At 36.9% G+C, this 72,089-nt stretch overlaps 1 protein-coding gene and 1 pseudogene across 1 annotated transcript; one reads left to right on the plus strand and one right to left on the minus strand.

The window, feature by feature from the left end:
• Nucleotides 1–36,413: 36,413 nt before the first annotated feature.
• On the minus strand, nucleotides 36,414–36,809 carry LOC149156681 (uncharacterized). The gene has a single exon (XM_089444833.1). It carries the CDS (start codon nucleotides 36,807–36,809, stop codon nucleotides 36,414–36,416), a length of 396 nt encoding a protein of 131 aa, XP_089300959.1.
• Nucleotides 36,810–38,343: 1,534 nt separating this feature from the next.
• LOC149156682 (plant intracellular Ras-group-related LRR protein 4-like) lies at nucleotides 38,344–44,417 on the plus strand (annotated as a pseudogene).
• The last annotated feature ends 27,672 nt before the right edge of the window (nucleotides 44,418–72,089 follow it).

Raw genomic sequence — 72,089 nt, forward strand, 5'->3', positions numbered from 1 at the left:
AATGTTTCATCAATGTACCTGTTCCTACAATCACTCATTATGAGACGACATCAAATCGAAAAATATCCTAGTCTAACATGATGCATTGTTTTCTGTTTCGGTGCAGGTCATCTAGCTAGGATCTATGCAATTTCTCCATGGAAGACAGAGTGGGTAGTAGGAGGCACTGGCAGAAAAATCTATGTAGTTTTCCAGCGGAGGACAAGATCGGGCTGTAGGAGCTGCTCGTCAACATTGCACAATTGGGAGACAGTCTAGGCCTGGACATAACTACGCAATTTCTGGGTTGATTGCAGAGCAGGACAGAAGGGTAGGTGACAGATAGATTTGTGCAATTTTCTGAGTGAGAACAGAGCAGGCTAACAGAGAAGCCTGCCTGTCAGATCTACATAATTTCTGGGCTGATTGCAGAGCGGGAGAGCTATTTATCAAAATGGAGAAATTTGTTGAGGTCACACAACCCATAATCCAATTGGTGTCCTCCAAACCCAATCCAATCTGTAATTAAACTAATTTAAGAAAGGTCAAGTTCACTTTATTGAATGCCTTATTAAGGTCTATCTTGAGAATTAAGGCTTCCAGTTTTTTTAATTTTATGGGATGAATGAATTCTTAAGCAATGCCAACGACATCATGAATTTTCCTATTATCTAGAAAATATAATTGATTAGGAGACATCTTTTCTACTAAAATATTCTTAATCCTAAGATATCTTTTGAAATGATTTTATAAATTAGATTACATAAGGAGATGGGCCTGAAGACAAGTAAGGTCCTTGGTTTGGAGCTTTTAGGGATAAGAACTATGTAAGTAGCATTAATGGAATTTGAGACTTTCAATGGCCTTCTTGATTCCTCCATCGTTTTGAAAATATTGGGCCCCATGAGGTCAAAATATGATAGAAGAAGTTTGAGAGTCCAACCATCTGAGCATGGACTTTTGTCTTTTGAGAAATTCTTCAGCACCTCTTTAATTTTCTTCAAGGAGATAAGGCTACCAATATGAACATATTCCTTAGCACTGAAGAATATCAGGTAATTTTGTATGAGTTGTAGTTGAGAGTTAATGTTGGAAGTACCAAATCTCTAAAAAAGAGAGGAAAATTGGGTGGAAGCGATAACTTTTAGATCATGTTAACTAGTTGTAGTCTTCCCATCCTCCAACTCAAGCTCCCAAATACAATTAATATTTTTTTCTATGATTTGCATAATATGGAAAAAATTAGTATTATTGTCCCCCTTCTTTATCCAAGTCACCCTACTTTTTAGTCTCCAGGCCTCTTCTTCTAGATTTAAAATGTGCAATTTTCTAGCTTCCATGGAGCTCATTCTCTGAACTAATTTTGTTGGAAAGAGCTAGAAAAGGTCTGAGAAATATTTCCGTATTCGGTTTCAAGGGCCAACAATTCTTCATTTTGATCCACTTTTATATTCTTTTCCCATACCACAACTGCCTTCTTGACCTCCACAAGTTTTTTGACCAGAGAGTCTGTAGCTAAGGAGCCATTTATAACCGAATAGTTTTTCCAAATACCCATACCAAATATCTAAAAGAATCTACTTCCAACCATGAATGATTGAATTTGAAGCGGTATTTGTTTCTATGGGCTTCAAAATCCAATTCTAGAAAGATTGGAAGATGATCTGATATTTTATCTTGAGATATTCAAGATTTGAATCTCCCCACTTTGGCTGCCAATTGATCAACCATCAAGAACCTATCAAGGTATTTTTCAATTCCATCCTCACCAAACCTTCCATTTCTCCATGTGGGAGCTAATGGAAAAGGGACAGTATCACAGAGGTTGAAATTATGCAGCATCTTTGACAAATAAGATTCCAAAGGGTTTGAGAGGGCTCGAGATCCCCAAGACTCTCCTAATGAGGTAGTAAATTTTAAATCTCTTGCTATAAGGAGGGAATGGTTTGAGTAGGGTGCTATATTTTACCTTATCCCAAAATTCTTTTCTTTCTCCATAAGGACTATAATAGTTTACCAACTTGATCAAAAGGAGAAAGCCTCTTATAAACCCTTCTTGGATAATACTAGCAAAAGAGGAGAAAGCCTGAAAAAAAGACTAGTTTTAGATCCATAATGAGAGAAGTCATCCAAACAAGACAATAATTCCATTGCACAAAAATACCATCTTAGACACAAATGATACTCATTAAACTCACTTAATGTTGGATGTAGAATCTACATGTGGGCATCATCCACGCAATTAAAATTTTGAAATGTCTTTGGCAAATAGTGGACATCGTGACATAATGCAATTAAAACCCACAAATCTATCATATTCATTGATTAATGCAACAATTGACATCAAACCATTTAATTTAATTAATAAGGTAACATACATAAAAAACCAAATTAAACAAGGGTTGCATGCAATCGGGAGTCCCTGCCTATAGTAGCCAACATAGAATGGACTTTGTGATAGATTGAGTTGATAACTAGGGCAATCAGGTCTCGAATGGGAATAAATTTTAAAATAGGATTGACGCTCCTAGTTGATAACAATAAATTATCAACTAAGGCTAGTGGGAAATACTTGGCATGGATACATGCAAATCTCTCGGGTTGGAAGAATGTTTATATTTGTTTTCATAATTAGTAAAGTTGTTTATAAACAAGTTCGGCAACAAGGTGATCAACATGAATAAATTATAGAATGCGATTAGGATAGGGATATAAAGCCAGTGGGAAATACTTGGCATATGGTTGCATGTAAATATCTCGGGTTGGGAGAATGTTTATGTTTGTTTTCATAATTATTAAAGTGGAAAACTATGAATAGATTAGGCAACAAGATGACACATGGAAAATTACGAATACATTGAATGTGTTGACTGCTGGAATGGTTGTTTATTAGTGTAAATATTATGTTTATTCTTACTAGTATTGATGATGTTTATTAGTGTAAATATTATGTCTTTTCTTACCAGTGTTGAGGGTTGTAATGGTTGTTTATTAGTGTAAAGATTATGTTTTTCCTTACTACTTTATATAGATTTCTATATAAAGGAAAGTTTCATATATGGGAAGGTGAGAAAAAAAAACAATGGAGGCTACCTTCCAAATACATAATTAGAAAGTAAAGACATTCATAAACTAAAATAATTATTTGTTTCAATTTTGGAAGTTACATATATAAGCTAAGAGACCTGTCTAAATAACTAATTGGTGAATGTAATTTTGGAGTCATATATATAATGGAAGAGATATTTAAATAATCAATTATTTATTGTATTTGATTAAAGTTTTGGAAGATATCATCTTTGATTTTTATGAATCCATATAAACTACTTTTGAAACATAGCTCACAATCAACCACTTTGAAAATGAAGAGTTAACATAACATCATGTACATGTGGGTCCTCAACCAGGATCATGTGCTTTATAAGTTGGGATTTGTGCATTTCTCCACTTGACCAAAGCATCATTTTGATGCTTCCACTAATATGGTCCATTTTGGCTAAACAACAAGTACTATATGCATCCACGGGATAAATCATGAATGACTGTCCCTAATCATCAATTGGTCTCCTTGAAATACTGAAGGTGTACTTATTTGTTTCACTTTTAATTTTTGGTTTTCTTAACCGAATTAAGAATTTAAATTATGTATTTTACAAAATTTAAATATTTTAAGGATTTCTCAAAATAGTGAATCTACTTATGTACTTCAAAATGCTTTGTCAATAAGAAAAAATCAAAATCTTACTCATAATTGTAATGCCAAAAAACAAAAAATCAAAATCTCACTCATAATTGTAATGACAAAAAAACAAAAAGAGCTGAAGTAGCCAGAAGTTTATTTGACAACATTAGAGCCAAAGTAAGTAGCAAGAAATAGCATGATTATTAAACTAGGCTATAAATACCTTCAATAATATTAGCTAGCTTAGTAAAGCCTTCAACAATGCTTCTTAAAAATTATTTTGCTTATTATTTTAGAAATCTCTATGCCGACCAATTTACGTGACATTGCATTTTAATGAACACAGGAAACCAGACTTATTTCATAAAAAATTATGGTTCAAAAAATGTTCTGCGTATTTCAACAAATTTCTGGAGAGACAGTTGCGACCCACCCAAAAAAATTATTTCGTGAGAGATCTCAACTGCACATCTGTCCATAGCTCCATCAAATGGTGCAAAGCATACATCAGTGGTTTACCTCACCCTTCTATGCCCTTCCCACCTAGGCTACCCATTTGCATGACCTTCCAACAACAAGGATGCCTGAGATTTGCGTCTACATATTTTTGTCACTAAAGGGTTTTTTCCCTGGACGTCTGGAGTATAGTGATGTGTGGTTTGACGGTAAGTTTACTTGGGCGAAGCCTGGGAGACTGTAGTTCAAATCTCATTGAGTACACTGGCCTGCTGTGGTGGATGCTTGAGAAGCAGATTCCCCACCCCCGCCTTGGCGGCATGAGAGTCTCGCTTCGCTAAAACCATAGGATCTTAGTATATCGACTTGCAGGTAGTTGGATGTACTTTTAGTGTTATAGTGGCAGCTACGAGGATTGATCCTGAGCAGTTACCGATTCACCATGTAGTTTAAAAAAAAAGGCCTTTCACTAAATGTGTTTTGGTTAGAGTCTACCTTTTTTCCCACAAGCAGCCCCTTCCTTGACAACAATCCATGGCGCCGACTACTTGGGCGAGTTTCTTTATAAAACATCCATCTTAGTTGCAAGAATTTATTGTCCCTTGTTTTAATTTTTCCCTCTTTCGGAAATTAACATGGCCATTTTTTCTTTATTTGCAAAGGGCTTTGCTCACTGGTGTTTTCCATGGCCCTGTATATTTGGCCATTCTACTCATCGATGAGGCCAAGCTCTCAGCACATCAACGTGGCCAAGATCTCAACCCATCAACACCACGCCCAGGTCCATCCTGGTTGCCCCAAATTTTCCAACAACTAAACCTCTATTCAACGCCACGCCTAAGTTCGTACTGGTCACCCCAAATTTTCCAACTGCTGAACATCCATTCATGGACTCTCCTAGCCACAACCCGATAATCCGGGTTTCGCACTACCTACTAGGTTTTCCTGCGAAGCACAGATATAAGCTTTGAACAACGCCTCTATCAACAAACATTGACACTTAGAACTGGTTGCTTTTACTATTTTTCCTAGCGAGACACACTATAGTCATGGAATCATGAATGAAACCAATGTCATTAGAAGGGGCTCACCAAATCAAAAATATTGTTACCCAATGACATTAGTAGGGGCTCACCAAACCAAAAAGATCGTTCAGTAAAGTCATGATATAGCAAGTTTATATATCCCAAGAGTGTGAGGTCCCAAGGAGCATTGTTGAGCTGCCTGTGCTCCCCCAAGGTTTTATTACGAAGTCTTATCTTATCAGAATAAGCTTTAATTTGTGGTTAGTTTTAGTTATAGAAACAATGGAGGTTCGCATCATGCGCCAGAATTTATTTCATTTAGCTAGTATTATGTTGTTTTTTACTCCATTACTGGTTCTAGAAGCTTTTAGAACAAAAAAATTACTTTCAATTTTCTTGAATCCCCTAAAATTACTGACAAAAACGCCATATAAATTTGTTTTAAAGCTTTATAGACTGCAAACTATGCAGAATCGTTTAATTTTTGCATTTTTGGATTACAGTTAAATCGGCGAAGTTATTGTGAAGCTCTTCAAAAGTTCGGCAAGGTAACAAAATTTAAAATTGTAGATAATTTCCATTAAGAATTGAAAGTTTGTTTCTTCTGATGGATATTTGCTCAGAAATTATTCTAAATTTTCTTGAATCCCACAAAAAGGGTTGTTTAATTTTTTTTAAGGCTTTATAGGCAGTAGGCTAAGTTGTTGTTTCAAAGAGCAATTAAATTGGCTAAGTTGTTGAGAAGCTCTTCAAACTTGAAACTAGAGCTTGAGATACCTCTGATCGTAGGCAAAGTAATGGAATTGAACATTGTAGACAATTTCCATAAAGATCTTAAAGATTAATTCTTCGGATGGATATATGCTCAAAAATTGTTCTATTAATATATGCTCAGAAATTTTTCTAATAATTATGCACTACAGATTTTAAATTTTTGTGTTGGCATGAGATGGCCTTTTTGGAACAATTTGTTGGTGATTCAGTAGGTAGTCTCGTTGACAAAATTTTCTGAATCTAGGGTGAGTGATAAAAATAATTCTACGACTACTAATTTACCGACTCGAGACGAAAACAAAGGAATCCGCATCTGTTTCTTTGCTTTGCGGTAGGTTAATTTTATTTGTAAGGTTGCCAAAACTAGATGAAACCTGCAAAATCTTGGACATCTCTCTTAATCTGGCTGGATATTTTGAAGTTCAAAATTTCTGTCTCCATTGTTTAGTTTGTCCAGTGTAGATTTTGCATTGTTCATAGGCTTACTACTTTTACATCATGTCTATGAAATATCATGATGTCCATTGAATATGATACTTAATAATAATTGCATATTAACTTTTTCCTTATTAATTTAGAATCCCTCGCTAAGACACCATTTCCAGTGTTAGCAATCCATCCTAGACACATCTCTCAGCGCAATGTTTTCGCAATCTATTCATCTACCTAGAAGACTGGGCATGGGATAAGGGTCAGCCCACTTTTCCAGTCAAAGTTGATCCTAATTCTGGAGCTAAGGTGACAATTTTTTAAGTTGGGAAAGTTGTTTTTAATTTTATTATCTATATATATATATATCTATATATATATATATGTCTATGATGTGTGTAGAAAAGGTATTACACAAGTTCACAGTTTGAATCCGCAAAGATGTGCTTAAATTTTCAATAATATGGTTAAACTTGTCAGGAAAGTTGCAGGAATCAACCAATTGTTGGGAGTGGATATCTAAAATTTTCTTCTAGTTTACCATTCCTGTAAATTTAAAGGTCTAGACACAAAAAGCGCACATAAATTTTAAATTTTATTAGTTGCACTAGTGTAGTAAAATAATACCCTCTATTATGCAGATAACTACTTTACCATTCCCTTGAATTGAAAGTTTTAGATGCACGCATATAATTTTATTAGTTATTTCTTCTAATTGGCTTCATGTTTTAGAATATTATCTTCCATACATGAAGCTAGGAAGTTTTGCTTCTCAATAGGACGGAGAAGGCAGCGAAAAGGAAGATGAAAGAAGTGAAGGCACTTATGAAAATGTATCTGCTTCTGGTGATGAGGGAACAGTTGGCCCTTCAAACCCATAATATTCTAGATCTAGGTGTTGTTGAAGTTCAAATTGCGTTGGCCCTCAATGTAATTTTGGAGAACGAAATAAAATATTATTTCCCTCAAATTCCAAGAATTTCATTTATGCTTAAATTGATATTGTTTAGCTCTACAGTTCTAGAGATTAATACAGTTCTAGAGATTAATAATGTTCAGTGAATTCCCTGTTTGTATTTTTGAAGGAATAAAATATTTAAAGTATTTTTTCTTATGTTCCTTACTTTCATTCCTATCAAAGAGTTTATTATGACGAAATGCAAAATATTCTAGGTCTCATTTCAAATTAAATACTTTATGATAAGTTCATTTATTTAAATGAAAGGAGGAATGGAATAATGTACTGTTAATTGAATTTTGTTCCTACTACAGCCTAGGACTTTCAGAACAACACTGAACAAAATATCTTACATGATTGAAGCAGTTGGATAGCATTGGTGTGCATTTTTGTACTAAAATAATATTTGTTGATGCAAATTTTCTGCAAAATTGCATTGCAGGTAAGCAGGTTTTCTCCAAAATTCCTCCCTGTGTAGGTTTTCTGCAAAAAATAAGATTTGTTGATGCAATCTTTCAATAAAATTGCAATGCAGGTATGCAGGTTTTCTCCAAAATTCCCCGTGTATTTTTTCTACAAAATTCCCTCCCTGTGATGTGATGGATTGAAGAGGGGGTTGGAGGGCGGTGGAATGAACTTGAAGAGGGCGAAGGGGAAAAATTCCTGGTGATGGATGTTAGAAAAATTTAGGAATTTAATTTTCGTTTTCGTGGAGGGGAGACGCAGAGAGTTATGACTTTCGCAAAGCTACTTTTGTGAAACTAGGTTCATGCACCGTGAATCTGATTTCACGGAGCTACCTTCGCGAACCATGAGGCTATTTCCCAAACTCGGATTTCGTGCACCGCACAGCTATTTCAGAGACTTATGAATAATATTTACTCATGGCAAAAATGAGGAAGTAGGTTTTGGAGCAACACAATAAAAAATTAGTATTGAATTCTAAAACATGAAATACATCTAGATGAGACGGCCGCTCATTCATCAAGTAAAATAAAAGTTACAGTGATTTAAACTTGTGTGGAATAACACATAGTAAAACAGAGTAACTGTTATTTTCAGGCACCCACCAAAATTTGCTCCACCATTTTCTCCACAGAGACTTGCACTCTTTTTCTTTTTTCCATCCTACTCACTAACCTATATACATGGTAAAAATGAATTTTACATTCATATTTAACTCAACATACAATTTTACATTTAATTCATGACAGAGCAAAATAATTAATATGATGTTGTTGTTGAGTGGGTTCAGAATCGCGCAGGTGTTTCTGGAGTGTGGGCAAAGGTTGCTGAATGAATGCGTGCCCATATCTGTTTACCAAAGTACATAACTTCTTTAAATTCCTTTGTTGAGTTTCTGAATGGTTCGCGTATGGCTTCAGTCCTTTTATCTTCAAGAAGAGACGCAACCTGCAAAAATACGTCTGACAGGTATGGCTTCTATCAGCATGTTTATTGCGGTGGTTGGGATTATTGTTTCCAACGCTCCCCCTTAATCACAACTGCTGCCATTGACAATTCCCAAAGAGTTTCTAAGATAAACAAAACTCTCACCTACGAATGGCTTTGTGAAAATATCAGCGAATTGTTCATGTGACCTGCAGTGCTATAACACAATTTCATCATTGTTAATAAACTCTCTAATAAAATGATATTTAGCATCAATATGCTTGGTCATTTTGTGGAAGAAAAAATTCTTTGACAATGAAATTACTGAGGTGTTGTCACAGAAAATAGTTGTCGCGCCCTCTTTGGCATGACGAAGATCCCTCAACATCCTTCTCATCCAAACTACCTGACACACTGCTGCTGTTGCTGCGACATATTCAACTTTTTCTGTTGATAGTGACACTATTAGCCGCTTCGTGCTATGCTTGGAGAAGCACTTGCTTGGTTGCGCGAAACTGTCCTATTCTTTGTTGATGGCGTCACTTGTTGCTTGCATTCCTGCGCTTGAATAGGAGTGGATGGAGTCACTGTTGAGGAATTACTTGCTGCTGTTAATTCCTCTTTGTTCTCATGTGGTATGTGTGCTTTGACATTGACTGTCTTTTCTAAACTTCCATCCCATGCTTCCTCTTCTTTGAACTGCACATCTCTGCTAATTATGATTTTCTTGGTTAATGGAATGTAGAGTTTGTATGCCTTGGATTCATCACTATATCCAACAAATATGCATTTCTCTCCCTTGCTGTCCAACTTCTTTCTCAACTCATCCAAGACATGTGCATAAGCCACACATCCAAAAACTCTCATGTGAGTGACACTATGCTTTCTTCCACTCCATGCCTCTTCAAAAACAATGTTTTGGATGCTTTTGGTTGGACATCTATTCAAGATATATGTTGCACAAGTGATAGCTTCAGCCCAATAGTCATTTGGAAAATGCTTTGCCTTCAACATACTCCTTGCCATCTCCATAATGGTCCTATTCTTCCTTTCTGCCACACCATTTTGCTACGGTGTATATCTTGTTGTAAACTGCTTGTGAATTCCATGCTCCCTGCAAAATTGAAGGAAGTCATTTGAGATGTATTCTCCACCTCTGTCAGTTCTGAGGACTTTGATGTAGTATCCACTTTGCTTCTCAGCAAAAGCCTTGTATTGGAGAAAGACGCTTAAACACTTCACTTTTCTGTTTTATGAGGAAGACCCATGTCTTAATTGTGTAGTGATCTATGAAGGTCAGTACATAGTGACTGCCACCAATTGATGGTGTCTGCATTGGTCCACATAAATCTGAGTGGAAAATCTCCAAAGGTGCCTTTTCCCTCACTGACTTTCCTGTTGGAAATGTCTCTCTATGTTGCTTGCCCAAGATACATCCTTCACATATGCTATCTGGTTTTTCTATGGGTGGTAAACCCTTCACCATGCCTTTCCTATGCAGAAAATTCAAACCTCCAAAGTTGAGATGTCCAAATCTCAAATGCCATAACCAGTTTTCATCTTTTACCTCTGCTTGAAGGTTTACTTGTGTGATAGCTGTCTTTTCTTCCATCTTCTTGTGAGTTCATAGATAGTTGTGCTTGTGCACATTATTTCTTCAAATCTGATATTATTTTTAGGGGAAACATTCTATTGTTTGCCATCTGAACCTTTGCAATCAGCTGTCTGCTTGGAGGTCTATCCAAAATTGTGCACACATAATTTTTAAAGAAGACATTGTAGCCTTTCTACATGAGCTGTCCAATGCTCATGAGATTATGTTTCAAACTAGGGACAAAGTAAACATCTAAGATATATTTCTTCTCCCCCTTCTTTGTTAGGATATTAACTCTTCCTTTACCCATAACAAATACTTTGCTATCAATCCCTAATGTCACTTCAGATTTCACACTTCCATCTAGATCAGAAAACATTTCTATGTTTCCTGACATGTTTCTACACCCTGAATCTAGATACCATATATCACTCTGTTTTTCTTGTGCTACATTACAAGCTAAAAACATGTTATCATGGTTCTGATTTTCTCTTGTGAAATTTACACTTGGTTTGTTACTAATGTCATATTGCTTCTTTCTACATTCATTTTCATAATGACCATACTTCTTACAGTAATGACATTGAACTTGAAATTTATCATACCTCTGACCTTGTGCTTGATTTTGGCTAGGGCCTTGACTTGGATTTTGATTGCTGCCTCTTCCATTTGAGCTTGAAGGGTTGCTTCTTCCACCTCTGTGTGGGCTTCTTCCTCTTCCTCTAGCATATGATCTTCCTCTGCCTCGACCTTGACCAAATGATACTTGTGTCTTGAAGGCATGCTCCAATCAGGAGCTTGCTGCTCTATTCAGTCTATGTTCATGAGAAATCAGTGATGCATTAAGCTCATCCACTGAGAACTCTGAGAGATCCTTTGTCTCTTCTATGGCCACAACAATGGCCTCCAACCTTGCTAGAAATTTTCTCAAAATTTTCTCAACTATTCTTATTTCCTCAAGTGTCTCACTGTGAGACTTGATTTGAGTAACCAACCCACTTACATGTGTAAAAAAAGAGTCTATATTCTCAGACTCTTTCATACAAAGTGTTTCAAAATCTCTCCTCAAAATTTTCAGCTTTGTTGTATTGACTTTTGCCATGCCTTGGTAGGCTGTCTGGAGGGTGTCCCATGTTTGCTTGGGCTTCATTGCTACTGCAACCCTTGGGAAAATACTTTCATGAACCACTTGGAAAATATAGAACAGGGCTTTTGAATCCTTCTTCCTGATGTCCCTTAACACATCTTTTTCTTGTTGAGATAAGGCATTGTATGTTGCTGCATCTGTTAGTTCTTGAAAACCATTCTCCACCAGATCCCAAATGTCAGAAGAAAACAGGGCCTTCATTGTAATAGCCCAATAATCATAATTTTTGCCATTAAACAGAGGTATTTGAGGATTAGTCAAGCTTGTGCTTGATGTTGCCATTTATGAGCGTAAAAAAAAACTTTCTACTTGCTGGTAAATATGCTAAAAAACAATGCGCGCTCAAAAACAATTTTACTGTTAGTAAAAACACTTGTTTTTACACTAACAGAGTTTAACCCACTCTGATACCATGTAAGAAAAATTTAGGAATTTAATTTTCATTTTCTCAAAGGCGAGAGGCAGAGAGTTATGACTTTCACGAAGCTACTTTCGCGAAACTAGATTCGGGATACCATGTTAGAAAAATTTAGGAATTTAATTTTCGTTTTCGCGAAGGGGAGAGGTAGAGAGTTATGACTTTCGCGAAACTAGGTTCGTGCACCACGAAGCTGATTTCACAGAGCTACCTTTGTGCACAGCGAGGCTATTTCCCAGACTTGGATTTCGCGCACCGTGTAGCTATTTCAGAGACTTATGAATAATATTTACTCACGGAAAAAATGAGGAAGTAGGTTTTGGAGCAACACAATAAAAACTTAGTATTGAATTCTAAAACATGAAATACATTTAGATGAGACTATCGCTCATTCATCAAGTAAAATAAAAGTTATAGTGATTTAAACTTACGTGCAATAACACACAGTAAAACAAAGTAACTATTGTTTTCAGGCCCCGACCAAAATTTGCTCCACCATTTTCTCCACAAAGACTTGCACTCTTTTTCTTTTTTCTCTCTTACTCACTAACCTCTCTACACGGTCCGAATGAATTTTACATTCATATTTAACTCAACATACAATTCTACATTTAATTCATGACAGAGAAAAATAATTAATATGATGTTGTTGTTGAGTGTGTTCAGAATCACGCAGGTGTTTCTGGAGTGTGGGCAAAGGTTGCTGAATGAATGCTTGCCCATATCTGTTTACCAAAGTACATAACTTCTTTAAATGCCTTTACTGAAATGGTTCACGTCTAGCTTCAGTCCATCTATCTTCAAGCCGAGACACAACCTGCAAAAATACATCTGACAGGTATGGCTGCTATGGCTGCTATTATGCTGTTTATTGGGGTGGTTGGGATTACTATTTCCAACAATGGATTGTGGATTGAATAATTGAAGAGGGTGTAGGAGGGACGTGTAATGGACTTGAAGAGGAGGGAGGGGAAAAATTCCCTGTGATGGAAAATTAATTCCGATGCAGGTATTCATGGTTTCTCCAAAATTCCCCAGTGTAGGTTTTCTGCAAAATTCCTTCCCTATGATGGATTGAAGAGGGGGAAAACATTATATTTTAAATTATTTTAAATTCGTTTTTGGCATGTTTGATTGAATATAAAAAATTTACCTCTTATTGCCGAAACTTTTTCCATCTTGGAAATTTAACTAAAGTTTTTTAGTCAAAAGTTTAAAATGATGTTGATGTCCTCAGAGAAGAAATTTCTACGTTCAATTTGACCAAAGTTAAGTTTGTTGACACTTTATTGCAAAGACTTTTCATGTTCAAAATTTAGCCAAAGTTTTGCCGTGAAACTTTTCCTATGTGCAATTAACCCAAGTTTATTGGAAGGACTTTTTTTTAATGTTTAGAATTTAGTCAAAGTTTGGTTAGACTTCTTTTTCCATATTATGGTTGCCATCTGCCCTATGGTTGTAGGCATGTTGACAAGTGGTTGTCGACATGTTTCCATGTGCTTGTTGGCATGTTTATGTCACATTGTATATTGTGATGAATACCTGAAACTAATATGTTTTGATCCCTGAAACAAAACCGAAAAAATAGGTAGACAATCCTAATTTCTTCAATTACTTTCCATCATGACGAGCCTTCTATCCTGGGGAGGAACCTTCTGTCACGGGGAGGATCTGTGAACCATGTGATAGAGTGTTGAGCTTACTATAAGGTAGTAGCTGTGGCTGGATCTAGGTCTCATGACTCAGGCTAGATCTGGAACCTAAACTTATGCTGGAACAACAAAATGAGATACTTACTTACTTCTCTCTCGTTTTGGTCTAGAAAAGTGGCTTACTTGGCTCGCCTTTTGGTCTAGAAAAATGCAGTAGGAGAGACAAAGGACTCGACCATGTTCTATTTCTCCTTGAATCATGTAGATAAATATCACGACATGAAACTATTGTTTCATGAGCCTTTGAAGGTAAGGGATTTGGGTTCAAAGCTATAACATTGGAAGATTGATCCCCGGTTCAATCCATAGATACATAATTAATGTGGTGAGGAATTTGTGGTTGTGATAATAAAGAGCAGTTGAGGGGTGTTCAAAAAACATTCTGGAAGAGAGAGGGTAGGTGTGGTGGGTCAAGGTGAAGGTAGAGATGCAGCAGATAAATATATCCAGGGAAGTTGTTGTGAACATGTTGAAGCTATTCCTGTAAGGACCTGCGGTCTGGGTCACCTTCACCGTGCAAAGGACTTGTGCGAAGTGTGTGCGAAATGAACCAAGAGGGGAGTTTATACGATGTTGGGCGAGTTGTGAGGGTGGTCCCATGAGTTGGGCAGGCCGACCCTCCACTCGAGCGAAGGCAACATGATGAACGAGTCGGATTGGGCGTTGGGCATGAGTCGACAGGGTGACATAACCCGCCACCCGCCCGTATATATTGATGGACAGTTTGTGGAAGAAAATCATTATTCGATCATCACAAGTTCGATCAAAGGAGTTCTGCAGTGTGTGGATGAGCCCGCACGACTGGAAGAACTCGGGTGAAAAACTCGTGCAGAAAAGTCGGGTGAGAAACTCGGGCGAAAAACTCATGCAGAAAACTTAAGCAGAAAACTCGAGTGAAAAACTCATGCAGGAAACTCGTGCAGAAAACTTGGGCAAGGTCGTCGGGCAGAACTCGGACGAGGTCGTTCAGGCAAAACTCGGGTGAGGTCGTTTAGTTAGAACTTGGGCGAGGTCGTTTAGGTAGAACTCGGGCGAGGTCGTCGGGTAGGAAACTCGGGCGAGGTTGTTTGGGCGAACCGGGTGAGGTCGTTCGGGCGAGCCGGGAGAGGTCGTTCGGCTGAACCGGGTGAAGTCGTGTGGCAACCCGAGTGAAGTCGTGTGGTGACTCTGGTGGAGTTGTTCAGGTGAACGAGTGGATGTGCGGATGGGCGGCCGGGTGAGGGCGCGTTGTGCACGATGAAACGGTGGAAACGGTGAAGTGTTGGAGTTGTGAATGGAGGTGTGACTCGTGCGGAGGCGCCCATGTGTGGCGACTTCGTTACAACGAGGCGGCCCCAGTTGGGAAAACAACACGATCGCACGACGAGGTGAATGAAGGGTTGGTGAGTCGTGTGGAGACCATGCAGAGACGTCGATGAGCTGGGCAACCGAGTTTGCCGAAGTTGGAAATTTGGCTAAGTGTAAATTTGGGCTTTCCCAAGATTTAACTTGTACTTATAAAAGAAGATTATATATATTGATTTGGGCAGACTCATATTGCAGGGAGTTTCCCCTCCCTTTATACTATTGTGCATTTCTCTTGTAAAATGTTGTTTATGTGAATGTTATGGGCTTTCACTGTATAAAGGACAAAGATAATATTTGGTAACAAAAATAAACTAAGTATGGAATGTTAGGCATAGTCTACAATTGTAAGTATTGGTGAAAAGAAAATGTTGGTAGTGCCACACCTCGCTATAGTGCGGTTGGAAGAGTATCGCTAGTGTAGGGGCGTGATAGGTGGTATCAAAGCTAGTGCCCGAGGAGCTGGTGCTGGTGTTGAAGCATTGAAGCTGATACACACCTGCACTTCGTGACAGGTGGTATGAGAGGTGATGATCAGGAAGCTGATCGGGTTGACGATGAACTGCTGATCCCACTGCACTATCTTGACAGGTGGTATCAGAGCCAGTGAACTGAATCAAGGAGTTGATTCTATGAAGACCGAAGACTTGAAAGGAAGTTCAAGTTTTGGAAGTGACAGGTGGAATATTAGGTTGATTCAGGTGAATGGTGAAATAGGTTTAGTAGAGGTGAAGCTTAGTGCTTGGACCAAGCTGAACAACAAGGCATGGTAGGTTTGGAAGAATGCGAAGGGAAGCCCTCGCTTACCTTATACAGGTTGAAGCGGTTGAAAGAAAAGAACCCTCGAATTCGAGATAAACTTGAAGTCTTGGAAAAGAATGTTGAAGACGAACTTCTTCAACTTAGTTGGACAATGGAGCAAGATGAAGTTGCAGATTGTGCTAACAAGTAAGAGGAAGCCGTGATGATTGAGGATGTTACAAATGTGACAATGATGGAGGATGAACTTGAGATTGTTCAAGTTGAACCAAGATCGTGCAGTTTGCATACATGGGTGGATGAGGATACTCACATGGAGGAGCCTCATGATGATGATGTAAGTACTATTGATATTTGTGTTTCATTTGAACATTTGGTAGATGGACTGTATGCAGGGAAGAGCAAAATCAGTTTGTCGATGCTAGGGAACATCTTACCATGGATATCTATAATGAGACCTTGTATGGAGAAGTAAGGATTGTTGACTGTTGTAGGACTTGTTGGGATTGTTTGTGACCTTATGGTAGAAGGTACAAAGGCCCATGACAAGGGAGGAACATGATGATCATTGTGGAGGATTGGGTCATGCTTTAGCCACATGGATAAAATGGCTAAGTGCCTCGCATGACTCATGGATAGATTGGAGGAGGGGACACACTTGAGTTGCTTGGGTGGACTTCTCATGGCCGAGACCAAGAGCAAGTCTTAGTGGAACCTTTAGTGGGGGAGCTATGATGGAAGGGACTTGTGATGATGATGCTATGATTGGGTCACCGAGTTCACTAGACCGAGTATTGTAGATTTGGATTTGGATGACCGATTGTTGTGATGGGTCTCCTTGGTTGGACTACATGGGAGACTAAGTCATGGACATCAGGTTGGAGGCATGGAGCATGGCAGTCTTATGTAGGGACATTAGGTAGGAGCACTTGTAGAGGTGTCACTTATGGGCATCCAATGAGGAGTGCCAAGGCAGGGATGTTATGCAGGTGGATTTGCTGGTGTGACATGGAGATGTTTTGGTTATGAGCCGATGGAGAGGTTGTGCACTCTTGTACAACAAGGCCATGGACTTGGATGGAGTTGTGAGGAGACTATGGAGCATTCCTACTACATGGAGAGCTTAGGCATCTTGCAGAGACCTTTGGGCCGAGACTTGTATGCTTGCTGAGATGTTGGTTGGAGATGACTCATGGAGCTCATGATGACATGAGATTGTTGTGACTTTTGGAGACTTCATATATGGTGGACTTGGAGTGATGGAGTTACAACGATGATGATGCCTTGGTGGCAACACTTGGGCATGGGTTGAGCCGAGACTTAACCACTTTTGACACATGGGAGTTGATTGATCTATGATCATAGGTAGCACATGTGAGATGAGACAGGTGCATACTTGTTTCTATGGCAAACTTGAGGGATGGCACATTACAGATATGATGGAGGTTGCTTCATGGACCTGGATGTGTCACATCAAGAGTCGGAGTTTGATGAGATGATCTCTTCACTTTAAGGAGATGGATGGTGATGTTTGATAGAAAACATCATGGACAACATGTTGCAGATGAGATGAGGACTACTTCATGGACCTGAGCATGGCTCACACTTATATGGAGATGGATTCTTGATCGAGTTGAGGATGTGACAGGATGTTCAGAGAAACGACTGATGATGGCATGAGGATGTACATTCTCATGGTTTGGGCGTGACAATTGGATTAACTACCCAACTAGTTCAAGTCATGAGGGCATGCAGTGTGCAGAGATGTGTTAGCATTATGTTGGAGTATCATGGCAATAATTCACACGATGACGATACATGATGAGGTCGACACGAGATGTTGCAGACAGCATGTAGCTTGAGATGGAGGGGCCAGCCTTCCACGATGGGGAGCAACATGTGGAGATTGTGACAGGATGGTTGATGATCATGAATTGAGATGATTTCCAATATATGACATACTGATGTGGTGTACGCCTTCGTATGGTGATCTTGGTAATGGATGGTTGCTGGGATGAGATATTGTCGAGTACAACAGTGACTTCAAGTGGGGGAGGATGTAAAGACCTGCGGTCCAGGTCACCTTCACCACGCGAAGGACTTTTGCGAAGTGCGTGCGAAATGAACCAAGAGGCGAGTTTATACGATGTTGGGCGAGTTGTGAGGGTGGTTCCATGAGTTGGGCAGGTCGACCCTCCACTCGGGCGAAGGCAACATGCTGAACGAGTCGGCTTGGACGTTGGGCGTGGGTCGACAGGGTGACATAACCCGCCACCCGCTCATATATATTGATGGATGGTTTCTGGAAGAAAAACATTATTCGATCATCACGAGTTCGATCAAAGGAGTTCTGCAGTGTGTGGATGAGCCCGCACGACTGGCAGAACTCGGGTGAAAAACTCGTGCAGAAAAGTCGGGTGAGAAACTCAAGTGAGAAACTCGAGAGAAAAACTCATGCAGAAAACTTGGGCAGAAAACTCAGGCGAAAAAATCGTGCAGAAAACTCGAGTGAGGTCATCGGGCAGAACTCGGGCGAGGTCATTTAGGCAGATCTCGGGCGAGGTCGTTCAGGGAGAACTCTGGCAAGGTTGTCGAGCAGGAAACTTGGGCGAGGTCGTTCTAGCGAACCAAGTGAGGTCGTTCGGGTGAGCTGGGTGAGGTCGTTCGGGCGAACCGGGTGAAGTCGTGTGGCGACCCGAGTGAAGTCGTGTGGCGACTCGGGTGAAGTTGTTCGGGTGAACGAGTTTGGGTGAATGGGTGGATGCGCGGACGGGTGGTCGGGTGAGGGCACTGTTATAGACATTTTTGTGCCTTACAGCTATAAGCATGAAATGTCCATAATCCAAGGGATCCAAAGTCCCTAAAGATGTTGTTACAGCTCCTAAAGGAACAAGGTCAACCGATGACAACTTCTCCCAGAAGTTCTCCACCAAAAACCACTCAGAAACAGTGAATTCAGGATCAATTCAAGTGCTCCACTAGCTGCCTGCGTTGCAAAGCACCCCAGTACACTGTCTAGGTGCGTTGCAACACACTTGAATGCACTACCCAGGTGCGTTGAGCGGGAAAGGACAAGTGGCAGAGTCATTCAACGAGGTGGAAAGACCATGGAAGCTTCCAGAATCTTCTCCAATGACACTTGCCTCACTGAATTCGACCAAGTGATGAGTAAGATGCTCTCAGTCTCCAAGTGGAAGCAAGAACTGACAGAGAGAAGCCACAAGTCAAAACATAAGCTGACTCATCTTCTCTGCTTACATCTATATATGGATCCCTCATCCCAGAGATCCAGAGGCTAGAATTTTGTACTTTGCAGAGGATTGCTGTTGGTTTGAGATTGAGATTAGTACATTGGGTGATTTATGCTTTGTTGGAGGAGAGGAAGGGATTCCTTTGCTGGGAGGTAGATGCTGGATCAGAACTCACTTGGTTGTATCTCCTCTTGGACTTTCTTATTCTATCAATAAACTATTTGAGTTTCTCCTACATGTTGTATATCAATGATGTTTTGTTATATTTGCATGTTTAGCCTAATCTGATCTTGAGCTTTTTATGAATGTATATCTATATCTTCGTGTAGTTTCTCTCTCTTGTGATCTTGCAGGAATTTGGTGAAGCTGGGCCAGTAAGAGAGCAGGGAGCTGGGAGCTATTGAAGAGAGGAGCAATTGGATCAATAAACTAGCGAAAGACACAGGTTAGTTACATCCTTCCTCCTCATTTACATTTCATAAAGAAGAATACTCAATTAGTTTTCCTTGTTTGTTGCTAAGGCACTATCACACCTTAGAGTGGGATAGGGGCATTCTGAATAGATACTTTTCCCAACAACAAATTGGCGACTCCGCTGGGGACTGTATCTGGTTAGTTTATTTGTGTTTCTATTGTTGTTCTTCTCATAAACTTAGGAGTGGAGAATCGAACTGCATTTGCCATTTACAAATGAAAAGTAGAGATCTGCCACTCTAGTCCACTCACTGGGCCTGTTTATGATCTAAACAAGCTGATCCACAAATGCTCTAACTGCCCTTTGTGAAAGCTCTTAGTCCTCCTTTAAATCATCCTCTTAATTGTACCTTATTGATAGCTTTTATCCGGCCAAAAACCTTAGATCAAACTGCAAACCGTGACCCAGAACCCAGAGACAATTCTCGTTTCTGCTTCAGCGCAGGCTCTGTGAAGAGACTCTGCATTTCAACGCAGGTCCCGAGAGGGCTACCTGTGCTGCAATTCAGTTTCTCTGTGCTGCAGGTGCGCTGATCAGCCTTTGCCCTGTGCAGCTGTGGTTCTTTGCATCCTTGTGTTCAGTTTTATCTCTGTTTTTTGCAGCCTGTTATCAGTGTGTGTACCTATCTGAAAACCCCTTTTCTCTGCCTTAATTCCGCCTCAGTTGTATAAAGAAACTGTATTTGTTTTTGTGTATTTGTTACATCATCTGCAGTTTCCCATTACAAAAGTAAACTAGTCATACTGTCGCCCTTAGATCTAGACCTGTCATAAGTGTCGTTTTGATCTTAGGAGTAAGTTTGTTTGCTTTTCACAGTTGATTGCGCTTTTACTTTTGTCTTTTGGTTTGAATTTATGAATTTCTAGTGTCAAAACAAGTGTTTACTTCAAAATCATAAAGTGTCGTAATCGTCTTTTTGTTTTCAAAAAGAAACTTGTTTATGTTTTCACTTGAAATCGAATTCAAATTTGTACAACAGCTTTCTTTTTAGGCATCAATATTAAGAAAGCGAAAACAAATACATGCATTTGTGCATTTTCATATTTATAGTTTGTATGGTTTGATTTAGGAAAAGTGCATTTACAGTGTGCTCTATGCTCTTTGATAAAATTGTGTGTCTTTCTTTTCCCCTTGTAGCTAGGATTTTCATTGTTGAAAAGAGATAAAAGCTTGCTTATCATCTTTAGACTGCATTTAGGAATTGTATCTACATCTCGTGGTGATCCAAAAAGGCAAACTTCTAAGAAAGATCAACCTAAAATAAATTGAATGAACTTAAAAACGCTTTGTAACTTAACGCACAACATAGAGGTCTAGGCTAGAGACGTGTTCCGGCGTTGTAAAACCTGGTGATTGTCGATCTCACTGATGGTTGGGTGATTCCTCTTGAGAGACGATAAGCGCCAGTACGGATTGTGCTCCCACGTACCGTCGAGTATATATTGGGAGACCCCTATAGGCATAAAACCTTTATCCATAGGAAGTCATGTCGGCCGCCCTACTGATCGCACTGCACTGAACACAACATTCAGGAAGATTGACCGCTCGTACCTTAAAAAGTATTCTGCGGTTTTGCGAAAAGTTTGGCACACCCTCTACCTAGAACTCCAGAGTAGTCCCTTTTGTTCCTTTTCAGACTCCTTAACGGAAAAGGTCCATCTGAGCACTTGTCACTTCAGGCTCATTAAAAATCGAAGGAGACTAGAGTCATATTTTTCTTTTTCTCGACTCTTTAAAATTGAAAAAGCAAGTTGTGTCCAAGCGTCGTTAAAATTTATTTTAAACGGAATATTCATACCCTTTTCCTGCGTTGATCTTTAGGTTGAGAAAATGGAGCCTACCAACCAAGGAATTCCCCTTGGTAGAAATCCTAGTCCCTTCTCCTCTTGGGGAGATGTTGGTGCGCCCCATATAGCCACATTGTCGCTTCCAGGACTGACAATTGGCTTATCGGTCTGGCTCTTCTGAACCAATGTCGTTCAGAACACCACTATTCCTGAACAGTCGAATCAGCAGTTAGACCAGTCCAGAGTTACGCACCAGCCTTCTACTTCCTCTAATTCTTCCTCTCTCCCTTCCTCTTCGCTTGACGGAACTGGTAAAACTAAAAACCAAGTTCCTAAGGAGAAAAAGGAAAATAAGAAGAAAGAGAAGAAGAAGAAGGAGCCAAAAGCGGCTGGGGGCAAACGAGTGTCGTCTAACGAAAATCCACACACTGCACTGACCAGGCCTAAATCGCCATATGTCATTTGCAAGGGAGACCACTTTCACAGAGATTGTCCCTGCATCCCTCGGATACTAAGGGACTGGTCTCCCCGTTTGCACAATTCGGTAGCGTCAACCTCTGATAGCCATGTTGAAAGCACACCGTCAACTAGCGAAAGTGAAGTCCCAGGACAAAAAGGGAGAGCTAGATCTCCCTGTAAACTGTGTGAAGGAAACCACGCCATCCACCGTTGTCCCTTCTTAGACGAAGCGAAAAGAGTTTTGGATGATCGTCCGGTTTCACCGTTACGACTTCCTCCTGGATATAAAAAACTCTTGCCGAGTCCTTCGTTAGTTGAAAATCCAGCTGGCCCGCTCAAGTGGTCAGCTGAAGCGCCGGTCATTGAAGATGAACCAGCTGAATCCATACCCGACGAAAGTCAAAAGGTCGAGGCGGCAGTTGACCCGGTCTTGCCTTCAGAGGATTTATCTTCGAATGACACAGTCACTGAAGAGGATAAAGATGACACCATCCAAATTCTCTTCATCAACACAGACTCCGACGAGCACGGGGGCAACCCCCCCATTCCTTTATCGCAGGAAGGAAGTTCGTCAGAGCAATACCCGGCCGTCTACTCGGTCCCACCACCAAGCAACCTAGTTGTCTCCTTCGACTGGAACCAACTAGGCAGACCCCGTTTGCTAGCAAGCATACCATTCAGAATTATCGTCCAAATATACAGAATGGTCATGGCTGGCACCATCACTGATGAGGGGGCATCTGTGAGTATCCTTTCCTCTATTTCTTGGAAAGCGCTTGGTTCGCCATCGCTTTTGCCTGAAATGAGAAATCTGACAGGCTTTGATAAAGGAACCAGTCGACCTTTAGGGATCCTCCCCAATGTGCCCATAACATTGAAAGGGAAGACCATTCAAATGAACGTGATGGTCGTTCAAGGACCCTTGGATTATAACCTACTCCTTGGACGAGACTATATATATTGCATGGGAGCCATCGTCTCCTCACTCTTTAGAGTAATGTGTTTTCCGCACGAAGGAAGAGTGGTCAAGCTCGTGGACCAGCTTTCATTTCCCGGATCACGCATCACAAATAGTCATATACCGTCCCTAAATGGTCTCTTCACGCAAGAAATGTCTCAACCCACGGTCCGTCCTCCCGATGAGCGCAAGTAATTCGGAGGGATATGACTGGAACCCAGGGGGCATGCGTCCTGGTCTGCTTCGGCAAAAAAACTTTGGGTATAGGGTAGGTTTCCGCGGGAGAATATGACTAGTCCATACCCCGTCCGTGATTGGAAGAGGGGTTGTTCTAGAATAAGATTCTTTTGTCAAAGTTATGTGAGTTGGCGGGCATCGTCGCTCACCTTTGTTTATCTCGGTAGACATCGCCGAAGAAGTGTTTTGTTTGAAAGATTAACAGAACAATCTTTGGGTGACCTGAAAGAGGTAGGCCTCTCTCGGTAAAACAATTGTTTTGGCGGAAATGAAGTAGAGGTAACCTTGAAATCATACTTTATACCTGGGGGCATGCAAACCTTTTGGAGTGCAAGCAAGGGACGGCTATTTATTTTTTAAATTTTTAGGTCCTCCCTTTAAACCTGTAGGTCTAACCCTTTAAACTCGTAGGATTAGTCGTTTCCGAACTTGCATAACGAAAGGATGTGGGGCATAGCTTTGTAAGGTGCAAGCCCCATAAAAAATGGTATCTTACATGAGACATTCTTATCATATGACTGGATTAATCGAGTAGTTTTAGCGCATAGTTCATGCTCGTTAAAAAATAAACATAAGATCGAGCAAGTGTTTCAACCCGCGTTTAAGCTCGTTAAAAAATGAACTATCCTCCGGTAAATAACCACCGTGAATGTAACATTATCAGCCATTAAAGCCTTGGTCGTGTTTGCACCGTCACCTCCACTTTTCCATTGGCCGATCATTCACCTCCATATGATTGTTTACCCATTTTGAGGAACAGCTGTGAAGAGTGATTTCACTAGCCATCCTTGTGACACTGCCATGCTTGGAAAATTCCAACCCTTACCTGGAATCAGCTGCTACCCATTTCATCACTCGTTCCTCAAAAGACGAGTCTTCTTTAAGCTCTTTTCATCTGACTCGTAAAATATGAAACGATTGCCGAGTTTTGGCCTCCCAGCTCGTTAAAGTGACTGGAAGAGCTATCCCTCCTCTAGATTTTAATCTTTTTGGACCTGAGGGATTATTGCACAAAAAGATCGAGCGCTTGTTTTGTTCGGCTCGTTAAAACTATCGAAAATTCATCCCTTCTGTATTGTTTTATACTTTTTCGGACTTAAGGGATTAGATGACGAAAAAGGACTTCCGGAGTTAACTTTACGTACCTTTTCAGACTCTCTAAAAATGAAAAGGATCGAGTTATCTTTGTCGTTAGACTCGTTAAAAACATTAATAGCGACAAACTTGTATTTAGACGAGAACGGGTTTCACTATCGCTAGGCTCGTTAAAACATAGCGATGGGTTTGCCCGAAGGGCAAATTATAGAACAAGCATATGTTATCCTCCTCAAGCTTGACAAAAATAAAGAGGTACTGGTCAGCAATGATTGGGGAAAAATTGGGAAGAAACTCAAAGAACCTTTATTGGTAGCAAGTCGCTCTTGAACATGACACTTCCACTCCGTGCCTGAGTCGGGTTGGGTTGTTTCATTCACCGGTCACATCACCATGGTCTCGCCATACCATCCACCTTTGGGGTAAATGCTACCAATCCATCACACAAGTGTCGCCGATATGTTCAAGAGAAGTCATCCAGAGAAGTCAACCGTGTCCCATCCACTACCATACATTATACTTCATTCTTTCATGACCGCCACCCTGAACCATATATCATTAGATCGTTTTCACCTCCATCAAAATCATTTGCTCCGTTCCGTGTCACTGATGTGGGATACATCAAGGCCCTCCTTTGACGGATCGCTTCTTGTCAACATCAGCTCATTATCCAAGAAGTTGATCTAGGAACACCCCCTTCAGTACTTTGAAGCTTGCATGCCTCAGTGGCAAGTTTCTCACTTCCGGCGACAGGTATACATAAATGAACTTCGACCGAAAGATTTTGCGTGGTGTTCGACGCCAAGTCCTTTATTCACACCACATGAATTGTACTGCAGTACCTTGAGGGTCATTATCATTATCGGTGATTCCTCTCGCGCTTGTTAACAGTTTACATCATTGACTGGTAATCAAGCGATGTCTTTCCATGTTCGACTTCAAAACATTTCTCACATGGATCGACTTGTACTTAGAGTGAAGATCGGACGAGATTGAAGACCCCGGATCTAGTTTCATCCATCCGGGCTGCGATATATATTCAGGAAAAATAAAGACATTGACATGTACAGCACTACAGAACAGATAATCATCCTACCAAAAGGATGATGATTTCATCAGAATCATCAGTCTACCGTCAGACGATTGTCTGTCCTATGTACATAAAAATGAATTTATAAAGCTGAGAATGGGAATGCCCGCCTCATCTAGATCATGAAAACAGTATGAAAAATAATGTATTGTATTGTATCTTATTACGGGTCTCCTCCCAGCATTGAATGAACTTCGGATCCTCCTAATAAATCATTTCACTCGATAAACTACCTCATACTTTAGGGGGCAACTGTTATAGACATTTTTGTGCCTTACAGCTATAAGCATGAAATGTCCATAATCCAAGGGATCCAAAGTCCCTAAAGATGTTGTTACAGCTCCTAAAGGAACAAGGTCAACCAATGACAGCTTTCCCAGAAGTTCTCCACCAAAAACCACTCAGAAACAGTCAATTCAGGATCAATTCAAGTGCTCCACTAGCTGCCTGCGTTGCAAAGCACCCCAGTACACTGTCTAGGTGTGTTGCAACACACTTGAATGCACTACCCAGGTGCGTTGAGCGGGAAAGGACAAGTGGCAGAGTCATTCAACGAGGTGGAAAGACCATGGAAGCTTCCAAAATCTTCTCCAATGACACTTGCCTCACTGAATTCGACCAAGTGATGAGTAAGAGGCTCTCAGTCTCCAAGTGGAAGCAAGAACTGATAGAGAGAAGCCACAAGTCAAAACATAAGCTGACTCATCTTCTCTGCTTAGATCTATATATGGATCCCTCATCCCAGAGATCCAGAGGCTGGAATTTTGTACTTTGCAGAGAATTGTTGTTGGTTTGAGATTGAGATTAGTACATTGGGTGATTTATGCTTTGTTGGAGGAGAGGAAGGGATTCCTTTGCTGGGAGGTAGATGCTGGATCAGAACTCACTTGGTTGTATCTCCTCTTGGACTTTCTTATTCTATCAATAAACTATTTGAGTTTCTCCTACATGCTGTATATCAATGATGTTTTGTTATATTTGCATGTTTAGCTTAATCTGATCTTGAGCTTTTTATGAATGTATATCTATATCTTCGTGTAGTTTCTCTCTCTTGTGATCTCGCAGGAATTCGGTGAAGCTGGGTCGGTAAGAGAGCAGGGAGCTGGGAGCTATTGAAGAGAGGAGCAATTGGATCAACAAACTAGCGAAAGACATAGGTTAGTTACATCCTTCCTCCTCATTTACATTTCATAAAGAAGAATACTCAATTAGTTTTCCTTGTTTGTTGCTAAGGCACTATCACACCTTAGAGTGGGATAGGGGCGTTCTGAATAGATACTTTTCCCAACAACAGGCACGCCGTGCATGACGAAACGGTGGAAACGGTGAAGTTTTGGAGTTGTGAACGGAGGTGTGACTTGTGCGGAGGCGCCCGTGTGTGGCGACTTGGTAACGACGAGGCATGCCCAAGTTGGGCAAACAACACGATCATGCCACGAGGTGAACGAAGGGTTGGTGAGTCATGTGGCGACTGTGCAGAGGCGCTGACGCACTGGGTAACCGATTTTGCCGAAGTTGGAAATTTGGGTAAGTGTAAATTTGAGGTTTCCCAATATTTAACTTGTACTTATAAAAGAAGATTATATATATTGATTCAGGAAAACTCATATTGCAAGGAGTTTCCCCTCCCTTTATACTGCTGTGCATTTCTATTGTATAATGTTGTTTATGTGAATGTTATGGGCTTTCACTGTATAAAGGACAATGATAATACTTGGTAACAAAAATAAACTAAGTATGGAATGTTAGGCATAGTCTACAATCGTAAGTATTGGTGAAAATAAAATGGTTGGTAGTGCCGCACCTCGCTATAGTGCGGTTGGAAGAGTACTGCCATTTTAGGGGCGTGACAATTCCCATCTCTAAAGGTAGTAAATGAGACTTTCATTTTTGTAAAAAAATAGTTTTTTTACATATGCAATTACCGTGCTGATTTTATCAGACTTAAAACATTGAAAGCCACATAAGTTACATTGGTTTTGTCTTTCTTTCAATAAAGATATCCATATAGTATATAGGAATAGTGAAGTCATCAACCTACTGGAATTGGCAAAAGCTCACTTGGGACGGGATAGGAACAGAGTTCCTCTACAAACAATGTATTATCCTATCAAAAAGTATCATAAAATGAAGCTCATGAGCTCTTGTGCAAGCCAAAATCAAATTTAAGTCAAAGTTATAAATATGATCAACAACAAATTTCAAAAGTAACCAACTAAATTGAGATCATACCTCAATACTAGGCCCTAGAGAGTAGATCGAGCTCTCCGCGTGGTTGGTGCAGTCCAAGGCAACAAGTCCAAACACATTCAAAGAGGCATGCCCGTCTTTCATTCAGTGGGGTGTGTTTCAACATTTATTGAATTCCTTTTGAAATGGAATTCAATTGATAATAGCAACAGGGGCAAAGGCACCAAAGAAACAAAGGTAGCAGGATACCTTCCATCCCCCACTTCCCTACCAAATTCTCTTACAGTCAGGCACCATATTATGGGCCAGGGACCAGGGCCAAACACATTCAAAGATGCATGCTCACTTTTCATTCGGTAGGGTGTGTTTCAACCTTTATTCACTTCATTTTGAAATCGAATTTAATTGAGAATAGAAACAATGGATATCAGGCAGAGTCATCAATGCTTTCCTGTAAGAGCATTTGGATTCTCTTCCTCTGTTGTTGGTGTTGGTGCTGATGTGATGAAGAATTGCTAGTTGGTTTTAATGATAGAATTCAAAATAACAGCCTGGGTGTCACTCTGTTATACCCTATCCCCAACGACAACTCCACTTTGTTTCTGAAACTTACCGTACCAATTTGTAGAAATATTAAGTCCACGGCATTCAAGCGTTTAAAATTAGTAGATAGACACTCTCATAGTCTTCATGATGATGCCAATTTGTTTCTGAAACTTACTGTACGGTACCAATTTGTAGGAATACTAAGTTCACGGACATTCAGGCATTGAAAATTATTAGCCAGGAGCTCTAATAGTCTTCATTGCCAGTTGTTGAGCTCAACACTGCGATTCTTGTGACCTCAATTTCAACCTCTCCCCCTCTTCCACAAGCATTAGCAGCAGGTGAATTGAGTGAGGAAGTGGAAAAGGCAGAAGGCTTTGGCGTGAGACGGAACGCAGTTGTCTACCGCTTGGAGGATATATCTAACCAATAGCTAGAGCAATTGCATCGCTGACAATGAAACCCAAATGCATGGTTTATGAGATTTTTTACATAATATTTTTTTTATTTGATGGGAGGATGGTTTAAAAAAGCATTTATATCTTTTAATTTTTAAGTTGAGATAATAAATTTAAAAATAATTTAAACTTTAGGCTGCCAATAACCTCATAAAATTTCAATACAACAATACAAATTGATTTTACATTTTAAAACTATCCTAATGAATGTCATGCAATGTGGAACACTGAATTGTTTGAATGGCATGCAGTGCTAAACACAATTCAAACAAAATTAGGTGGATGAGAAAAGAAATGGACCACAGGAAATCGGTACCGAAGACTACATTAAAATTTTACAGGGAGGTTCGGCTACTTTGGCCATTACAGGGAAGGATGGAAAAAGTATTTGGAAATTTAGAAAGTGCAGGTGGATATTTCGTCAAGTCATATTTTGGAAAAGTCGAAATATGTGGCAAATCAGAGGAAATAATTTCATAAGTGGCAGGAGGGCACAGGAGAAAGAATTTTGTAAGTGGGAGGAGAGCATAGAAGTAACATGGCCAGGAATAAATGATGGGAAGTGAGTTGATTTATCTGAAATACCAATTTATTTATTTAAGTATTTCTGATGATAGACGTATATTTATATAATTGTAGTTTTATCTATCAATAAAATTAACATTTTCCACATTTCTCCATATTCCCCTTGGTTTAACAGTTAGCCATTCGATATTCTCTCAAATCTCGTTGCTTTAATTATCAGGTAGCTATTGCTACTCAAATCAGCTACCCAAATCGTATAATATTCTCTCAAATCTCGTTGCTTTAACTATTAGGTAGTTATGACTACTCAAATCGTATAATAGTAGCTATCGCATCCCTCACATATCCACATCTCCTCTCAGTAATTTTGTTTATTAATAAAATAGAATTGACATTAAGATTTTATCATTAAAATTATATTAAAATATTAATGCACTATAATATATATGACTCACAAATTCCCAGTTGCAATTCGTATTAATTTCCTATAAGAGTTGGTGGGTTCATCAATTAAAGGAAATTCCTTGTAGATCTGATCTGTAGATGAGAAATGTACTATGAACTAAATTTTAATATAATATAAAATTGTCAAAGTGTAAAAAATTCAAAAACATATTAATAAATAAATATTAATCTGACGGATATATTAAACAACATCACTTCAAACCAGAATCAATTTTATCTTTAAAATTTTCAAACTTTAGGACCTCGTTCAATAATTATTGCTCAAACTCCATGTTTGATCGTTCATCTTCCGACATCTATACCAAAACAAATAAAATCTTGTATTTTCGAAGAAAAATACAGAATTGTAAGAAAACAAAAAACTTTATATGTATTTTTAAACAAAAATAAAGAGCTATCAAAAACTCTTACAAGTTTAGTAGGTTTGAGCCTATACTGCTTTCAATTCTGTAGAAGGTTATGACAGTGGGGAACATGGGGAAAAGTGTTGCCTCATATTTGTTTATTAGGTTTTGAGCCTATACGATTTTCAATTCTGTAGACCCAACTCACCTGACCTACAAGTAAGTACCCACCCTAAAGAGTTAAGATTCAGTTGCTGACTTAGTTGCCTTGATATTTCTATATGCTGACTCAACTGCCTGTTATTTCTTTATCTTATACCGAATATGCTCTGAAACTTCACGGATTCAATGGTTGGAATAGCAAGATTCAATGTCTTATTCATTCGAACTAGTCTATCCATAGTGTGTACTGTGCTTGTAATGTACCACACCTTTCGCATCTCTTCTGCTGCACCTTAATTAGTTGATGTCTATCCAGATACCATTCAGAGTAGTAACCCCCTGTGGTCGGTAAACTCTTCTCTCTCTGTAGCTAAGTATATCGGGTCTCAGGCTAAAGGTTGGGTCTAAATCTAAGTAAGCTACTAAGAACCAACCGTACAAAGATATAGCATCAACACTTTCTTCGGCAAGGGAAAGTTTTGCTAAGAAAAAGTGTTGGTTAAAAGACATTTTGCCTCATATTTCTCTTGAAGTTTTTGAGGTTTTTGGGTCCAGAAATGGAAAGGGACTAAATGAACTACCTAGGAGAAAATCCTCCACATAAATAGAATATTTCTTTACTCTAAAAGTTTCTTCTATGATTAATCCGTTCCATTAGCCTTAGGTTGACTAATGATATGAATGATTTGCAAGGATTTAAATTGCTAATGCTAGCAATGGCTTGCATAGACTTAAATCTAAATCTATGCAGACGTGAGCATAAGTTAGATTAGTGTGATCTGAGTTGATATCAGAGACCATTAGGTGGGAAATTAATTGTGCCAACATTTATTTGGTAACCCAAAATCCCAAAGCTAGAACCGAATCAACCTAGAAGCGTTTATTTTATGGGCAAGTATGCCACTACCATGCAGTCTTGTTTATATTGTGTTTGTATCATTCCAACATTGAGATTTGCATGATATAATTCAGATCACTCCATATTTTATTATTGTGTCCACAATAATAAAATGTGTTAATAGGGCTATGTAATACAATGCCAGCAAAATAAAGTGTAAATGTCTTTAAAAACACAATAAAAGAGCAAGTTTAAAAGTTTGTTGTAACTACAGGGGATATTTGCAAAAAACTCCATCTTCACTGAACTTGGAAGATAAACACTCTCATGGACTCATCAGTGGTAGGTGACTCTGCCATGCCATGAGATGCCTGCCATGATGATGCATTTGTAATGTAGGTACCATGCCATAAGGGTTGTGGATTAAAACATCACTGGGACTCTTATCGGGATAATTAGGGTTTCAAGTCTACGTGATTAAAGTAGCACTTCACAAACCCTAACTCGAATAGAATGAAGCCATAATTAATGAGATGAGATTCCTTTTCCTGATTATAATGCATATCATAGAAGGATAAAACTTTGAAGTCGCATAAGATTGTTAATGCATCATAATCCCTAAAGCATCAATAAGATCCATATCAAGGGCATAACACTTGGAGCAAATATCTTTGCAAAAGCATAGGAATCAATAAAGTTTGATAACAACCATGTTGATTCAAGGTCTCACCAATTCAAAGTCAAAAGCATAGAACCTTGGGACCTAAACAAGTAGAGGTGGACCCAAAATTTTGGAGTTAGGCCAAAAATTCAGGGGTGTTGTATCCGCCACAATAATTGGTGAACTATTGGTAGAATCCAACATCTCTTCTTATGTCCCTACAAAAAATCAAGTCTTTTTAGTGATACAAGGAAGTATTGAATAGATACTATGGGTACCTCTTAGGTTACGTGACCTTTTACAGATATTCCCTTCCTCCGTGTCGTTAGCTAGATCATGTCAATCATTACACACTAAAACAATAGCTTCCTCATGCTCTTGTCGCTTATTGTTTGCTTTGTAGACTCCTGATTATTCTCATGAGCCCACTAGAATAACTGAAAGATACTCCAAAAATTACTCCTTTAGTCTCATGGTCCTTCAGCACACTAGAATAGCATAAAGATGTGTCATATCCCTTTAGTTAGCCCTTCGGCGCACTAGAATAGCCACATGAAAATAATAGAAAGATATGCCATATCCCTTCATTTAGCAGATTGTAGAGGTGCAGAAAAATTTGTTTTGTTCCTTTGTTGGAAAAACTCCAAACCAATAAAGGAATAGGAAGAATATTGGAACAAGATGAACATAAACAATTAAATTGCAGCAACACATCCTGAAAGTAAGAAACTATTGCATTCTTTGTCATACATATTTCTCATGTGGAAGAATTTCTCATAGCCCTTCAGTTAGCAACAACGAGTCATACAAATGATATGGTATGTTTTACTATGTCTAGAAAGTTTCAATAAATTTTGTAGCCTTTCAGTTAGCAGAAAACGACTCATACAAATGATATGGTATGTTTTACTATGTCTAGATAGTTTCAATAAATTTTCAAAATTTCACTCTTTAAATAAATTTATTTACAATTTTTCACTCTGCACATTTTCATATTAAAAGTTAAAACAAATCTATATAGCTAGTAATAATATCTAGCCTTGTTTCTGCCTCCCTCTTCTGGTTCTGTTTGTTTGTTTTTTTTTTTTTTTTTAAGCTAGTAATAATATCTAGCCTTGTTTCTGCCTCCCTCTTCTGGTTCCATTTTTTTTTTTAATCTGAAACATGCCTTCATGGCCCTTTTGTTTGTTCCCCCTTTTGTCTGCCATTAATGTCTCTAACCTCCTGTCCATCTATTTCGAATTTAGTTCTGTTTTGAATTTAGTTGAGCATTCTAAAGCTCCTGCCCAACTAGTTAGTTAGTGAGCTTGGTGATTCCCAAACTGAAACCCACTATATCTAATTAGAATTTTGGAGGAACATAGCATGTGAGTTGTGGTTTATCTAATCTATCATACCAGTCTAAATCCATTACTCATTTTGGAGGAACATAGCATGTCAGTTGTGGTTTATCTAATCTATCATATCAGTCTAAATCCAATACTAGTCTAAATCCCATGGGGTTGACTACTAGCCAGCAAGATCAAGAGGAGTCGATTGGTAAGGGCCTAAAATGTAGTCTATCAAACTCATATGTAGTGGACCTCCGGTGTTAAACTAGGTGGGATGACATCACTACGCATCTCACACTACAACTACAACCCCTTTGTAACCTCAGCTAGCTCTCCCAGCTTGTTTTGGCTTTGAATTTCCTCTGTTCAGTATAACAGAGAACATTAACAATAATTCTCCGTGTGAAGTTTCCCGCAATAGAGAATGTCAACTTTCTTCCATTAAGTATAGCATAGAACATAAATAGGCATTCTGGGTGTGAAACTTCTCATAATAGGAAATGCTGCTAACTTCTGCAAAATCCTTTCCATGCCATTCGAGATTGCTAGAAACCTACCATTAAATCCATACAAACCTTTTCATTTTTCCATCGAGAGTCCCATCCAAATAAGCAAAGTTCTAAGATAGGGACATTGAATGAGGTCTTTTAGAAAGAAACAATGTTTCAATACCCTAAGAAGCTTCTCGCCCTGAGGTGTACCAAACCTGGCTCTATGCTAGGTCTACCAAACTTAGCTCTATATGGGTCTTCGTTATTAACCCAAATATAAAAATTGAAAACTACAATACCCAATTTCTAAAATATATATTTAGGTGCCTCTCGACAGAAAACCTGCTTCAAACATATAATGCCATATTCATTGTAGAATTAAGGAAAGAGTCTCGAGACATGGAATTGGAAAATGGTTCTATGAAACTTACCTACAATTCATTGATATGAGCTTTAAAGGAAACCATCATCAACTGTGCCATTTTCAATATGCTTGAAACACATTTAATGTTCATTTAATTCTGCTATTTAAGAAACACATTTTTTGCAGTGGAAAATTCAATGTGCATTTTGACAATGAATAATGAAAAATTTTGACAATGGATAATGAAATTTTCTTCAGGTGCCCGACAAACAGTTTTCATGGCTCTCTTCGAGAGCTTGTAATTGGGGTTAGGATATAACACAACAATATATGTCCTTGTACTAGCTTATGGAAATCGCTTTTTCATAGCACACATAGGAGAAGGCATAGCACTTTGAGGCTAATGAAAGCGAAATTAGTTAAAGAATAGGTGCGGACAAGCTAAATCTCAACCTGCTTGACTACCATTAATGTCCGTAGGAACAACCAACTTGCTTCGCTTTCCAATCAACATATTGACTAGGCTAGAGAAATAATGCACATCACCTGGATAAATAACAGGGATCAGAGAACCAGATGCAGGTGTATGTTTCCTCTGGTTCACGAGTAATGCTACAAATTTCCTCAAGTAGTGAGCCACTCACACAATAGTCTTATTGACTGACGAGACTATTTTCATGGCTCTCTTCGAGAGCTTGCAGTTAGGGTTAGAGTATAACAGAGAAAAACCTAGGCCCATATCTTGATTCGCTCATCAAAGCCTTCTAGTACCAACCATGAACACGTGGTTTAATAAATAGACGTGTGGTTTATCTTTTTAAATCAATAATGGCTCCCTCTAAATATGAGCGTAGGTTGTTTGGAATGTTTGTCTCTGGTCTAGATATGTGCCAGCCAACAAGTAGATGCGGGAAACCATTCACATTGTGGGTTGGCCAGGTGGCCAGAATATGTTTCCGTGAATGATTCTCATAAAAAAAAAAAAAACGAAAAAAAAAAAATTAAACTTTGATATCGTATCAATAATTTGATTTCTGTAAACAAATGGTCCTATAAACAATCAGTCACACTAAAGTGAAGTAATGTTTAATAATTAGCGATCAAGCACAAAGCCTATGATGAGGAACTTAATATCTCAACATATGTAAGATATTTTTTGACTTAGTTTCCAAAGAATCCACAGTAAGAACCATTTTCTGCCAACGTTTCAAATCCCAACTAGGATCCATCATCAGGACTACTCTAATGCTTGATAGAAGAAGAGTTAATTTGAGAGATTAAATAGTAATGAGGGGAGTAAATTAAGATGAATGTCGGATCTTTTTGAATAATAATTTTGATTAATTATTCATGAAATATCAGCTATTTAGTCTCAACCTTTAAGAGCTACAAATAAAATGAGATTAAATGAGCAATAGAGAAAGCCGAGAAAAGGATGTTATCTCATGAACATAAGGCCCAAGATTAGTCTCAGCGTGGTAGGGTTTTTTTACCTTATATTCATGGAGTTACAGATAAGATTGCTAAAATCCTAAGGAAGAAAAACATAAGCACGCAATTCTCAGCACCTGGAACTATTAGGCAAGGTATGAGATCTGTCAAGGATAGTATTGATAAAAATCAACTTAAGGGAGTCTATAAAATAGATTGCTCATATGGAAAAAGCTACATTGTTGAAACAGGTCGCTCCTTGCAGACTAGACTCAAGGAACATGGAGCTGATATTAAGAATGAAAGGTCTTGTACTTCAGCCCTGGCAGAACACTCCTAAAAAACTAAGCACCATGTCTACTTGGAAAGCGCCTCAATTATCGCTAGGGAAGAACAACATCATAGGCAAAAGATTAGAGAAGCTCTTGAAATTATCAAACACCCGCATAATCTCAACAGAGACAATGGTAGAATTTCCTCTAATTAGAGAAATTAAGGTCACCAATACTTCTTAGGTTTAGCATTCTATGGTAGAATTTCCTCTCTCCTCCCCCCTCTCCCCCCTTTCTAATCATAATAAGATAGTAACCTCGCTATAATAATTTAAGTAAAATAATAATAATAATAAGTACATAATTAATCATTTACAATAGTAATTATGATAATAACTATTATTATTAATCGTGATTATTAAGTATTAATTAAAATCTATTAATTAGTTAAACTATTAAAAAATTGAAAATTTACCATTTAATTATCAATATTAATTATTATGTCTTGATATTAATTATCAATCATTAACTCTAATTATTTTTTAAATATTAAATATTAAATATTTATATTGATTCTTAATATTATAATATCAATTTTAATATAATAATTATTATTATTAATATCAATACATTTTAAATAATTTTAATATTAATACATTACACTAATAATACACTAATAATACTATTCATAAAATACCAAATTATATAGTAATAATTCTATTTTATAACATCATAATAAAAATTGTACTAACATATATTATATATAATAAATATTAAATATTGTATAATATAATAAATATTAAATATTAATACAATATAGTAGGATTAATATTATTAATACTAATTATTATTATTAATTATTATATTAGTAATAATAATTATATTTACAATTAATATTAATAATAATCATTATATTAAATTAAAAATAACTAATTATTAAAATATATTAATAATAATTCTATTTTATAATAATCATAATAAAAATTGTACTAACATACATTATCTATATTAAATATTAAATATTAATACAATATACTAGGATTAATATTATTAATATTAATTATGATCAATATTAATATATATATATATACAGAAACGGTTATGAGATTTCATTAAATATTTGGCAAAAAGCCATAATTCCGGTTACAAAAAGTGAAGCTAGTTTCTTGGCATCTCTCCAACAAGCGGGACATAGCGCATATGCTTATGAATCGCCTCTTTTTACAATTTATCAAATGAACTCTTGTTGCTGATTTCCCGAGCTTATGAATGCATACAAACTGATTCAATAAAAGGCAGAAGAACATAGAAAATTTAGGGAATTGGGTCCCAAGAGATTTCATTATCTCTGAGAATAGTTCCGACAGCTAGCTGGACTGCCTTATTTGCCTCTATGTCTGCTTCTTTGTTGTTGTTTCTCAGGATATGAAAGAATTTCAAGTTTAGGAGCTTTGTCATGCCTTTAATTCTTGTAATTGTCCTTGCAAGTCGAAGATCTGCTAGATTTGTGTTGGTCGCCATTGCTTTGATGATGACCTGGGAATCGCCGAAAACAACTGCTTCCATGTGTCCCAGTTCTTTAAGCAGTTTGATCCCTTGAAACAGGGCCATGGCTTCAGCTTGTATGCTTGAGGAGTGGCCCAGTCCCCATGCAAAACTATGTATAGATGCTTCTTCTGGATTTATAATAAGCCCTCCTGCTCCAGCCATTCCTAGATTTCCCTTGGCTACCCCGTCAAAGAAAAGAGAGGGGAGTGTTTGTTTGGACAACCAAGATTGAAATTCTTCTTCGTTTTTCCTGATTTTCCAATCTTTGAGACATATAGGTGAGGTTTTCAATTTTTGGAAATTGAGGTTGAGGGCTGCTGCAAACTCAATATCTTGCTGGCTTAGATTTGTGTCATTGCTTTTGCCTCTTAGCCACTCATTTAACTGACCTTTCACTGTATTTGCTACTAGTCTGAAGTTTTGTTCCTTATTTCTGAAAATCCTTCTATTCCTCTCCAACCAGATTTTCCAGCTGATGAATTTGGGCAGAGCAGTCCATGCTGCTTTAACTATCTTGTTTTTTGGGCTTGGGTCTAGATACCTGGCCATCCACCCAACAAACAAGTCCGGGACAGAGTGGGGGAAGGTAGGCATAAAATTCGATGGTCCAAGGAGCTTGTGCCAGATTAGACCTATGTATTTGCACTCCAGCGAGAGATGAAGAGCGGATTCTGAACTTTCCTTGCATAGTGTGCATCTTGATGGCCCTAGAATGCCCCTTTTCTATAGCTTGTCATCTGTTAGAATTTTTTGATGGCATAGCAGCCAGCAGAAGTGATCAATTTTTGGAATGGCAGGGAAGTTCCAAATACCAACCCAGGGCGCCAGATTAGGAGGCACGTGGGGTCTCTCCATGTATTTGGTGTAGCCCTGAGCCACCATATAGCCGATCTGCTTCGGTCCCCAGCCTCTCGTGTCTTTTCTTCTTGCGTGCAACGAAGCCATCCCATGCAGCATCTTTAACAGCGTAGCATAATCTGATTGCAACGCAGGTGGGACTGTGATCTGTTTCCAGCCAGACCAGTTGTCTCCACACCAATTCGATATGTCCCAGAGCGTTTTTATATTTATTTCATCCATCCATGCCTTAAGCTCGATCCTGAGATTCGAGTCCACCAGCGGAGGCCTGTTCATGATGCTATCCTCCCATAACCTGATGTTTTTGCCATTTCCTGGTATCCAATAGGCGTTGTTTCTTATTAGCGGGCCAGTTTTAATAATTAGAGTGCTGAAGGGGGTTCTGTTTTGGTTTTTGGGCTACTCCAGGCACCGAAGTCTCTGTCCTCTGAAATATTTCCTCCACAGCGCTAGTTGAACCCATCCTGGATTTGGAGCTATGATTTTCCAAATCAGTTTGGCTCCCATTACTAAATTTTGTATACTTAGATTTTTGAAGTTTAATCCTCCCTCCTGCAGCGGTCTGGAGACTATTTCCCAATTAACAAGAGAAATTCTCTTCTCATTATGTTTGCCTCCTTTCCAGAGAAATTTCCTGATTAGCTCCTCCATCTTCTTAATGATTCCCACAGGCGCCAAAAGAACAGAGAATTGAAATAGTGGTAGGCTGCTAAGCACGGATTTGATGAGCACTGATTTTCCGGCAATGTTGAGCCAGGAGGATCCCCAGGCCTGCATTTTTGTTTTGAATTTTTCTATCTGGGGATGCCAATCCTTGCTCAAAGCTCTCTTATGAAAGATGGGCAGCCCAAGGTATTTAAAGGAGGTCCAAGATGCTGAAGCTGCAAAGCCTAGACATCTGGCTATGGAACTTGCAGAAGCAGCTGAGATATTCCAGTAGTATATATGACATTTACCCTTGTTTAGTTCATTGCCCGATACTTTACAGTAGTCTTCCAACACTTCTTTAAATTTGATTGCAGAGTGTTGAGTTGCAGCCCCCAGCAACAAGGTATCATCTGCGAATAGGGTGTGGTTGATGCTCTTAACCCCTCTTGCTATGCACAAGCCAGCTATATCGTGGTCTTGTTGCTTCTTGTTTAAATAGAAGCTAAGGACAGAGGCCTGCAACACAAAGAGGAGGGGTGAGAGGGGGCACCCCTGCCTCAGCCCTCTAGAAGCTTTGAAGAAGTCAGCAGCCCTGCCATTCACTAAAGGCACAATCCAGGGTTCCAAAATACAGGCTCTGATCCACTTGATAAAATTTTGACCAAATCCAAGCTTGTGCAAAACAACAAACAAAAATCTATGTCTTACACGATCAAATGCATTAGCTAGATGTAGTTTACTGACCATACCTTTTTCTTTTCGATGAAGGCTGGAATGAATCACCTCTTGGACCAGGATGAAATTATATACTAGTTGTCTGCCATGTATAAATCCACCTTGATTCTCCGGGATGATTTTGGGGAGAATTTTCTTCAACATGTTTGCTATTACCTTGGTAATCACTTTATATCCAATGTTACATAAGGATATAGGGCGAAATCTATTAGATGATTTTGCACCTTCTTCTTTAGGGATGAGGGCAATAAAAGTTGAGTTTGTGCAACCTCCAATTTTCTGACACTCTTGGGACTTCTGGATCATTTTAAAGAGCTCCTTCACAACTATCTTCCAATAGGTCTGAAGAACTCTCGGCATGAAACCATCCAGTCCCGAAGCTTTGTCGGGTTCCATTGCAAAGAGGGCTTCCCTAACTTCATTTTTTGGTGATTTTTCCTTCAAGGGCCTAGTTCATTTTAGATGTGATGAGGTTGGGAACAACATCTAGCAGATTTTCATTTTGGCTAGTCTCCATGTCTTCACTATACATCTTCTCAAAGTGATCTGAAGTTGCCTTCTTAATGCTGGCAAAGTCCTTTAAGGTGCAGTTTTCTTTTTTGATTTCAGAGATAGAATTACAACATTTCCTGGCTTGAGCCTGCTTGTGGAAAAATGAAGAGTTTCGATCGCTAGCTTTGAGCCATAGACTCCTTGACTTGAGCCTCCAGAATTCTTCTTCTGCCAGACAAGCCTTATGGAATTTTTGCTGTAACTGAGATTCCTTGTCCAGCTCTTCTTTGGTGATTTCGGCAGCTTCTAGGTGGAGGTGCTGCTTTTCTAGGTCGCTTTGGATTTTTTTTTCTGTCAACAACGGGATTGGGCAAGGTCTTAACCCAGCCTTTCAGCATAGCTTTTACTCTTCGAAGTTTTTCCTCCCAAACAAAAAAAGGGGAACCCTTGACTGGATCTTTCCAGCAATCTCTGACCTTTTGCATGAAGTCTGTCTCTTTAGTCCATAGAGAGCTAAATCTGAAAGGGATAGGCCCCAGATCCTTAGAAGTCAACAACTCTAGGCTAATGGGCTTGTGATCTGATACACTGCTATGGAGAATATGCATTCTAGTCTCTAACCCAAGAAGCAGGAAGGAACTTTGAACAAAAAATCTATCAAGTCTTGTCGCTATGTGACCCAGTCCAACTCTCTTATTTGACCATGTGAACGTGCCAGTAACCGGCTTTATATCTAGCAGGTCCCAGTCTTGCATGAGATCTTCCGCCCATTCTCTTGTCGAATCTCTGACTATGCTACCTCCTCTTTTTTCTGTTGAGAGGAGGGTGAGGTTTAGATCTCCAGCTATGATTATGTTTTCCAGATTCTCTAGATCTGCCAGACTTTTGATGGAGTCCCAACAGTTTTTTTTCTCACTTGCATTGTTAGGAGCATACACATTGAATAGACAAATAATCTCCTTGGATTCTAAATGCTGCATTTTTTAAAAAATCCAATGGGTATTCAGGGACTCAGAGATTAATGAAAACTTATTTGTGTTCCAGAGCGACCCAAGCCCTCCCGATGCTCCACGGGCAGAAATTGCATGCGCTCCACTTTTATTCCAAAATTTTTTGCTTGCTTGGAGGAAAGTTGTGTCCTCCAATTTAGTCTCCTAGATGAGAAGGATATTCGGGGCTTCCAATATTATTAAACTACTCAATGCTTCTTCCTTAGCTGTGGTGCCCATTCCCCTACAATTCCAGGAGACTATCTTCATCATTTATTTTTGCCTTGATGAGCTCCCTTGGAGCCCTGGGATTGAATCCTCGTCATCTTCGGGGTTTTTGCTAGGAGTTTCTCTAACGTTGGCTGGCTGCCCTGAAGCTTGTCCTTATAAGTTTCTTGTTCTCTTTTTTCCTTTGCAGACTTGCGTCCTCTTGTAGATCTTCTAGGAGAAGACTGGGATTCACCTATTTCCCCTTCTTCCTCCGATTCCTCAGACTCTTGGGTTTCCTCCTCCTCTTCTGATATCCTCCCTTTGGATCTCTCTAGTACACTTTTGAGGGGGAGGCTTTAGATGGAGAGGCCGCCTTTGGGATTTCTGTCTCCTGGGTGGTCATGATTTTAGATCCAAGGATCTCGAATTTATTCCCTTCACTTTCCATGGATGGTTTCTGAGCAGGACCCGCTTGAGGAGCTTTAGCATTTACATTTGCATTCTTCTTGTGAGATGTTTTGGAGCACTTTGCCTAGTTCCATCCATCTTCCTTCCATTTTTATTCCACCCCTCTGGACAGACAGTCTCTGGCAAAGTGTCCGTACACGTGGCACTTCCGAAATTTGAACGGCAGCTGCTCATAATCCCGTTTTTGTACATGAGTCCAGGGACCTACAACTTTTTGATGAGCTCCGGTAGTCCGACCTCCAGATATACCTCCACACATATTCTAGCACAGTCATACTGATCTTTGCTGTTGGCCTTATCTATAAATTTTCCAAGGGTATTTCCTATGTGCTTCAAAGAGTCCCAGTTCCAGCAGTGAACTGGAAGATTGGGGAGTCTCACCCACACGGGACCGCTGTAGGCACATCCACCGCCAGATCAAAGTCTGGCATCCATTTATTTAAATATAGACCTTGAGGGCCCATGAAGTAGGGGCCATTCCTGAAAATGAGATCTTTGTCCTCTTTTGCAGAGAATTCAAACAGAAAATATCCTCTCCCGAGGAAGTAAGAGGTTACCTTGTTTTTTATCAAAGGTGCCCAATTCCTGGCGACCCAGTTCTTAGTTGATTTCGGGGAAGGCCAAAGTCCTGTAAATTGACCAACCAGTGCACGATCTGCCAGAGACAAGGCTACTTGGATCGGTCCTTCTGGCGGAAGGGCGATCTCAGGGATATCTTCAAGTTTTTTCACAAACTTTGTTGCTTCCATGCATTTCTTCTTGGGTAGAGAGGCCAGCAAGGTTTTGAAGTCCTCAGCAGCGAAAGGCAAAGGAGGAGAGGGAGGCCCCTATGGGGGAGTTAGCTCCTCCATGAAGAGCCAGTAGATCCAGCCAGACCGGCCGCAGCCTGTAGCAGAGCCCTTGGCGTATGCTCTCGCAAGTTTAGAATGCGCGGAAAGCGGACGTGCACGCAGGCTTCAGATCATGCGGAATGCAGATCTTGTAGGTTGCAAAGCGTTTTCCATTCTTGATCGATCAATGTTAATATTATTAATACTAATTATTATTATTAATTATTATAGTAGTAATAATAATAATAATAATTATTATTATTATTATTATTATTATTATTATTATTATTTACAATTAATATTAATAATAATTTTATTAAATTAAAAGTAACTAATTATTAAAAATATTAAAATTAATATCAATTTTAATTATGATAGTGATCAACATAATAATAATTTAATTAATTAGCTCAAAAAAATAAAAATAAATAAATAGTTGACATCTCATCAATAATTAATCAAAATTATTATTCAAAAAGAGCCGACATTCATCTTAATTTACTCTCCTCATTACTATTTAATCTCTCAAATTAGCTCTTCTTTTATCAAGCATTCAAGTAGTCCTGATGATGGATCCCGGTTGGGATTTGAAATGTTGGCAGAAAATGGTTCTTACTGTGGATTCTTTGGAAACTAAGTCAAAAGAAATAAACCAGAGAGGTCTTAAATCCATATGTAATATTTGTTTGAATATTGTTGTAACCGTATTACCAATAGATTTTATAATTAGCTATGTCGACAGAATAATTCATATTGAGTAATGGCAACAACCGAACATATGTTGCTAGGCTAGATAATAGTTATATTAACATATTGAAACTCATATAGATTTATAATATATGTTATATATATTCCATGTAGCTCTTGGGAAAATATCAGTTTCCTTGATTTTTTATACGAAACCTATTTTCTGATTTCTGGGTTTCCTAAGTCTTTCCACAATGATTCAACATCATTTTACAGGGTGCCCAAGCTTAGGGTAAGCCAATATCTTGAAGCCTCTTTTAAACGTAGATGTTGAGGATAAATAAATTCAATTTCAAATAAGCTTTTCAAGATAGTTTGTCTCATTATTATCAAGATCTTTTATTTCCTACTTTTACAGTTTCCTACCCAACCATGTTATTCCATCCTTGCGAATGGTGATTGAATTGTTATCTATGAACTTGGGATTGCAATTTTCATGAGTAGTGGCCACAAAATTCTTTGTCAACCAAAATATTTCTTGTCAAATAATGATGTACTTTTCATATTTTTGTGCAACTGAATCCAAGGAGCTTGAATTAGTAATTGTTTTGATGGTGATTTAAAGAGGGGACGATGGACAAAAAATCAATCTAATAAAAAATGTCAGCATTATTGAAGCAACTGCGAAGAAAGGTGCCGAGAATATGGATCTTCGAGGAAGATTAGTGGAACAACTTGAGTGGTTCCCTGATTCAATTGGAAAGGTTAGCAACCTTGTCCAAGTCAATTTGTCTCGGAACTATATTGTGACACTTCCTAGTTCCATAGGAAAGATTTCCAGGTTAAAAAATTTAGACTTGCCTTCAAATCAATTGCATAGTCTTCTTGATTGCATTGAGGAGATTTCAAGCCTGAATGATCTAGATTTACACGAAACCCGCTTGAAGATTTTTCCTCCCTCAATTAGGGATCTTTCCAGTCTTACAAATCTTAACCTGAGTATAAACCAGTAGTCCTCATCACCAGAGTCTATTGGGAAGATGACCAACTTGAAAAGCCTAAATGTAGAGACAAATGAGATAGAGGAACTACCATATACAATTGACCAATTTACCACTCTCATTGAATTGCGAACTGGTTTCAGTCACCTCAAAGCATTTTAAGAGGCAATTGGAAAGCTTGTGCCTTCAGAAGTCCTAACACTACACTATAACATAATAAAAGAGCCTACCAACTACTATGGATTCTTTATCAATTTTGAAAGAACTTGATGTGAGCTTTAATGAACTGGATTCAATACCCAAAATCTTGTTCTTTCCTACTAGTCTTGTCAAACTAAATGTTGGTAGAAATTTTGTTGACTTGCAGTCCCTTCGTTGGTCCATAGGAAATCCTGAAATGCTTGAGGAGTTAGATATCAGTAGAAATCAGATAGAGTTCCTTCCAGTTTCAATCCCTTCGTTGGTCCATAGGAAATCTTGAAATGCTTAAGAAGTTAGATATCGGTAGAAATCAGATAAAGCTACTTCCAGTTTCATTTGCTATGTTAAATAAAATTTGGGTGTTTAAAGTAGAAGAGAACCCACTTGAAGTGCCTACAAAGCATGTAGCTGAAACGGGAGCTTAGGTAATGTACAATGTCAATGTTCAACATATATTTTTGGCCTCTCAAACCATCCAGATCATATTTCTTTGCTCTTTTGGAGTTTGTGAAGTACAAGAATGAACAAATTGCTAAGAAGGAAGAAAAATCACAAGTTTCCAAGCCCGAGAGGAAGTGGTCAAAATTTCTATCATGTCTGCTAATCTTGACTGGAAATGAAGAAGCAGAGGCTATGTCAAAGGTTAAATAGGATTTCTACAGAGTGAATTTCTGGTAAAATTTTAGTTTTAGACATGCAAAGATTAAGCATTCCGTTTCAACTTAAACATGGATCATAATATTGTCATGATCGAACAACTTTTTCATTTTGGTAGGGCACAAGAATTTACTTTTTTATATATGTAACTTGTCAAGCAACACCAAAATATGAAGAGTAGTACGAAGCCCATCATTTGACCTTTTAGGATCCACTTTCTTTATAAGCTTATTCGAGAAAACCCAATCCAAATACTCTATACCCAAACTAGGGTTGTACTCTATACCCACTCTTGATTAGGAAGTGTGGCAACTTTCAAATGTACTATTAGTGTGTCTTTTAATCAGTCATAAATCATAAATGAACACTACTTAGAGACCACTTGATTGTTGAGGTCTTCCAATACTCTACACCCAAACTTGATCAGGAAGTGTGGCAACTTTCAAATGTACGATTAATATGTCTTTTAATCAGTCATAAATGAACACTAGAACATTACTTGGAGGCCACTTGATTGTTGAGGTCTTATGTCACTTTTAAATTTGACAATTATAAATGCTTCGCCTTTGCTTATAAATTTGAAAACTGTAAATATGTTGGTTTTATAATTAAAATTTCAAGTACAAACACGCATTTTGAAAACAGATGAAGTGTTCCACTTAATTTCCAACCAAATTAGTTGTACTTATTTGATGTGTAGATGGGCATTGTTGAAAGTTTTGAAAGAGCTACCTCTCTCTACCTGCCCACTGAGTTGCCCAATTAAATTTATATCAAATTAACAAGGCATATTCATGCTTGCATCCAAGCAACACAACAAAATTAAATTTAGATCAAATTAACAAGGCATATTCATACATGCATCCAGGCAACACACCAAAACATAGCATTGCCCAATTAAATTTAGATCAAATTAAGAAGGCATATTCATCCCAACATCCACGCAATGCAACAAAACATTTGTTTCTTGAAATTGCAAATCCGCAGGGACTACCGCTATGCCAGTGGAACTTGTTATTATTAATCTAAGTAGAAGTGAGTCAGTTTGGAGATTGGTATTGTCACATTCTCTATCTCTTAGGCATGGTCCATTGCCTCAAGTATACCAGCAAAGTTAGTAATAGTTCAAGTGCAAAGTTATTGGGGTTAAACATTTATAATGTTTCTCATCAACACACTTATTATTATTAATCTACACAGAAGTGAGTCAGTTTGGAGATTGGCATTGTCACATTCTATATCAACCTCTTAGGCATTACTCCTTAGCTCCATTGCAAAACTCTGCTTAGAAGCTAAGCTTCATGGATACATTACAAAACTCAAAGTCTTTGTGACTCCATTTAGAATCCTTGCCCATTTTATTCTCATGCGTTTCGCCGGGCGAACTTTAAAGAAAAAACATGAGACAAACCAAATATAAAAGAAATTTTATGGTTTCTTTACAACAACATTAAGTAGAGATTTAAGTGAGTTAGTGGAATTATATAATAAGTTTAATGGCTATGTGACATCACTATTGGTAAATATTTTTTAATCATAATTTTTTATTTATAAATTAACTCAATAAATTTATTCACAAATTTTCATTTCATCATAACATAATGATATCAAAAAATATCATTTTTTATTATATGTTATTATATCTTAAAATACATATACGATTTGTAATAAAATATCTTTAAAATCCAGAATATGATTTTCAATATATAAACAACTATTTACATAATTATTATGAGGGAGAGAATAAGGGTAGGAGGAAATATTCACAATAATAACTTAAATAATTGACATGATATTTCCACTAGCTCTCACCCAAGGGTTTTGATTCTCCGAGGAGTAGTGGAGATATATTCAGGGGGTTTTGATTTTTTGCATTATTGGCTCCCCTGAGCTTGTGGGTTTCACATATTCTGATTGTGATGGATTAGTTGATGATCTAAAGCACACCCCTGGTTTTGTTTTCTATCTTGGTTTTGCTCTTATTTTTTCTATCTTGGTTTTTCTCCTATTGATTGGTCGTGTAACGAACAAAGTCACTGGGAAGTAGTGGAGTCACTAGGAAGTAGTGGAGATATATTCAAGGGATTTTGATTTTTGGCATTATTGGCTACACTAACCTTGTGGGATTCACATATTCTAATCGAGATGGTTTAGTTGATGATCAAAAGTTTCACATATTCTAACTGTGATGGTTTAGTTGATGATCAAAAGTATACCCCTAGTTTTGTTTTCTATCTTGGTTTTTCTCCTATTGATTGGTCATGCAAGGTTAGGTATCTCGTTTTAGTTAAGAAGTAATTTGGATGTGATAGTTATTGATTGAGGTTAGCATTTAGTAGGATTAGCCTACTATTGTAAGGTGTGATAATCAAAGTGCAATAAGTATCTCTAAAAATCCTATGGAGCATCAAAGGACCAAACATATTGAGATCCATATTCAACATTCACCACTTATCAAATATGGCATTTTGAATTTAGAAGATGTGCCTACTGAAGATCATTTGATATTTTCACAATATCCTTGGCATAACCAAGGTTTCTTTAGTTACAAACGATGCTTAGTATGAAATTGTCCTTAGGGTATCTTGAATCCTCCTTCCTTTTTTTTCATTTACTTTCTTGAAAATGTACTTTCTTGAAATTGTCTTTAGGGTCATCTTGAATCCTCCTTCCTTTTTTTTCATGTACTTTCTTTTTGAAGAAAATTTCCTTTTTAGGCTTTTCTAATTTTCTATCTTTATGAAAGGTTATGCCTGGGTACCTCTAGACTCGGTCTTTGTTTTCTTTTTATTTCCTACTTAAGTATCATTTATAAGATGTTAGAGTCACAATAAAAAAACTTTGGAACAAACAAACTTATGTAACATTCTTATATTATGAATTATAATACTTATTTTCTAATTATCTCATAAAACTTTCATTATATTTATAAATTAAATTATTATAGTAAACCCTTTTTACTTAAAAAAATGCAATAACGTCTTCCTCATTTTCCAATCCTTCCCTCTTTTAAGAAAAGGCCTTTCAGATTTTGGACACTAGTCAATGAGTACTTTTTTTCCCACTCGATTCCTTTTTACACTCTTACACAACGTTGAAACTTATAAATTTACAAACTTTACACCTTTTTCCTTTTTTTCGTTGACCTAAATTGAGCGTACGTCATGGCTGAAACTAACACTTATTTCCAAATAAAAATGGAAACTTATAAATTTACAAAAAACCAACCCTTATTTAAAAAAAAAATTGTTTTTTTGAAACTTCTAAATTTACAATTAAACTTACAATCATAATATAATATTCAAGAGTGAAAAAAAAACGCATCACCGTCTAATTTTCATTGGACAGTTGAAAAATACCAATCAAATTCCAAACGTGATTAAAATGACAGAAAAATATGGCAACTACATGTTCATACGAAACGTCCAAACTTATTCGTCCGTCATAAATGCCAAATGTTTGGGCTGCCTTCTTGGAAGATTCGACCGTAAATGTCTCTGTCATAAGTGCCCCAAAATTTAAACTAACAGGTCGGAAAAGTTCCAGCGAAAAAATCGCGTGCATACATTTACATTCGGAGGAATTCTTCGCTTACATAAAGGTGAACACCAAATTAAAAATAAGATTTAAACTTCAAATTGACAAAATTACAAAGGATAAATATTATGGATATCATATTGGTTTTTCCAGCAGATCTTATTTCGGTTGATTATCATGGGTAGTCTGAAATTTGGTCAAAATTCCCACAGTAAAGTAAAAGTGAAACTGACAAGACCAAACAAACAGCAAAGATGAAACTAAGTTACAAGATGATTCAACCTGATTTAAAACAAAAATTAACTTTTGAATGACAAATTCCATGCTTTCCAACACTGGGTTCACTGTTACAGTGTAACACCCCAAAAATTGCATCTAAAATTACTGAGAACTATTAAGTAAATGTTCACCGAATGTTTAAATTAAGTTTTAATTCATTTTGGTATTTAACATTAAATGATTGGGGCTAAAGACCAATATACATTTATTATGGTTAACTTGTGATTACCTAAATTATTGGTAATATTACTTTAACACAATAAAACTATTTTGATTTAGTTAAAAAAAAATGGTTACCAAGAAACATGGAACCCTCTACCTAAAAAGGAAAATATAGAGAGGGGAAAGGAAAAGAAAAGAAAATCTCTCCTAGAGTTGTGTGAAACAAACTAGTGGGAAGGTTTCCCAATATAGTCAACAGAGAGAACTGAGATGGAGGCCCATGGTACTCACTGTAGCTGGATATAATCCAGTGTAATTGCTAGACCGCTGGGAGGAGATACTTTCTCAAAAGTATTATTTTTGTCATTATTGTTGCAGGATAACAGGTAAGTAATATAAAGAACCTCCAAGATTTAGTATTGGTATGTATATTTTGCTCTAGATGTACAAGATCATAAATGTGTGATATGGAATGTTGTTAAGAATGATAGATTGCAGAAGTTATAACTAACTTATAGGTTAGATAAATGAATCAAAACAATGGAATGTTATTAACGATGATAGATTACAAATTTTATAACTAACTTGTAGGTTAGGTAATTAAACCAGAAATAGAGGGTTCACCTCTATGTGAAAATCCTGAATTATATCATGAACATAGTGGAATTAATTGTTTTACGACTCTGAAATAGGAGATAAGTTCTGGATAGAATTACTAAATATAACCTAAAAAGTAAACAAGAGAAATGAAAATATCTTTCTTACATACTCTGGGACAAGTACACATGTTATTGAAACAACATTTTGAAAGGCTGAATACATGTTAAAGATTTCTCGTACGTTAAGTTAAATAAGAACAAATCAATATACATCATGACTGTAAAAACCCTCGGGATAATCTTTCCCCATAAAAATCTATATAATGGATGAAATGCATGCATACACAGTAAACCTGCAATTAACTTAGTTGAAGCCTAGCATCCGAATGAATATAATGAATATAACTAAATACTGTGCATACATGAATAAGGTCGCAGGACCTGGTATTCCGTAGTAATAAAACAAAATGCATATATCACATTAACCATTGCATATAACAACATTCCACAAAATTATCAGTTCAGAGTAACTTAACAGAGTATTAAAGGCTACCCGAGAGGCACTGTTTACTCTTGTGTGCCATTAAGAAGAAACTCGTCGATACTTTCCATAGAAAGACGAATTCAAACCTCAAAACCAATCAAAGCCTTGATACATTTAAAATTTTTAATCAAAATAAGATTATTCGACAGCCGATCTTGTCGAGGGATTAAATTTAACATCAACATCAACAATTTAGGCGTGCATGACTTAACCTAAAACCCTTAGAAGAAAACCCTCCATGAAACTCTGCAAAGATAGGTCGAAATAGTCTATCAAGGTTGTGGTGCCAACCTGTGAAATGACCGGAAGATTGTAAGCCCTTACGAACTCAAAAGTTGCAGATCCAGACTTTAGATTTCCCATAAGATGGCTTACCTGCGATAGAAGGCCATGAATTAGTAATGATCAATTCAGGTGAAAACCCTTCTAGTATAACAATAAGTAAACCACTAATGCAATAGGGTTTCTTACCTGGTATAGTGGCGTCCTCATACTGAAGTGAAAACTTGCAAGAACGAAGAAGGGTTTAACGACAATCCAGAAGCCGAGGTGATAATTTATAACCAATAGTAAGATTACAATAAACAGGAATTGCAACAGGAAATATGGCCATGGCGAATAATCGACCTTTATCTAGTATGTCAGAGAGCTCACTGCCTTCTACTATATCTGCCTCCTCTAAATTCATACCTGTGAGACAGTGTCAAACTTCAGAACATATTTATAGTTGAAAACCCCACAATAATGTTAAAACCCTCAAGGTCGAGCCATTAAATACTCAGAACTTACGATTACTGTCATACCTATTTGGTGAGGCGCCACTTTCAACTCCCTTTCAAGCCAGGGCACACCTTGCGTCAGAATGAGTACAGAAGAGAACCTCAACCACAACAGAGTAGCGCAAGAAACCCAAGTAGCAGTGACAATGAGCCACCAGAGGTTTGGAGGTGTGAAATTAGTTAGAGGATCAAACTCCATATTTTTCTCACCGTCAGATTGATGGCAGAAGATCGACGATGCCAGATTAAACCACTTGGCGGGATATGACACCGGTACCACGCCTCGGTCAGGCTACTCACTACATGTTACCACATGCGATAGCCAACCAAGCGAGTCAGGACATGAATAGATATATGCATTAATGTTAGAGTATCCCCAATCTGATTCACCCACCTTAATATTAAAGACTGAATTGCAGTTATATTACCTTCATAATTGTCACTAAATACATTTTGTATGTGTGCTCAAGGTCTATGGACCGATAGTCATAGTCTTTAGGTTTGTAGGAGTAGTATATTATTATTTTTTTGGCGTATCTATTATTTTAAGTTTATGTGAAATTGTCGTTAGTTGTTACAAATGGTATCAGATCTCAGGCTCGGAGACTGAGAGTCTTTGGGGAATTTTGCTTCAGTTTATTTATTTATTTAATAAATAGATTTATGTGTATAACAATTAGTGACTAAAGAATCACACCAACAAAAGAGGCAGGGAGCCCTCGACCAAACGATTCACTCGGAACTACATATGTAAATGCTAATCCTGATATATGGATACAACTGGGCGAAGAATCACGTAGGCTATTGCATCATTATTAGAAACTGTTCAACAGTTGTGTGCTAAAATGATGAATTTAAGATTAGATAATAAAAGACTTCGCGAAGAATAAGAAAAGATATTACGAAGTTTTTCCAATGGACATAATCAGCGACATCTAGATTCCGGTGTTGAGGACCAGGAGAAGACACCAACAACGCAACATGGAGAGGAAAACGCTGAATCCATTGAGAAACATAGGGAAGATGAGGAAGGGTGCTCAGACAATGTGTTCGACCAACGAAGAACCAAAAGACAAAAAACTGAATTGCAAGGTGAATTAAAAAAGATTAAGCCATCACTTTTTGAAGGGGAATCGGAAGATGCAACATAAGCCTGCCTCACTGACATGGGAAAATATTTCCAGATTTATGAGTACACAAATAAATTAAAAGCAAGATTAGCAGTTTATCAGTTAAGAGGAAAGACCACCTTGTGGTGGGAAGAAATCAAAACAGTGAGAAAAATCAATGAAGAGGAAGTTACCTGGCAAGAATTCCAAAAGCATTTCAAGGACAAGTATTTAACAAAGCATTATTACGATGAGAAAGCAAAGGAATTCCATGAGTTAAGGTTGGGAACCTTAACCATGGATTAGAACGTAACACACTTTACCTCTCTGTTATGTTATGTTCCTTACACACAAGAAGAGAAGGCCAAAATTCAGCGTTTTATCAGCAGTTTGCCCAATTTTATGAAAGCGAAATTAGAATTTGATTACCCTAAGACAATGGATGACGTTGTGCAGAAAGCCTGCATCTGTTATCAACAAATGAAACAAAATAATGAAGGATCCAAGGGGAATTTAAACAAGGCAGAAGTCTACCTCCAAGTAAGCATTCAAGATTTGTAGGTAGCAGAAACGTACAACAAAAACCCCTCAGCAGATTTCCAACTAGGAATCAGCCCAAGATGGCTTATCCAAAAAACATAAATTCATAAGGAGTTGTTAAATCTATAAACGACCCGCAAATCAAACAACCACTACAACGTTGGGGATGTGGAGAAGCGCACTATTACAAAAACTGTCCGCATAAAGCAAGAACAGAACAGTTATCAAACATGAAAGAAGCATCCACAGTGGGAGCCATGGCAAGGAGCATGCCGAGAATTAATGCTGCCCTAGACGATCATTGTTGGGTCTTGAAAATGTCATTAATTTCCATTACACTTTCACTATTATGTCCACTATATCACCTCCATTTCACCTCCATTTCACTACTATGTCACTACATTCATCCCACTTTCATTATCATTGGGCCACATTTATGTTTTTCCAAACTTTATTAATTCTAAGCCTTTTTATGTGAATTTGTGGTTAAAAAATAGAAAATAATGTGCATATGCTTATACCTAACAAATGGGTTGAGATTGTTGACATGTGTAGGTTAAAAGGAGGCTTCTAGAGGACCCTTATGTGGCACTCTAAGGCCAAATTCGAATTTGAGTGGAAAGAATCACGGGATCATGAGGATATGTGTCACATCTCCTAATTGTATTGAGCTCTAAGAAGACATATGTCTTATCAGTTCCTATTTTGATTAGGACTCTAGAGGTAGAGGGAGAGATTCATGGACTCTCATTAATGAGATGGCTTCTCATCTTTTTGTATAAATAGGAGATCTCTCTCCTTCATTTGTTAGCTTGTTAGCTTGTTAGTCTTAGCTTAGCTTGGAGTTTATAGTTCTTCCTTGATGGCTTTTGAAAGCTTTGGAGAGCTTTGTTGTACTTTGTAATTTTGAAGAATTTGAATAAAGCTTTGATGTTCTCAACATGGAAGGAGATGTGAAGTAGATGTCATGGAGCATATTAGAATGTAAGGTAGAGTAGATTTTATTTTGTAATTTTGCTTTGATTTCATTCATGTATGTCATTTTATTGCTTTCAAGTTTGATAGTTTAGATTTTCCATTCATGCAATTTTAATTCATGCAAGTGTGTTCAACCGGTTGATTGTAGATTAGTTTTTCTTTACATGTTTTTGCATCAAATAGTGACATGAGATTTGCCTCTCTGCTGAACTTTTTCTTAAGCTTTTCAATTTCAGTTATGCTTTGATTTCAGTCTTATTTATTTGTTGTTGTTAGTTAGTTTAGATATCAAATTCTTCATGTCATTTGACGTTATCTCCAAAGCCATGGCTTAACCCTGAAAAGCTACTTGGCGAGCTATCGGATTATGAGTGAAGTGATTTGATTTTACTTTCATCTCTGCAATTAGATATCAGGTTCTTCATGTTATTGACGTTATCTCCAGAGCCATGGCTTAACCCCGAAAAGCTACTTGGCGAGCTATCAGATTATAAGTGAAGTAATTTGATTTTGCTTTCATTAATTTGCAAGTAGGTAATTTAGATATCAAGTTCTTCATGTTATTTGACGTTATCTCCAGAGCCATGGCTTAACCCCGAAAAGCTACTTGGCGAGCTATCGGATTATAAGTGAAGTAATTTGATTTTGCTTTCATTTAGATATCAATTCTTCATGTTATTTGACGTTATCTCCAGAGCCATGGCTTAACCCGGAAAAGCTACTTGGTGAGCTATCGGATTATAAGTGAAGTAAATTGATCTTGCTTTCGTTAGTTTGCAATTTTTGGTTTGTTTGAGTGCAATAGTTTAGATTTTGTTTCTCTAATTAGATGGGTAGCAGGGAGAGTGATTCCATGATCAATATTTCATCTTTTGTTTGATTTAAGTAGCTGCATACTTACATTCATGTTCAAGTATTAATTCTATCAATAGCATGTTTTCAGATCTTTTGAAGTGCTAAGTTTTTGAGGTTACTATAAGGGACATAAACCTTGTCTTGAAATCTACATCCATACTTGACCTTTAAAAGTATTCTTAAGACCTTAGAATAGGATTTCCATTTGCATTAGACACTTTAGGAGATCAACAAGAACAAAACCCCAAAACAAGATAAAAACTATAAAACAACGAAGTAAGAAAAAGGTTAACTAAGCACATATGGTGCACCACACTTCATCATTTTACGATATCCAGATTGATAATTTATGTAGAGCAATTTAAGACGTCAAATTGACTAGACAATCATCAGGTAGAATTTCAACCCACCGTGATCAAATGTGAAGTTATGATTGCTAAGCAACCTATCTCTGTTTTATTTGACCCAGGTGCTAACTTAAGCTACTTTACTCCTAAGCTAGTAGATAAATTTCATTTGCCAAGCAGTGAATTTTCAAAACCATGGTTAGTTCAACTAGTCACAGGAACAAAAAGAAGGGTAACCACAAGGACAGAACATTGTCCCATAACGATTTCGGGACAACCTATTTACGTAGATCTTAATATATTTCCTTTAGGTTCTTATGACATACTAATCAGGATGGATTGGTTAGAAAAGTGTTGGTCCTTGGTGGACTGCAAAAAGAAAACAGTAAGTTTTATTGTTGAATCAGGCAAAAGGGAGGAAATCCAAGGTATTAAAACTAATACCAAGTTACGTCCCATTACAACTAGTCAGTTAGGAAAATGTATTAGAAAAGGTTGCCAAATATATGTTGTTAAGGTGGGATTCAAAAACACTAAAAATAAGATGGCCTCTCTGGAAAACATTACTATTATTCAGGAATTCGTTGATGTGTTTCCAGAATCGATTCCGGGTCTACCACCAGAGCGTAACATTGACTTCGCCATTGAATTAATTCCAGGTGTAGCCCCTATATCCAAAGCCCCTTATCGCATGATCATATCTGAATCAACAGAACTCAAAATGCAATTGCAGGAGAGTTTAGATAAAAAGTATATCCGGCCCAGTGTGTCCCCTTGAGGAGCCCCTATTTTATTCATACAAGAAAAGGATGGAACCCTGAGCTTATGCATCGATTATCAAGAATTAAACAAGCTTACCATCAAGAACAAGTATCTGTTACCATGTATTGATGATCTTTTTGACCAAGTACAGGGAGCCAAGGTATTTTCAAAAATTGGTTTAAGATCTAGCTATCATCAAATAAGGATAAAGGAGGAAGATGTTTACAAGACAACAGTCCACACTCGCTATGGTCATTACGAGTTCGTGGTATTGCCGTTTGGCCTTACCAATGCCCCAACCACATTCATGAGTTTAATGCATGGTATTTTCCAGCCCTACCTCAATAAATTTGTGCTGATTTTCATTGATTATATCTTAGTATATTCTAAAAATCAGGAGGAGCATAAATAACATCTGAAAATAGTATTGCAAACATTAAGGGAAAATCAATTACACGCCAAATTCAGCAAATATGACTTTTTCAAAGATCAAATCCAGTACTTGGGTCACATTATATCAGCATATGGCATTGCAGTGGATCTAGAAAAGAATGTCGCTGATATTCGATCATTCTTGGGATTAGCCGGGTATTACTGTAGATTCATTGAGGGATTTTCAAAAATCACCTTTCCAATGACCTCCTTACAGAAAAAGGGGCGTGCTTTCCACTGGACAACAAAATGTTAGCAGAGTTTTGAAAAACTAAAACATCTGCTCAGCACCGCACCAATGTTAAAAGTGGCTGATCCGGAAAAGTTTTTCATGGTTTGCATAGATGCAAGCAAGGAGGGTGTTGGTGGGGTGCTAACACAAGAGGGAAAGTTGATTGCTTACGAATCTCGAAAGTTGAAGGAATACGAACAACGATATTCAACCTATGATCTTGAGTTGACAACGATGGTGCATGCACTTAGAATGTGGTGACATTAACTACTCGAGAAGAAATTCTTGCTGCTAAACGATCATAGTAGCCTTACAATTTTTTTTAACTAGTCTAGCTTGAACGCTGGAGAGGCGAGATGGATAGCCTTCCTAAGTGAATTCGATCTTGAAATGAAACACTTAAAAGGGAAGGAAAATCATGTGGTTGACGCGCTAAGCAGGAAGTTACATTGTATCTATGAGGTTCAAATGAGCCAAGTAAGTTCAAATATCCCTGAAATCATAAATGAAGTAGCTAATAAAGTCCCAGAGTATTCCTTCCTTTGGCAGCAAACAAAAGAAGCTTTGCTAAAAAATGAAAAATCATAATTTGAAATAAATTCTGATAATCTCCTTATCTTTAAGAACAGAATTTATGTACCTAACCAAAGTTCGGTTAAACTCTTTGTGTTGGATGAGTTTCACAGGAAGCCTTGCGCTGGCCATCCTGGTTATTAGAAAATTCTTTCAGGCATCAAGAAAGGGTACTTTTCACCCGGATTGAGGAAGGATATTACATAATATTTGTCAAAATGTTTGGAGTGTCAGTTGGTAAAGGTAGAGCACCAGCATCCTTCCAGGTTGTTGCAACCATTGCCCATTCTGGAATGGAAATGGGAGACTATATCCTTAAATTTCATTACTGGCTTACCTCGCATAGGAAAGCAACATGATTCAATTATGGTGGTATATGAAAAATTGAGTAAAACAACTCACTTCATACCGGTGAAGTCCACATACAAAACCGTAGAAATTGCAGACATATTTATGAAGGAACTTTTTCACTTACATGGGATACCCAAAGTAGTTATTTCGTATAGGGATGTGAAATTCACTTCCACCTTCTGGAAAACTCTCTTTTCGGCTTTAGGTACTGAGGTCTAATTTAGTACCGCTTACCATCCCCAAATGAATGGACAGAACGAATGAGTAAACCAGGTGTTGGAAGACATGCTACGCATGTTTATGATGCAACAACTACACAAGTGGGAGTATTACCTCCATTTGGTAGAGTTTTCATATAATAATGGACACTGCGAGTCACTAGGCATGAGGCCCTTTGAGGTGTTGTATGGGAGAAAGTGTAGAGTGCCCATCGACTGGAATAATCTAGTTAATAAGTTCACACTGGGTCCTGACATGCTAGCAGAAATGCAGGAGACCGTGAGGAAGATTTGACAAAATTTCAGGGTAGCCCAAGATATGCAGAAAACTTATGCAGAGAAAAAGAGGACCTACAGGGAATTTCAACTAGGAGATCACATTTATTTGAGAGTGAAGCCCCGGAAAAGTTCATTACAATGGTAGGGTTGTGCTAAATTAGCACCCCGATATTGTAGCCCCTTTCAAGTTTTGGAACGAGTTGGACCGGTGGCCTATAAGCTTGCACTACCAAGCCACATTCAGGTCCACATTGTATTTCACGTATCATTACGAAAAAATTATGTGTATAACCCTCAGCACATTATTGACTGGGAAAACATTCAGGTAAACAATTAAGTAGATAAGACTAGATATATCGTTTGTTTTTTTTTAGAAAATGGAATATAATTATTTATTTTGTGGTGCAAGTCCAACTGGAAGGAGAAATACTGGCAGAACCTCTTCGTATTCTCGATCAGAGAGAAATTAACTTGTGGAAGCGAGCCATTACCCAGGTTAAAGTGCAATGGAAGCACTTTGGCCCGGAAGAGGCCACCTGGGAAGAGGAGGAATTTATGTGAAAAGCTTATCCAGCATTGTTTTCTAAAGGAAGAGAGAACACCAGGGAGGGTTCCTCATATGTGGGGGGAGATGTAACACCCAAAAATTGCATTTAAAATTACTGAGAACTATTAAGTAAATCTTTACTGGATGTTTAAATTAAGTTTTAATTCATTCTGATGTTTAACATTAAATGATTGAGGCTGGAAGACCAAGAAACATTTATTATGGTTATCTTGTGATTACCTAAATTATTGGTAACATTACTTTAACATAATAAAACAATTTTGATTTAGTTAAAAGAAATGGTTACCAAGAAATAGAGAACCCTCTACTTAAAAAGGGAAATATAGAGAGGGGAAAGGAAAAGAAAAGAAAATCTCTCCTAGAGTTGGGTGAAACAAACCAGTGGGAAGGTTTCCCAATATAGTCAACAAAGAGTACTGATATAGAGGCTAGACAATGGTCCTGAGGCCCATGGTATTGACTGTAACTGGATATAATATTGCGTGAAAGGTAGAAAGTGCTTGGGGGAGTCTGAACGTGATTGCGAGACTCGTGGTTGGGAGGAGAGACTTTTTGAAAAGTATTATTTTTGTCATTATTATTGAAGGATAATAGGTAAGTAATATAAAGAATCTCCAAGATTTAGTATTGGTCTGTATATTTTTCTCTAGACATACAGGATCATAAATGTGTAGTATGGAATGTTGTTAAGAATGATAGATTGTGGACGTTATAACTAAATTACAGGTTACACAAATGAATCAAAAAAATGGAATGTTATTAAAGATGATAAATTACAGATTTTATAACTAAGTTGCAAGTTAGGCAATTAAATCAAAAATAGAGGATTCACCTCTGTGTAAATATCCTAAATTATATGATGAACATAGTGGAATTAATTGTTTTACGAGTCTGAAATAGGAGATAAGTTCTAGATAACATTACTAAATATAACCTAAAAAGTAAATAAGAGAAATGCAAAATATCTTTCTTACAAACTCCAGAACGAGTACAAATGTTATTGAAATAATAGTTTGAAAGGCTGAATACATGTTAAAGATTTCTTCTACCCTGAGTTAAATAAGAACAAATCAATATACATCATGACTGTAAAAACCCTTGGGATAATCTTTCCCCATAAAACTCTATATAATGGATGAAATGCATGCATACACAATGAACCTCCAATTAACTTAGTTAGAACCTAGCATCCGAATCAATATAACTAAATACTGTGCATACATGAATAAGGGCGGAGGACCTGGAATTCCGTAGTAATAAAACAAAATGCATATATCACATTAACCATTGCATATAATAGCTTTCTGCAGAAATTATCAGTTCAGAGTAAGTTAACAGTGTATTAAATGCTATCCAAGAGGCATTGTTTACACTTGTGTGCCATTAAGAAGAAACTCATTGGGACTTTGCATAGAAAGACGAATTCAAACCTTAGAACCAGTCATAACCTTGATACATTTTAAATTTATAATCAAAATAAGAGTATTCGATAGTCGTGCTTGTCGAGGAATTAAATTTAGCATCAACATCAACAATTTAGGCATGCATGACTTATCCTAAAACCCTAATAAGAAAACCCTCCATGAAACTCTGGAAAGAGAGATCGAAATAGTCTATCAAGGTCATGGCGACAACTTGTGAAATGACTAGAAGATTGTAAGCCCTTACGAACTCAAACGATAAAAACCCAAACTTTAGATTTCCCATAAGATAGCTTACCTGTAAAAGAAGGCCATGAATTAGTAATGTTCAATTGAGGTGAAAGCCCTTCTGGTATAACAATAAGTAAACCGCTATTGCAATAGGGTTTCTTACCTGGTATAGTGGCATCCTCATACTGAAGTGAAAACCTGCAAGAATGAAGAAGGGTTTAAGGACAATCCCGAAGCCGAGGTGATAATTTATAACCAATAGTAAGATTACAATAAACAGGAATTGCAACATGAAATATGGTAGTGGCAAACAATCTACCTTTATCTATTATGTTAGAGAGTTGGTTGCCTTCTGCTATCTCTGCCTCCTTCAAATTCACACCTGTGAGACAGTGTCAAACTTCAGGACAAGTTTATAGTTGAAAACCCCGCAGTAATGTTAAAACGCTCAAGGCTGAGCCATTAAAAATTCAGAACTTAAGATTACTGTCATACCTGTTCGGGTAGGCGCCACTTTCAACTCCTTTTCAAGCCAGGACGCACCTTGCATATGAATGAATAATGTAGAGAACCTCAGCCACAACAGAGTAACACAAGAAACCCAAGCAGAAGTGATAATGAGCCACCAGAGGTTTGGAAGCATGAAATCAGTTAGAGGATCAGACTCTAGATTTTTCTCACCGTCAGATCAATGGCAGAAGATCAACGGTGCTAGTTTAAACCACTTGGAGGGATAGGACACTAGCACGATGCCTCGGTCAGGATGCTCGCTGCGTGTTACCACATGTGATAGCCAACCAAGCGAGCTAGGACATGAATAGGTATGTTCATTAATGTTACAAACTTACAGTATCCCCATTCTGATTCACCCACCTAAATATTAAAGACTGGATTGAAGTTATATTACCTTCATAATTGTCAATAAATACATTATGTATGTGTGCTCAAGGTCTATGGACCAATAGTCATAGTCTTTAGGTTTGTAGGAGTAGTATATTAAAAAAAAAATTGTGTATCTATTATTTTAAGTTTATGTGAAATTGTCATTAATTGTTACATACAATACCAATCAATGAACACATTTTCGAGAATAGAAAAGCACGAGCTTTTGTCATCTAATCATTGTACGTCAATGATGCCTTCCATTTCGTGTACTCTAAACGACCAACATTTTTGCCGAAAAAAGTTAGCTTCCTAGCTTATTTTCAAATAAATCGGGTTGACATTTTAGATAACCAGTTTACAATGGTCAAGTTGTGGAATTTGGGGTGTCAGAGTAGTTTTTGACGATAGGGAATTTCTATGTAATATTAAAATCTTAATTAGAACACTAAAATTTTATGGTCCAAAAATTACAAAATTCAATAAAAAGAATATATATATATATATATATATATATATATATATATAATCCAAGCAAAAATTATGGCCTTAATAAAAAACACCTTTCCATATATTTGTGATGTTCCTCAGTAAACTATTACTCAATACCATGGCTGCGCGCAGCAGCCAGACGGAAACGAAAGGGTAAGAAATTGGAAAATAATGAATTCTAGGTAAAAACAACACTAAAAATATGTTGTCAACAGACCATACTAAATATGGAATTGTTTTGCAGATGGACAACCTTATTGTAGGGAAGTCGGGGACGTCGTCGACATTACTGTGTGCCGCTTGCAAGATCAACAGAAAGAAATGTTTGAAGAGATGCTTGCTCGCTCCATATTTTCCGGCAGACGGTCCCGATAAGTTTCTTTTCATACATAAGGTGTTCGGAAATGGCCATGCTATCAAATAAATACAGGTATATATATATACAAGGTTTCTTAATTTTGATTTGTGTTTTTAAAATCAGATTCCGTGTCAATAGAAGCACAAAACGCCTAACTGCTTGCAACTCTCTACCAATTGTGCTATTGAACTGATAATCTGTTATGGTGTTATAGGATCTTCCCACAGAGCAGTGAGGTGAGGCAGTAAGTAGCATGGTGTACGAAGAAAGAGAGAGATTAGGAGATCCTGTACATGGCTGTGTGGGTGTAATCAATGATCTCAAAAGACAAATAATAGAGATTGGTGTAATTAGTGATCTCAAGAGACAAATAACATAGCTACAATCACAGTTAGATTCCACAAAGCCGGAGCTACAATCCTAATTGGCTTCCACAAGTGAAGAGCTTGATGACATGAGTGAAAGGCATCCTCATCTCTTAATGCTCATTAAGAGAAATCATGAAGGTTCTGGTTGTTAGTCTTGCAAGTATGTAAAATTACCTGTCTTCTTTTGAATGCAAAAATATGACTAGTGTTTGAGGAGTAGTTTCTCATAATAATTTAATAAGTTGGGATGGAGCTTATCCTTTTACTCAAATTTTATAATAGATAATTGAAAATAGATTTTACTCAAATTAAAAATAAAATCTTTGGATAATAGATGGGTTGTAAAAAGACTTTTGCAAGGTAATTGTTTTCTTAAATTTAATTGGAATTATCTTATGATAAATGGTAGATAAAAATCCACCAGCATTGTAGGCATTTAAAACTATTAGTAGTCGCTGAAGAACAAATCATTGATTAAGAGTAGTTGCTGAAGAACAAATCATTGATTAAGAAAAACTTGTTGGATAAGTTTGATGGGTAGAAATTAGTTCCTCTTTTAATCGAGGATAAATATAATTTAGTTGATTGAGTTTGATGGACATAAATAAATTTTCCCTTTCAATTGAGGGTGAAAATTCAATTTGGTTAGGTGAGTTTGCCGAATATAAATAAATTTCTCTTTTAGTTGAGGGTGAAGATTCAATTTGGTTGAATGAGTATTCTGGACACAAATAAATTGCTTTATTAATTGAGGATGAAGATTCAATTATCAAATTGATGAAAATTCAATCTGGCTGCAAGAGTTTGGTTGAATGAGTTTGCTGGACACAAATAAATTGCTTTATTAATTGAGGATGAAGATTCAATTATCAAATTGATGAAAATTCAATCTCGTTGCAAGAGTTAGCTTGATAGAAATAGATTGCTCAATTAATTGAGTATAAAGACTGAATTATCAAAATTTAAAAGGTATATGAGAAAGATGAAAAGCAAATTCTTCTAATCTAAACACATTCTCAACTTGATTTTCTTAATTATTATTAAATTCAAGGATTTTTTTAAGTGTACACCACCTTAATTAGCTTAGATCCATTTTATTTGTCTAATAAAAAAATATTCTAAAACGCCTAAACCTTTTTAATTTTTTTACACGTTTCTAAAATATATTTTAAGAAATTTAGTCTTGAGGCATCTTAATTGGTGATTGAATTAATGTGAAACCTGAGACATCCAGTAAGTTTTTTCTTAAGAAATCTAATGTGTCTAAAGTAGACAACTTTTTATAACAACCACTTAAAAAAAATGAATAACTATATCTAATAAACAATTATTGACAACTCATTAAAACTCATAATTCATTGTGTCCTATTTATTATTATAGCTAAGTAATGAAAATGCTTTAGGTCACATATGCAAATGAAGAAATAATTGTTTTCTTGATTAAAGTGAAGTGTTTAAACTTTAACGTAAACATAAATACCTAAACAACATGGATCATCATTAAAATTGTTATTTATTAAATATAAACAAGTTTCATAATTTCAAAACTGATTAGAATTGGGCTATAAAATTAATTTAAATAATATGAACTTATATTATCAATCATTCAAACATACAATTCCTTTTCATAATACATAATATACATAACAAATATTACAAAAATATTTTTTCCTCCATCTAGCTCCTCATGTCTTCTTCTCATCACTACATGCTTTCTCATTCACAACTTTTTTGTTTTAAACATGAGTAATCCACCTAACTCCTCTCATGTCCTCTAATAATTTTTTCTCTTCCTAAGAGTAATCCACCTAACTCCTCTCATGTCCTCTAACATTTTTTTCTCTTCCTAAGAGTAATCCACCTAACTTTTTCTCTTCCTAAGAGTAATCCAGCTAACTCTTCTCATGTCCTCTTCTCCTCACTCCATGTTTTCTCATTCACATTTTTTGTTTATTTGAAATGTGAGTAATCCACCTAACTCCTCTCATGTCTTCTAATAATTTATTCTTCTTCCTGAGAATAATCCACCTAACTCCTCTCATGTCCTCTTCTCCTCACTCTGCTTTCTCATTCACATATTTTTTGTTTTAAACTTTATTTTAGTTTACTAAATTATAAATAAATTTATTTTAATTTTAAATAAAAATTAATTTAATTAAAAAATATTATAATTTTTTTATTAAATATATAATAATTTTAGAATAAATATATCTACATTAATATTAATATTAATATAATAAATAATTAAATATTACATTCATTTAAAATATAAGTCCTCACAATTCCCAAATATATATATTTTCTTATGCGAGAGTTAAATATTTTTATGGAAAAGAATTTTAAAATACAAAAACATCTCTAATTAAAAAATATTTATATTTTCTCATGCTATAGAATTAAATATTTTTATGGAAAAGAATTTTAAAATAGAAAAGCATCTCTCATTTAAAAAGGAGACGGGGAATTATAACTTAAAAACCACGCATATTTAATTTTGAGAAAGCAAGGTCATTCGACCGTCCGATATTATTTTGTTAAATATGTCAATTTTTTATTATATTAGTCAAATTCGGTCTGATATCATGTTCTTAAATATTTCAATTTTTTATTATATTTATTGTGATATATGTCCCTGTCCATGTCCATGTCAAGTTCAAATTCCTATTCCTCTTTTATTGCTTTTTGCTTTGGCGCATGGGACCCACACAACAATAATCAATGATGGTCATTCAAATCCAGCCTCCACCTTCAATGAACAATGGAGTGTACTCTGTTATTGAGTCTACACCAATTTCTTAGGCATTTTTCCACGGTTCCATTGCGACGTATTAGCTTTTCTTTGGTGGAATTATATGAGTTAAGTTTAGTTGTTGACGAAGAAGAACAATGTGGCATCTGGGTTAACCAAAGTTCAAATTTTAGATTTGGAAGTCCACAGCGCAAAAAAATAAATAAATAAATAAACAATCACATTTGTATTATAAAATTCACTTTAATAAATATATTTACAATTTTTTATTATATAGAAATAATAATTTTATTTATTATTATAAATTTTGAATATATATATAATATGAGTGATAAAAAAAGGAGTTGTTTTTAATGTGATTTTTTGGAGTTTCAAGTGTGAAATTTTGTGGAAAAAGTTGTGGTGAAATCTTGATTTGTTTTATTTAAACTAGTTTTTTGAGTGTATATATGGATTCAGTGCCCTTAAAAACCCGTAGGACATTACTATTGTGCAGGGACTACCCATCAAACTTCTGATTTCAATGAATTTGCCAGATTTTAAAGAAATTAAACCGAAAAAGTCCACTAGAAAAAACTTGCAAAAAATCGCACTAAAAACAAGATTAAAAAAAACTTTGAAATCTAGTATTTTCTATTCAATATAAACATAAATATTAGTCTAATTATTATGAGAATAAAAATAAAAATAACGTGAAATATTAAATAAATTATAATAATTTATGCAAAATTTTACTCCACTTCCTCCTTACTCAAAATTTTATAAAACATAGACTAAACACTAACCCTCACCTACCCTCATATCATTTGGCCCTTATTTCATCCCCTCTCACCATTATTTTTGCTAAAAATAAAAATAAAAAATTAATAAATGATGATGATGATGATGGTTAACGTCTGTTGATACCAAACATTGGTCTATCGGACCTAAAGAAATAAATTATTTATTTTGATTTAAGATTTTATTCCTATGCTCAAAAAGCTTGGAGAGAAGCCTCCCGAGCTCACTATAATTTTGACATTGTAAAAGGCTAGGAAGGTCAGTATTGTAACAAAGATTGTGAAACTGAGATCTAATGTGGTTGTATGCGGGGTACTCTAAGAGGAAGTGGTTTTCATCCTCGATGTTCCTATTCTCACATATATGGCAGATCCTTTCCATCCATGGCGTTTTAGGCACTGCCCAACGACCTGTTTCACTATGGAGCTCATGAGAATTCGTTCTAATATTTGCTATATTAATTTTCTTCTTTGAGCTAGTTAAAATAGAGAGATACTTTTGATCTTCTAGGGTGGGGTTGACCTTCTTATAATAACTTAATTTTCTTTTAGCCGCTAAATCTTTCTCACATCACATTTTTTCATTGAACTTAGAAGTAACAATATCTTTAATGTTATTTATGTTTTGCAATGCATCATTCTCGTTGATCTCCCAATAGTTTAGCCAGGGTCTTGTGTCTTTATGCCACCCTCGATTGGCTGGGATTTAAAGCTAGCTTAGGAAGTCTAATTTCTCCAAAATTCCCAAAAAATAAAAAATCATAAAATGTCAATAAAACACTACAAAGTGACGTAAGACACCCCGATATAACACGGGAGCATTTTGAATGTCTTTTTAGAAGATTTTTCAAAATCATCGGATACTTTAAAGTTTATTCAACCATCTTTTACTAATCATGGCATACTTCAAATTTTATTCACATTAGATTTAGAATTTTTAAAAATAGTTAATGATATTGGGAAAGATTATTATTTTTAATATTTGAAATTAAAAAAAACATATATATTCAAATTTTTTAATTTTAAATAAAAAATTAAATTAAATATTAAATTTTAAAAAAGCAATCAAAAAAATTCTAATTTAAATTTATAAATAGCATTATTTTTAATCATTTTTACTATAATAAATTTTTATCATATATATATATATATATTTTAATTTATAATTTAAATTTTGTAAAAAACTAAATATTATCATTTTAATTTAAAATAAATATTAATTCGTGATTAATACTTATTTTTTAAAAGGTGTGGTGGTGGTGGTGGTGGTGGTGGTGGTTAACATCCATTAAGACCAAACTTTGGTCTATCTGACCTAAAGAAACCAATTATTTAGTTTGATTTAAGATTTTATTCTTATGCTTAAAAAGCTTGGAGAGAAGCCTCCTGAGCTCACTATAATTTTGACATCGTAAAAGGCTAGGAATTTTAGTAATGCAACAAAGATTATGAAATTGAGATCTAATGTGGTTGTAGGTGGGGCACTATAAGAGGAAGTCATTTTCATCCTCGATGTTCATATTCTCACAGAGATGGCAGATCCTTTCCGTCCATGGTGTTTTAGGAACTGCCTAACGACCCGTTTCACTATAGAGCTCATGAGAGTTCGTTCTAATCTTGGCTATATAATTTTCTTCTTTGAGCTAGTTAAAACAAAGACATACTTTTGATCTTCTAGGGTGAGGTTGATGACCTCCTTATAGTATCTTAACTATCTTTTAACTGCTAAATCTTTCTCACACCACAATTTTTCTTTGAACTTAGAAATAACAATATTTTTAATGTTATTAATGTTTTCAAGTGAAACATTCTCGTCGATCTCCCAATGGTTTAACCAGGCCCTGGTGTCTTTATACCAACCTTGTTTGAGCCTTAGGTGGTTTTTGCTAGAATTTATGTTGGAAGTTTGACAACTAACTATGTAAATTTGGGTAAAAAGTAACAAGTTAGTTTTATACCGAATCATCGGTTATGTAACTGAGGAGGCACATATAAAACCAAATGAATGCCCGCACTATTGTATGGAGAATCATTATTGATTGAATAGAGAATCCAATCCCTTGCCCCGTGGATGTTTCCTTGACACTCTGTCAGGGTTTTACCACGTAAATCTTGTGTTATTACTTGTGTGTTTGCATTCAATTCTATTGTTAGTTATATTCTTTTCTTGGTCAATGTATAACTGTATAATCTTCATTCTTTATTCATTCACCTATTAGAACTACAAATGGTATCAGAGCGAGGTTACTTGAGTTGCTGCGTGCTGGGAAGAAAGAGCGTGGAATGAGGAGTCTAGAACACCTCTGCGTGCAAGAATAATATGCTGCCAGACCTGCGTGAACACTAACCTCTGTGTGCAAGAAAAATAGGCTGAGGAAAAAAAGCTGCCAAACCTGCGTGAATAATCTGAGAAAAAAAAATTACGAGACCTGCATGAAAAGCCTGAGGAAAAAAAAACTACCAGACCTGCATGAAGACTAGCATGAGACCATTGTTGTGTGTTAAGAATATCCGCTATAGAGGAAGACGATTGCTAGAGAAAATCCCATTACTGCCAGAACTCCATTGCTGCGTGGAAGGCGTGAAATTGCTTCCAGAACTCCATTGCTGCGTGGAAGGCGTGAAATTGCTGCCAAAACTCCATTGCTGCATGGAACGAGTGAAGCGTGGTTTTGCTGCGTGTTAGTCTGGAACAGTGAAAGCCAGAGCCCGATCAGCAAACATGGATCCGTGAAGTGCGTGCTGAAGAAGACCCTCTGCCCTGCGTGCTGGAGAAGACCCTCTGCTCTGCGTGCTACCAGAGGCTGATCAGTGAACGTGGATTTGGGTATTTTCTAAAAGATTTTTTTTGTCTCAGAAATTTTCTTTTTCTCATAAAGTTGTGAAAATATAAGGGTGGATTTGTGTAAATTGAAGAAATTCTAAAAATAAAGGGGTGAATGTGTGCAAATTGAAGAAGAAAAAAGACAGAGTTTTTTTTTTAATTGAAGAAAGGAAAAATAAGTTTTTTTTTAAGGGTTTTTTTCTATTTAAATTGAATTTTTTTTTGGAGAAATAAGGAAATATAAACCCTAGTTGAAGAAAAAGAAACTTTCTTGGAGAAATAAGGAAATATAAACCCTAGCTGAAAGACGGAAACCCTAGGAGAAGAACAAAATGGCAAAGATGTCGAATGCGAAATTCGAGGTGGAGAAATTCACCAGAAAGAGCAATTTTGCTCTTTGGAAACTGAAGGTTAGGGATCTTCTTGTGCAACAAGGGTTGCACAAGGCATTGGATGGGGCAACTAAGAAACCTGCAACTATGACTGATTCTGACTGGGAGGACTTGGATGCTTGAGTTCTCAGTACCATCAGGTTATGCCTAGCGGATGAGGTTCTCTTCAACATTGTTGAAGAGAGTATAGCTTCAAGATTGTGGGAAAAGCTGGAAAAACTCTATATGACAAAGTCATTAACCAATAGAATTTATCTGAAAAGGCAATTGTACAGTCTTCGAATGAAAGAAGGTTCAAAAGTTGCAGAACATTTGAATGTTTTTAATACACTTATATGCCAATTAACAGATATGGAAGTTAAAATTCAAGGAGAAGATAAAGCCATAACCTTACTGTGTTCTCTGCCCGAATCATGGGATCACTTCGTAACTTCAATCAGCTTGAGCACTGTTGATTCTTTGAAGTTTGAATCAGTGGTGGGAGCTCTCTTGTTTGAAGAAGTACGAAGGAAATCCAGTACTGAAACAGCTGCATCAGAGGCCATGATAGCTAGAGGACGGTCAAAGGAAAGAGGAGAAAAGACAAGGGGGTCTTCCAAATCTAAATCGAAGGGAAAGAAGTGTAAGGCAAAATGTTGGCACTGCAATAAAATTGGACACTTGAAGAAAGACTGTTGGAAACGAAAAGAATCTGATAACCCAAAGAAGGAAGCGAATCAGGTCGATTCAGGTATGATAGACGAAGTTTTATCTACTGAAGAATTATGTATGATAGATGAAACTTCACCTGAATGTAATGTCTCTCAGGGTTTAGAAAGCTGGCTGTTAGACTCTGGTGCTTCTCATCACATGTGTCCACACAGAAATTGGTTTACTTCGTATGAAAATGTAAATGTTAGTTCTATGTTTATGGATAATAATGTGTTATGTCATACTGTTGGAATGAGAAATATCAAGATTAAGATGTATGATAACACAGTTAGAACATTAACTAGTGTTAGACATGTACCTGATTTGAAGAAAAAATTGATTTCTTTGTGAGTGTTGGATTCAGATGGTTATAAGTTTACAGGTCAAAATGGCATGATGAAAGTCTTTAAAGGATCCCTAGTGGTTATGAAAATAGAAAAGGTTAGAAATCTTTATAGGTTAAAAGGAAGTACTCAAGTCAGTGAAGCAGTGGTTGCGTCAGAATAGGAAGAAGCAGGTACTCGTCTATGGCATCAGCGATTGGGTCATATGAGCGAGAAAGGTCTTCAGATACTGATGAAACGTAAATCTCTTCCCGATCTGAAATATTTGAAGTTAGATTTCTATAAACATTATGTGTATGGAAAACAGTGTAAACAGAGATTTAAAATTGGAAATCATAATAGTAAAGATATTTTAGACTATATTCATTCTGGTCTGTGGGTACCATCCCCTGTTGAGTCATATGGAGGTGCTCTATATTTTTTAACGTTTATTGATGATTTCACTTGTAAAGTTTCGGTCTTTATGCTAAAAACGAAAGTTGATGTATTCAATGTCTTTAAACAATTTAAAGTAATGGTAGAGAAAAGAACAGACAAATCTATTAAATGTTTAAGAACTGACAATGGTGGTGAGTTCACTTCAATTGAATTTGAACAATATTGTAAGGATGAGGGAATTATTAGACACAAAACCGCTGTTTATACTCCTAAGAAAAATGGTGTTGCTAAGCATATGAATCAGACTCTTATGGAAAGAGCCAAAAGCAAGATCAACAATGCTAACTTGCAAAAGGAGTTGTGGGCAAAAGCAGTATCTATTTCTTGTTATTTAGTTAATAGATCACCTTCAGTAGCAATTAATTGTAAAATTCATGAAGAAGTTTTGGACAGGTCAGTCTTGTGATTATTCAAATTTGAGGATATTTGGTTGTGACGCTTATTCTCTTATTCCTAAAAACCGGCTTTCAAAATTAGATCCAAAATCGAAATGTTATGTTTTTGTTGGGTATGACTATGCAGTGAAAGGATACAGGTTGTGGGATCCTACATTGCAGAAGATAGTCATTAGTAGAGCTGTAACATTTGATGAATCTTCTCTTTTAAAATCAAATGTTGAAAGAATTGAACAGGAATAGGGATCACCAAATCAACAAGTTTAGTTGGAGGCTAGACCTTTCGGTGACAGTCAAAAGGAAGGAGAGACTTCTGGAGAAAAAGGTGTTGAAGATACAAAGGAAGCTGTTGAAGTTTCTGAACCAGTTCAACAACCAGTGACTCTAAGAATGTCTTCAAGGGAAAGAAAAATTCCAAAAAGGTATGAAGATTTTGCTTCATCTTTTGCTTTGATTACTAAAGATGGGGAACCTTCTTGTTATCAGGAAGCAGTAGATGATACAGATAGCAAAAAATGGAAAACGACTATGAAAGAAGAAATGGATTCCTTAGCCAAGAACAATATCTGGGATCTTGTAGAACTTCCTGAAGGGAGAAGTGTTGTTGGATGCAAGTGGGTCTTCAAACTGAAATGGAAGGTTGATGGAAGTATTAAAAGGTATAAGGCGAGAATGATATCAAGAGGGTATTCTCAGGTTGAAGGTATAGACTTTCATGAGATTTTTTCTCCAGTTGTAAAACTTGTTTCTATTCGTACTATGTTGGCACTAATTACATTACTTAACCTTGAGTTAGACCAGTTAGATGTTAAAACAACTTTTCTACATGGTGACTTGAACGAAGAGATATATATGGAACAACCAAAAGGTTTTGTACAAGGTCACAGCAGAAGATTAGTTTGCAAGCTCAAGAAATCATTGTATGGTCTGAGGCAGTCTCCTAGACAATGGTACAAGAAGTTTGATTCCTTCATGCTGAGCCAGAACTTTATAAGAAGTGAGTATGATCATTGTGTATAATTCAAAAGTTTCAATGGCATATTCATTATCTTAGCTTTGTATGTTGACGATATGCTTATTGCAAGAAAAAGCATCGAAGAGATCAACAGGTTAAAGGCTCAGCTCTTTAGGACATTTGATATGAAGGATCTTGGAGTAGCTAAACATATCTTGGGCATGGAGATACATAGAGACAGGAAAAATGGTAAGCTTTGGCTATCACATCAGAAGTATGTGGAGAAAGTGCTTGAAAAGTTCGGTATGAACAATGTGAAACCTGTTAATGTTCCATTAGCTTCCCCTTTCAAGATTTCTTCGGTTTCGAGTCCTAGAACTGATGAAGAAAAGCAGTATATGTCTCATGTACCATATGAAAATGCTGTAGACAACTTAATGTATGCGATGGTATCTACAAGACCTGACATTTCACATGCAGTTGGAGTTGTCAGCAGGTTCATGGCAAATCCAGGAAAAAAACATTGGCGAGCGGTGAAATGGGTGCTTCGATATCTAAGAGGCGTAAGTGACCATTGCATCATCTTTAGTGGTAGTGAAGGATCAGTCAGCAGATATGTAGATGTTGATTATGTAGGTGATTTGGACAAAAGAATATCTACTACAAGTTATGTCTTTACTCTTGTAGGTGGAGAAATTAGTTGGATGTCAAAGCTTCAAGAAACAGTTGCATTGACCACTACTGAAGCTGAATATATAGCTGCTTCAGATGCCAGTAAAGAAACAATCTGGTTAAAAGGTTTGCTTGATGAGATTGGAAGGAAACAAGAGAAAGTGAATGTACCTTGTGACAGTCAAAATGCTATTCACTTGGCTACAAATCTGCTTATCACAACAGAACCAAGCACATTGATGTAAGTTATCATTTTCTGAGACATGTGATCGATGGTGGAAAATTAGCTCTTCAAAAGGTCCATACGCGGGAGAATTGTGCAGACATATTCACAAAGCTAGTTACAATAGAGAAGCTACGATGGTGTTTAGCTTCTCCTGGCTTACAGAAAAGATGATGAATGGGCATGGGCAAGGGATTAGGAAAATTGTTTTCAAGGTGGAGTTTGTTGGAAGTTTGACAACTAATTATGTAAATTTGGGTAAAATGTAACAAGTTAGTTTTATACTGAATCATCGGTTATGTAATTGAG

This window comes from Pinus tabuliformis, chromosome 9 (assembly GCF_031772625.1).
Source record: "Pinus tabuliformis cultivar Carrire ecotype Pingquan chromosome 9, CPIR1, whole genome shotgun sequence".
NCBI classification, from domain to species: Eukaryota; Viridiplantae; Streptophyta; class Pinopsida; order Pinales; family Pinaceae; genus Pinus; species Pinus tabuliformis.

Bases quoted from the DNA above. Each gene is read 5' to 3' on its own strand.
- LOC149156681 (XM_089444833.1), bottom strand. From the start codon at position 36,809: ATGGCTGGAGCAGGAGGGCTTATTATAAATCCAGAAGAAGCATCTATA.